Below are 72,089 nucleotides of genomic sequence, written 5' to 3' on the forward strand. Positions count from 1 at the left end.
CCTCCATGATTTCAGTTATAAAGGTTACATCACAATGCGTGGCGTTTTTCAACCAAAACCACTAACAACATGCTAAACAGGTTATTGGCTATGCTAGTAGCATACTATAAGTTTATTTCCAGCTACTAACACTCCTATACATTTCATACAAAGTTTATCACATAACACATAATAATAACAACAAAACACATATGGGTTTGGGGACAATATGGTCCAGGGTTTGGTTTGACATCAGTCACATGTCTGTCACATGACACTACATCCAATATGGATGCCAAAGGGGCATTGTTTGACAACAGACACATGACTGTCACATGACTTTACATCCAATATGGCCGCCAGGGTTTTGACACCAGTCACATGACTGTCACATGACTCACAAAACAATAACAATAACAAACAACACGTGGTGACAAACACATGGCTAATTTGCATTAAAAGGAGTGGGTTATGACGTGATTTATGACATTTCAGGGGGCGGGGCTTATTTTTGACAGATAGTTCATGATAATATACTACTCCTACTTATTGACTGCAATGTAGTCAATTGACTGCTTGACAGGTTATTTTTATTTTTCTGTATACAATAAACAAATACATCTGCTTTATGCCGCAGAATTAGGCACTTGGCCAGCCTATAGAACGTGCACATTTTGGAGAGAATAGAGAATGCACGCATGCAAGAATCTGGTGGCTGGTTACCAGCAAACAATGTTTAATGCATTAACTCAAGACGTCAACATTTTCTAAACAATACAAACAGAAAGGATGCAGCAGGCAGCAAATGTAGAAGAGTCATTTCCAGTGGAAGAACAAAATGCTGAATGAAGCCCAAAGATATGAAGGCATATCTGGCAAGTTGTTATTTTTGAAGACGTGAAATGGTTGGGCTATAGGCCTATTTTGCAAGAAGGAGACATAAAGCGTGAGCATGCCACACTATCCACAGCTGTGGTAGCGGGGGTAGGAGGATTACTGTTAGCGCAGGATTTATATAAAATTCTTCAACAGAAGGCCTGCCTCAATTGCAGGCTTGCCCAAAAAAAAAGGCCTGTGGTTTGCGCAGCCTACAGTAAGTAGGTCTTAGTGAGTTAGGAGTCCTCTAGACTTCTTTTAAGCTGTCTCAGAGGTGGAAAGTTGCGTTCGTTGGGGGCAGGGCCGGATTAACAATTCATAGACCCTTGGGAACAAATGTCTGATGGCACCCCTGCCCCCAGCCAACGGAATCGGGCGGTCAGTTAATAGGCCCATTTAAGGCACAAAGCAAGATCTGTGAGGCCAAGCCTCACCAAGTAGCCCGCTTTGTTTACAACTAACATTACATTTAATTAAACTGCTTATAGGCTATGCCGAAATAGTTTCAACATTTTGAATATCAGTGTCAGGTGAATTAGGAAATGCCTTATGGCTGAAAGCTGCTTGGGATCCCCCGTCAAGCAATAACCATACAAAAAGTTAAAAACAGATGACATGATGCGCGTCACTGACATAATGCGCAAATAATATAGCCTAGATATTCCAATATATTCAAATACATGTGTTTATTTTAGAGGGGATATTCGAACGTCATTTTGAGCAATTTTGACAGCCCTAGTCCACTGTAGGCTACGCCAATCGTCTATTAACACCTTCCACCTAACCCCGGTGAGTGGGGGTCGCTATAATGCATGTGAAATATAGCACCATTGAGTAGCCTATGCGAAATAGTCTCAAAATCGTTCCGGTGTTGTGTGCTTTCTGGTTTCTCCACCTACTGGTTTCCTTGCGCATGCATGCGCTGCAGCATGCGCATGCATGCAACATTCACAAACAAGTTGTTTTGGGCGGTTTGAAGTCGCTTTTCATTCGCCATGAGCGCTCGGCTACATTACAGCCACTCGGACAAAAGACATGTAAAAAAATATTTGTTTTGAAAACTAGCATTAAACTGGATTCGATCCCGCAAAAGCAACACACGCGTGACTCTCTCCATCCTGATTCTACTCTTTGAGCCCACTAATATGTTACGCGAATCAATTAACTATTGTAGGCTACCATTAATTAATAACGTAGGCACCCAGGTAACATGTTGTCCAGGCTATGTGAAACAAGGGGTTGCCTCTCATCTACAACAACTGGTTACTTTGGGCTGCTACAGTCGTCAGTGCACTGTGCACAGTAGGCCTATGCTACTCTTTGTGGTTGATCAACTAAAAATAAAAGATGTATTTGGTGATGACGTTATTGTAGGCCTTGTAGACCTAAATTCTGAGAAATTAAATGGTACGAGAAACGATCTACATAGCGCATCAGACCGCGATGTCTTCAAGGGTTGAATGAAGGGAGTTTGCAAAAATTTGTGTATTTTTCAAGTCAATAAACATTCTTAATTTTCGAATGTCTTTGTCAGGGAACATCTGACTGGTAGTCGCTCAGACAAGGAGTTATAAGATAAAGGCAATGCCATTTGTATCACCTAATGCAGTTCAGTGAATTAGCAAGATACCATCAGAAGCCAACAATCATAAAGCACCTGTGTGCGCGCACACTCTCTCCCCTGCGCATGAAGCTGTCTGCGTGTTGTAGGCTAGATTTGCGTGAGATCTTTCTATCTGCTTTACTTTTGTGAGTTGCGACCACCTAGGCTATGTTATAGACGTTCTATGAGGTACCAGTGTTTAGCTGTGTCACAAAACGATAAGCTTTGTCAGACTACTTTCAAAATGATATTCAGGGCTATATACATTTTAAACATTCGGGGCTGAAGACCGACAAAGCCTTTGCGTTAATTCTTCAGGTGGGAAGTGTCAGGATTTTTCATAATGAGAGACACTCTCATTGGTGGTTAGTATATGGAGTAGGAATTGACAGCAACATATCCAATCACATTATGAGAGATGCTGAATTTAACATAAACTGCAAGATTTGATTTTAAATTAATGTAAATTTAGCCGGGACTGTAAGCTGGCACACGTGGGTGCCCGATGTTTTCAGTGGGTGCCCACGGTATCGGCGCCTATGACAAGCGTATCTCGCGGTTGCATCCATTACAAACAAACATGCAATGTGAATGTCTGATTGGGGAGAGCACTAAATGCTCTTCTGAATAAGCACAAGTCAATCCTTTAAATGAAAAACACTCTTTAATAATCAAAAAATAAACACTAATGAAGTAAACTTGTGACCATCAAAATCGTTTATCGCCTGTAACTCCGTGATAACAGGACGTAACAGGAAGGCATTTGGCTGAGCAACGAGGTTAATATGCTCTATATTTTGTCCAAATGATGTCTGTCTATCATCGTTGCACTCAGAGAAAACCAAAATGTTTAATTTGTCGTGCGTTTCTTCTACGGCTGCAAACGGGATTCACTCGCCATTAACCAAATATTTCTTTATTAGGGCCGGGCAGGCATATTTCTGGCTATTAAATTATTTCTAAACCAGTCTGCTAAAGTCTGTAGTGAAGTCTGTGTTTTCCAGCTCCATTTCTTTTTATGAGACACACTGCTCACTTGAGACCTCTGTCGGTTGTTGCAGCGTCGTTGCAGCGTCACTGGAAAAATACAAATTAAAGTCGCGTGATGCCGAGGGAAGCTGGCCAAGTCCAAGCACTGCCCACTGTATGTGTAACTGATTTAAGCCTTTCTGCTTGTTCGCAGAACCACACACACACAAGCACGCACAGACACACAAAGATGCCAATTGTGTTCCACGCACATCTTTGACTGAAAGAATAAAGAAGTGATTTGAAGATATATGGCCTGCATTCTGACCGGTGCTCACTCAGTGGTTGTAATATAGTAAAGCCAGCACTAATAGCCCACTCCAATACATGGTCCTTCGCGCCGGAGATTGGCGATTTCTGAGTGAAGATGGCCTATGCTCCGTCAGAAGATGTGCGCCCACGCAGAGCTGTGCGCCCACCCACGCTTTTTGAAGATTATGAGACTGACCTTCCACAATTAGCTCCACGCTCTCCTGATGCTAGGGAGAGAGCTGTCCAAAGCCGAGAGGGATTTGCTGAGATGACAACCCTCCAACCCCGCTTATTCACAGATTATCATCAGACTTCTTTGAGTACCTCCAGAATGGTAGTTTATCTTGGGTGCCTGCCAATGAGAATGAAGATGATGATTGGCCACCTCCACCACCACCACTAATTCCTGACTCTATGCCCGGCCACCCTCCTTTGCCACTAGGGCAACGGACTCGAAACCCAGCATTGGTGGAGGAGGTCAGAGAATTTCTCGAGAGACTGGAAGCCCGCCAGTCACCATGCCCATCCATGCATTCCCTTTATGAATCCTGTGGTGGTGATGATGACTCCTACATTACCATTACCATTCCCGGCCGGCAAGGCAGGCCTTACCCAGATCCATGGCCACCATGTCCCTCTCCACCCTCCTATTATGGTTCCTGTGATGAAGATGAAGAGCCTGCTGGTCCCATTCCAGTCCAGCCAGGCAGGCCCAACATCAATCCCTGGTCGTCTGCCCCACAGAGACCAGGGGCCACCAATCCATTGCCAGGCAGGCCTAACCTCAATCCTTGGTTACCTGCCCCACAGAGACCAGGGGCCTCCAATCCATTGCCAAGCAGGCCCAACCTCAATCCCTGGGCACCTACTCCAGATAGACCAGTGGTCAATAACCAATTGCCAAGCAGGCCAGTCTTCAATCCTTGGTCACCCGCCCCACACAGACCTGTAGCCACCAGCCATATACCAATCAGTCATGAGAAGACCTACCGGGGTCCCAAGCCTTCGATCCCCAAGGTCACACGGGATGATCCACGGGAATATGCAAGGCTCAAGATCGCACTGGAGAATATCCTCCCTGCTTATGCGACAGAAAGGTTCAAGTACGCTGACTCGTACGTCAATTCTTGGTGCCCCTACTCTGACACCATGGCATCACTTATCAAGCAGTACGGCCAGCCGCATCAGTTGTCCTTATGACGAATATCGACTATCTTAGATGATGGCTCTGAGAGGACAATAATGCTCCAGGACTCCGCTCAAAGGCTGAAGCTTCAAGGCCAGCCGGAGAACCTGACCCTACGGACAGTAAGGCATGATGTGAGAACATTGCAGGGCTCATCGGTGACGTTCTCGATCTCCCCTGTAAATCAGCCAGCAAGATCGTTTACCATAGAGAAGGCGTTCATCGCGGCAAAGCTGGGACTGGCTGAACATACTTATCCAGTGGAGAGCCTGAAGAGGAGGTTCAAGCACCTCAAGTCACTTTCTCTGGAGCCCTTCTCCAATGCCAAGCCACTCCTCCTGATTGGGTCGGATTTCCCTCACTTAATCACACCCATCAAGCCAGTTCGCCTTGGGCCTCCTGGTGCCCCTGTGGCTGTGAAAACACGCCTGGGCTGGACCATGCGATCACGGAGAGACCAAGAGGCCATTAGCTTGCTGGATGCAAAGACCCAATGCATTGAGGTTAATGGGGTTCATCCCCATGTGGGTGGACGTCTGCGCAGACGCAGTGAGCTTGAGAGACATCCATCCTGTGGTGTTGGACCCAAAGAATCCCGTAACCAAACTTATCATTCAGCAGACAGACCGGGAGTTAAAACATCCTGGGACAGAACACCTTTTTGCCGAGCTGAGAAGGAAATACTGGATACTACGGGCTAGGGAGGCTATCAAAGGGCAGCAATGCCTCTGTGCTGAGTGCCAGAAGTGGAGGGCTCAGCCCATCACACCGAAGATGTCTGATTTGCCTTCTTCTCGCCTCAGACTGCATCAGCCAGCATTCTTCTCCACTGGTATCGATTGTTTTGGCCCTCTCCAGGTGAAGACTGGCCGCTGTAAGGAGAAATGCTGGGGCCTGCTGTTTAACAACTAGAGCAGTCCACATTGAAGTGCTCTCAAGTATAAACTCCGACTCTTTCCTCATGGCCCTAAGAAGATTCATCTCCTGGAGGGGAAAGCCGATTGCTGGACAGCAGATCAAGTTTTCCTTCAACCCACCCTATGCCCCTCACTTCGGTGGGGCGTGAGAGCGAGACATATGGTCGATCAAGGCCTCTCTTTATGCCAGCACAGGATCACAGTCAGTCACCTCTGAGGTCCTAAGCACCACCCTTATAGAGATTGAGGGAATCTTAAACTCTAAGCCAGCGGTCCCCAACCACCGGGCCGCGGCCCAGTACCGGGCCGTGGGACATTCCTAGTTTAAAAAAAATGCATGCAAACTAAACTCAATTTAATTCGCAATAATGTCACGTTTTTACATGGCATAGGCCTATATGCAGTTGTTTGATTGCACACATGTTTGCATTTTGCAAGGTCTATTTTCTTACGTCTGTCTGTCCCGCCTTCAACACTTTACATATTGCCTTCAGCGCTGCGCAGCCTCAGGTCAGCTCACTTCATTTGATCAGTTCTTGGCGAATGGTAGTGTCACACAAAGTTAGCTAAACTGCTAGAATGAGCAACAAAAACAAGCATCTTTAGCAGGTCACTGGTCAGAGTGTTCGAGAGCCGCTGCAGAGATTTCTTACAGAAAAAAAGTAACAGCTGCACATTTTAGGTGCCAAAACTCGCTTACCTGTGTGGCATATTCGGGTTGCTTAATTACCTCAACCTGTCACTCCAGGGGAGAATGACGACTGTCTTTAAACTGGCAGATAAAGTCGCTGCATTTAAAGCCTAGCTTGATTTGTGGGGACGAATGGGGACGGGGTGTATTTGATATGTTCCAAACAGTAGTGGGGGTTTTGGGAGAGACTGAGGCAGGGCCCTTTCTCTGCGCAGCTGGTGCGCCGATCACCTTGTTAAACTTTCAATTGAGTTTGAGCGTTAGGCTACTTCCCATCCTCCAAAGATCCACGGCAAACCAATGAGTGGGTCCGCAACCCATTTGTCAATATCCCGAATAGTCATAACTTGTCAGCGCAGGAGGAAGAGCAGTTGATCGAAATTGCAAATGACGGTGGTCTTAACCCTCTAGGCATACAGTCGACTTTAGTCGACAAGATGCGTTACTGAATAAAACGGCCGATTTAGTCAAATAGGGTGTCATATTTCGTTCGACTTCCACTCCACTAGATGGCAGACATGTCATACGTCATCCCCGAAGTCGGAAAAAGTCATGCTTTAAACAAAACTTTAAATACAGCTGCAGTGAATCAGTGCGTGCAATACCGGAGCTAGTGTGCGTGTGAGCTATTTTATCAGAGCGATATTGTCAATCGTCAGCGGTATTTGCATTAGATTATCGTCTAATGGCATCAAAAAGTTTACCTGAAATGAAGTGTTGGGTCTTCTATTCGCGGACCCTGATTCTGAAGGGGAATATCTGCCTTCAGAAAATGGCGGTGATTCGTTTAGTGAGGCTTCAGATCGTCCCCTGCCTTGCAATGATGCAGCTGGACAAAGTGAGAGTTTACTCCATAGTTTAGCTTACACCAAGCACAAGCGTTGAATCGTTTGCCCAATGTCACTGGTGGGAATAATGTTTCACGGGTTCGGAGTGTTCATCGGGAAGTTAGCAGGGTGTTAGTGGTGTGGCGAACGAGGCTGGAGGTAGCCTAATGTCCATAGCGCTAGCTTCTGTCTTCTGAACAGTGTGCCTCTCCACAATCGCGGCGACAGTAACGTGGTGGAGCCTTTGTCTAATGCCACTGGGTATGTTAGACGAGGTCGAAGTGCTCATAGGAGAGTTAGGAGAGTAGTGGCAGTGTGGGGAGTTGCAATGAGAATGACAGTAGGCCTAGTCCGAGCTGCGCAAATTCTCTCCACTCGGCACGCGCGAGGCAGATCTGGCCATGCTGCTCGCATGGTGGAGGTGGTGACACGCTCTCTCCCTCTCCCTCTCCCCCACACACACACACACACATTAGGTCATGCAAAGTCTATCACAAGATGATGGGAATGCCGGCCCTGTATGGATAGGGATAGGGAGTCATTATCTCTACAGCAAAAGGCCTGCTACATAAAAAAAAAAATGTCAGCCATTTATTAGTAATGATTTACACTGTTGATTTGCTATCTATTTCCCTGATCATTTAGGACATACACTATGTGTTCATTTTTGTGTGTTCATGTCCTTGTGATGTCTTGTGTCTTTGTCAGCTAAGAAAAAAAACAAAAAACATCAACATATAGAAAAAAAAATACTAACATTGTCTCTTGTCTTGTCTCGTCATCTCACTCCTGATCTGTGCCTTGCCGTGGCAAATGAGCTTTTGAACTAAACAGGTCTTGTCTACTTGTGTTTGTGTGTCATCTGAATAATATATATGTGCCCCATACATGGAATCAGAGTGCCTACTGTATGTAGTAAATGGAAAAATCTCTACAGCAAAAGGCCAGTCTACCGCTACATGCATTTGGTTTGTTTCCTACATTTATTAGTAATGATTTACACAGTTTGTTCACTACTTACTATTTACCTGAGCATTCAGTATTGTGCAATATAGCATACAGAAGGTGAGGGACATTTTGGGGGGAAAGAAGTGGTGCATTTTATCATTCAAACATGCGACTTTTCATGAAAATTCTATAATCCAAGATGGCCGCCACCATATGACGTCATAATATGCAAATTAGGTATAAACATTTAATCTCTACATAAACTTTGGGTCATCCTTAATATTTCTCTAATTTACAGAAAGTCTCTATCTCTTATCACTTTTAAGATATAGCCTTTTGAAATGAAAATGTCAAAATGGATCGTTTCGGAAAAAAACCTCTGGCGCCTAAAGGGTTAAGAGTGTATATGAGGAAACCTCTCTGGCGGGTTTTTGGATCAAAACCAAAGCAGAATATCCCGAGATAGCCGTAAAAGCGCTGAAAACGTTGCTACCATTTCCCACCACGTATCTATGCGAGGCCGGGTTTTCTGCAATGACTGCAACTAAGACCAAATTGCACAATCGACTGGACATTTCAAACACACTGAGGTTGTCACTGTCTTCCATCACCCCCTGATGGAACCTTCTTGTTGCAGGGAAACAAGCACAGGGCTCCCACTGATTATATTCGTAATGCACGTTTAGTTCCATTTGTTCCCATATTTTGTGAAGCATGTTCACACTTGATAGATGTAGCTTCAAGTTGTTCAATTTTCATAGTTCATATTGTTCAATTTTCACTTCTTCAAGTTCACGTTTTTCACATTTTTAAGAGTTCGTTACCTTCACTGTTAACTGGAGCTAGCTCTTTTCAAGTAATGCATGCACAACACATATGGAACATGGAACCCCCGAACCCCGGTCCGTGAAAAAAAAATGGGAATCAAACTGGTCCATGGTACATAAAAGGTTGGGGACCCCTGCTCTAAGCCACTAGGATACGTGTCCTCGGACGTCGCTGACGTGGACCCAGTCACTCCAAACCTCCTGCTGATGGGGCGGCTGGATCCTTCGCTCCCTCAAGTTATGTACCATGACTCAGAGGCACTGAGTCGTGGGCCCTGGAGAGTGTGTCAAGTATTGGATCGCTTCTGGACACAGTTCCTCCGATACTACCTACCTACGCTGCAGATCCGGTCCAAATGGCAAGCCGACACGTCACCACTCCAGCCGGGTACAGTGGCAATGATGGTCGACCCCCAGCTGCCCAGAGCATCTTGGCCTGTGGGTAAAATCACCAGTCTTCCCAGGAGCTGATGGACTAATACGCACCGCGGAGGTCCGTGTCAAGGACCGCACCTACATCAGACCCGTTAGTCGACTCATCAGGCTGCCAGCCATTCCCAAGGATGACGATCAGATGTGAAGAACTGCAAATCCGCCACCGGATTTGGGGGCGGCTGTTGTGAAGATTCGGGACATGGAGTAAATTATACTGCTTAATAGCGCCTCCTGAAGACCTAGCGGAGTATAGCAACAGAATGTTCAAAGATTCAAAGCTCCAACGACACGGAGAGAAGTTAGTAACTGGTGGTGTTAGTTGAGAAGTGTTGTCAGTTGCTGCTGTGTTTGAAAGTACTGTGTGCGTCCATATAAATGTAAGTACCACAGTTAATGTTTAAGGAAATACTAATGCAGAGAATTGTTGTCTTTCAGTTATAATTTTAAGTTGTAGTTTGAATGTGAGTTGAATGGATATCCTGTGGGAAATATCTGTCATCAAGGAAGCTCTGTGCTAAAGACGCTAAGCTAAGCCAATGTTAGTTTGACCTTGATAGCATGCTAAGGCTACTCCAATGTGTCAATGTGGCTGCTAGCAGCTTAGCTCAAATTATGCATAGCCTTAAAAGTTAGGAGTTAACCTTAAAGGTTAGGAGTAATATTGGACACATGCTGATGATGATGTTTATTATTTGGTAAGAAATAGTTACTGATACTGTTACATTCTCACTTGTCATATTGTCTTGTTAGTCCACATTAGCCTTGCTACTGCTTTGCTGGTAGCTAGTGTTGCTGATAGTGTTATTGATAGTGAGCTGTTAAATGCTAGATGCTTAGAATGCTAGATGCTTAAAGCCACAGTGTTGTAATGTAAGAATAACTGGTTATATGTGTGTAACTGATTTAAGCCTTTCTGCTTGTTCGCAGAACCACACACACACACTCACACAAGCACACACAGACACACACAGATGCCAATTGTGTTCCACGCACATCTTTGACTGAAAGAATAAAGAAGTGATTTGAAGATATATGGCCAGCATTCTGACCGGTGCTCACTCAGTGGTTGTAATATAGTAAAGCCAGCACTAATAGCCCAATACACTGTGTCATACTTAAAATGTCTTTGGATTAAATGTCAGTATATGATGACCACGGGGCCTACTGTTTCTCCTTGATTCAGTCACAAGTTCCCAGACAGTTTGATCATTAACATATATGGTTTGATCTTATCACCAGTGCTGGTAGTAATTCACACTCAGCCTAACTCTGAGCTTGTGTCTGAGTACACCTTGCTAGTAAGAACTGTGGCCATGAGCAATAGAAGAGATAAGGCAATACAAAGTTGATTTGAAACTTCCCATTTGCATTTTTGGTTGATATCAGGTATGGAGACAGATGAGGTGACATACTCTGACATCACCATCATCAAAACAGAAAATGCCAACCAGAAAGGAAACAACAGGGGTGAGCAATCATCTGTATTAACCCTTAAAGGTGTAGGTTTTTGAACATTCTAAGTTCCGCAACAATTGAAGGTTCTAAAATTCTATGTTGAATTCAATGAACCCAGATATTCTTTAGAACGTTCATTTCCCAACATTCCCGTCACACCGGTGTGACGGTACTCCTTTAAGGGTTAAAGGCAGTAGTTTGATAAAACAGGGGTCTTATAAAGTTTACTATTCTAATTCTATACTAATATGTTTAAGTATTGCAGAATTTCTGAGAGGAAACATACCCTGTATGACCTATTTGTGTGACCTTTATTTTGCTAAAGTACATCAAGATATGTAGAACAAAAAATTGCTTTACTAAACCTAATTGCCAGTGATGGTATTCTCAACTCTCTGTTGACATGCATTCTGAACTGAAGATGAAGAGGGAGCAAATGTCATCTACTCGCAAGTCAATGTGCTGAAAAATGGTATGTATTAAACATAACACATACCCTGACACACATGCATTCAACATACAACACATGCTGTATGTGAATTAACACCAAATGTGGATTTGAATAAGAATGAGGAAAAAAAATGTCTGTCCTTTTGAGTCCCAGCAAATGATCTGGACCCTGCATCTGACTCCAAACATGACCCTGCTAACTCCTCAAAGTCATATTCAGAAAAAGAGAGCCCTGCATGCACATCTCCTAGAAGCACAGCACTGCTACTGTCTATTTGTGTTCTCCTGTTGGCTGTTGCTGTTACGATGGGAGGGCTCTGTGAGTATGACAATCAAATCTTAGCCTTAACTTTTTAGCCTTAGCATTGAAATATGAACAATTTAACAAATCAAATGTAACAATTGAAACAAAAAAAAATCAATGAGTTTATCAGTTTTTGAGGATAATATTGCTAATTAGTATATTGCTGATCCTGTTCTTTTTGTAGATATTATGAAAGAGGAGAAGTACTCAGGTGAGTGAGCGTGAGAATGAGACACAGAGTATGTGGGCAAGTGGAGGAGAGAGAATAGAGTGAATGTGGAATGGTGGACATCCCAGTTCCAGAAAGTAAAAGTCCTGCCATATATTCTTTCTACCTGTGCACTTAACTTGAAACGTCTGCTCCTGCTCCCAAAATTAAATGGACAAACTCTTTCTGTAGACTTTGTATAAGTCTTTTTTTTTTAAATTAAATTATTTCAGTGTGCGAACTACTCCTCTCTCTCTGGATCAAATACTTGGCAGGACTTTTACTTTCTGAACCCGGGATGTCCACCTCTTGTACCAACACAGGATCACATAATAGATACACTTGATATTAAATGATATTAAGCTACAAATACAATGTTTTCATGTAAAAACTGAGCAGATATTAACAACCATCTGGTCTGACTTCTGCAACAGGTATGAAACAAAATTTGGAAACACTAAATATGCAATATAAAAATATTAGCAATGAGAAAAAGGATGTGGAGACACGACTTTCAGGTAAGAAACATGAACATTCATTAGACACTAATGGCGCAGAGTGCAAATCTAGAATTGTCTAGAAAACAGTATTTTGCCCTTTCCAACTTTCACATAACAATATTGGATAGACACTGTCTTTTGCCCTAGAAACTTTGAAAGAATAGGGGTGAGACAGAGGTGTTTAGTTGGTTGCAGTATGAAATATCACCACTAGATGGCACTAAATCCTAACTAACCTTCAACTAACCTTGACTAACCCCCAATAACATTTTCTAACATATTTCCCTTTAGTGATACAAGTAGAAAAGACAATTTGACACATCCATTGTACTTTAACATATTTGACACATCCATTTACATTAACAGGTGTTAAAGAGCAGTTAGACACACTGAGGATGGAGCACACTAATGTAACTTTGGCTTTGAATGCTACTCAGGCTAACATGTCAGGTGGGGGAGAATACACAAGCACTACATTTCTATAGAAATGTTTATCATGGATTCTTTGCTTAAAAGATCATCTGAAAATTAAATTAGATAACCATAAATTAGATAATTTACCATCACTAAAAGATTTATTTTTGTATTTGCTCAAAGAAATTACAGAGATAATGGAAATGCTGCAGGAGCAGTATGTTAATGCCACTAGTATGACAAGCTCTTTGCAGGCTAACCTTACAGGTAGAATCACACAATCTACAAAAAGTCAGTCACATACAGTAGCTGTATCAAACACTAATGATCAACCACATATCATATTTACCGATCCTGACTAATGTTAAACTAACCAAGACTTACAGTATAAATCATAAACCAGTACTAAGCATAATCTCTCTCTCTCTCTCTCTCTCTCTCTCTCTCTCTCTCTCTCTCTCTCTCTCTGAATTGTCATTTAGTCATTTATGTTTCCCTTTTGTTTTTTGTTTTTGTATAAAGCAAGGACAAACCTCTCCCTTGACTGGAAAGTTCACTGTTATTAGAATATTGAATATTTCTCATGCACATGGATTCATTCATCCTGGCCATCTTGTCAATGCAACACTGTTGATTTATTTTTCTCAACAGAAACTAAAAGGATGTTAGCTGATCAGAAAAACAAAAATGATAATCTCACCAAGGAAATCACAAAACTAATGGCTGAGCTTCCAGGTGAGATTTATTTGTGAGAAATCTGTTTAATTTCAAGCTTTCTGTTTCTGATGCATAGTAAATGAATGAGCATTAGGTCTTTCTCTATTAGGATTTGACAATGCACCAAGAGGATACTTAATAAAACTACCTTTCTTTCTGTCAAAATGACAAGATGTAAAATCAAACAAATATATGTGTTTTGATGGTCATTACTGAGTGGATAATGAACAAATATTTAAATTATTTCAAAACGAGTGAGGTGTGCAGATGCCTGGGAGTACCATAATGGATCATGTTACTACTTCTCCTCTGATATGAAGAACTGGACAGATAGCAAAGATGCCTGTGTGACCATGGGGGGACACCTGGTCATCATAAACAGTGCAACAGAAATGGTATGAAAAATCACTTCCTCAAAAATGTTTTATGTCTCACTATACGACTTTGATAACCATTACATTAAAATGAAATATCTTCATTTAGCTGTAGAAATCAGTTGAGAAATTTGTAGCAATTTACAAAAAGCAATTTACAAAAGATGCACTGAACAAAAATGCTGTTGTGGTAAAACTGTAGCTAGAAATGTGGAGAATGCAATGCAATCAAACATTTTGGACGATATATTGTCACAAGCTGGCAGAATAGGCAACAGTCCGATGTGCGTTTTATTTGGAGACTGTTTTGCGAGACAGAGACTGAGTTTGCTGCTATTCTGGGGATAGGCTACAACATAGCCAATGTACGACTTTAGCCTTTTAATATATTTGCTGCATTAGATCAGTCTTTCTAGAACAGGCAAGGGCTTTCTAGCCTCACGTCAGCAGTGCTGCATCACCCATATAGGCCTACATTAAAACAACCAGCGGATGGTGGGCGGGTGTGGTTTTGAAAATTGGTCAAAAAACTTTGGTGCTGATGGATGATAAGTTTTGCTATGCAGTTATGGTTGAAATAATAGCCCATCAGCGCATCTCTAGTGTGTGTGCCTCTCTCGCTCAGAGGGGAGGGTGAGGCTGAGGGGTCGATCAAACATGGATTCTAAACTCTGTGGTGGATAGGATCTACAATTAGGTGTTAATTAATATTACTAAGCTAGGTCGAAGTACTCCCAGTGCTATTGCGCCACACATTGTAGTTCTCCTGATTTTTACCTTGGAAAATCGCCACGTTTCATGTTGTGTGACCGTAGACATTTTTATCAACTACTCGTGCAACTGTAAGTTGGGAAAACGTGGATGTTTTTGATTACTTCTACGTCTGGCTACGTCTGAGCCCGCTAGCATAGCAACATGCTAACACAGTCGCGCCGCGCACTAGAGCATTTGAGTGCACGTACCGACACGGGAGAGGTATGACTCAACTCGTGAAAGTTAAGGTAAGAACATATATTACTACTGACATTGGGTGGCGTGTTCCTTTAAAGGGACACCAGGCAAGCCTGATGCTTTTTCTCTACGAAACTCCCCCTCGCTCGGTCTGAAGCTCTTTTCCTTTTCTTTGCGTCTTCCGTCAAGGGTTTTCGCTGCTTCTTCGCCGGCTCTGTCATTATACACACGTTTGCAACAATCTCTAGCGTCTTGTTAGCCTGCCTCTGTGCTGTAAACTGATCCTGCTTCGGTCGGCGGGTAGGATACACCGAACTTGCAAGTGGGATATTCTTTCTACAGGCAGTAGGGGCGGGCAAGGGAGCCTTCATTCGCCCCGTAATGAGTCATTTAACCATATACCGACTTACGAAGATGATTAATTAACACGAAAACGTTGCCTGGTGTCCCTTTAAATTAGCCAGTTCATTAAAATACCACTTGTTTGTGCAGATCAGTATTAATGCTTATGCAGTGCACATTGCATGTTAAACAAATTAAGAGGCCCATGTCATGTGTTAAACATGAGGTTGATTGAAAATAGTCATTAACCAATTCCTGTTCTTCCATTGATGACATGGCTAAGGAACAAAATTTACCTCCACAAGAAGGTCATGTTTTCAGTTTGGTTTCTCAGTTTGTCTGTCTGTTTGTGTGTAGGATTACACAAAAAATACTGACACAATTTTCATGAAACTGGTTGGAAAGGACTGGCATAGCCAGCATATCATCTGTTTGTGATAAACAGAAGCAGCAACATTGAAAAAATGCAGAAATTTATTTACAGCAAAGGTAGACCTACATAGATTGTTTCCTGACTGTTGATGCTGTTTATTGTCAGTTTGTAACATCTAGGCGAAGTAGGAAGTTACATTAGGAATCTCTGATCAGTGTAATTGGTAGGGCTGGACCAGTGATTTCAAAGTTAGTGCCCTTCACAATTAAAGTGTTGGAAACGTTTCCCAATTGAGAATCACCAGACTCTATTCACTTCGTGAATGAGTTAGGATTTTTCGGTAACACTTTACAGCTGGGATGGGCAACTTTGATGATAGGGAGGGCCACAAATAGTTCTTGTCACTGTCAGAGGGCCAAATGTGCACATCCACTACTGGCATAAGTAGGACGTCAGGAATCAGGAGAATTAAATATATATTATGTCTGTAAATTTATTTAACCAACATCCATTCATTTCATGTTTTTTTTATACTCAAATGCCATTTTAATATTGCTTCTATTCATTAATGAACTTTTAACATAAACAAAACATATCACACATTCATAACAAACCTTTTTTTCCACTGTAATGGGTAAAAGTGTCTCTGGTAAAAAGTCTTTGTTGTTGGTGTAGTTCCCACTCAAAGTCAAATGTAGGCTAAAATTCCATGACTTTTCCCTCACCAAAATCCTGAATTTCCTTGACCATTTGGGAAATGAAAAGAAATGGCCAAAAACAGGTAGGGCTAACCACAACCACTCAAGCATGTAGTGATGCAAAAAGATAATAACCCAATAAACACCAATGCTGCATGTAAATAAATACTAATGTATTTTGCAGATATCCCAAGTCTTCCGGAAATTCCGGGAGTCTCCCGCATATTGATAATGGCTCCCTGATACCCGCAAATTGACACAATTTCATAATGTACAGAGAGTCTGGCCACTTTCCATTGCCAAGCGTTAACTTCTTTGAAGGCTATTCAAGTTTAAAACTATTGGATCTGCCCAGAGCCACTCTGGATCTGCCATAACCAATCGCTAACGGTTATGACGTATGTCTGGCTCAAACTAGCGCACAACCTCAATGTCATCGTTCTCAGTAGGGTTGGGTATCGTTTGGGTTTTATCCGATACCGGTGCTAAATCGATACTTTTAAAATGGTGCCTGTGCCGAAACGGTGCCTGAACCGGTACTTTGTTTTTAAATTAAAATGGTCTAAAGCATGAATTGCTTTTTTTTTTTTATTGATAAGACAAATTTGAACATGAAATTGAACTGTTATATTCAGTTTACTATCAATATCTCATTGCTCCTACGCATAATACATTTAAATGTTAAAACAGCTTGCCATGGATGCACACACAATGGTCAGGCATGAAAACGGGTCAGGGGTGAAAAAGGTGAGAAGGGCGCGCAAAGAGGGAAATGGCCGCTTCATAGCAAAACAAGCGCGAGTGACACTGTTGCCAATAGTGCATAGCTTCCATGGAGTATGAAGTTGCCTAAAACCAGAGATTTATAAGGAAAACAAACTACAAAATGACTAATTTTTACAAAAAAATACCTTTATTTCTTCTTTTTGGCTTGGGCCATTATTCACATTAGTCTTTGCTATACTGATAAAGTATGCCAATTTGCTTCACCTTTTGTCGACTAGATGGCTCAAACTGCACGTATTCTTCATCAAATTAACTCGCTATGTCTATATTTCTGTCCAATATTGCTAACTTTCACAGCCTATGCTACGTTGCTACACCAATCTCAACGTCTTTTTCTGACAGAAGTTGATAGTTTCAACTAGCCCACCTGTGACATCAATAAGCATCTCTCCTCGCCAGGCTCACATTCCAGCTGACATTTCAGATATCTGTAGTCACACAGAGAGGGAGGCTATTCCAGCGCAAGCGTTCTGTTCGCGTTGCATCCGTGGCAAAAAATTAGCTTCCACTGTTTAATAGGCTAAATGCATAGGGGCAAGTTTTTAATTGGGCTCTTGATGCGTTCTTGCTCCCCCCACACACATACACACACACAATATTTTCTTATCGGATCTGCGTGAACCACAGAAGTCCCCTATTTTGGATTCAAAATGGCGAATTTCGCCGAAAGGTGAGGAGTTTTCATGCCTGAATGGGAAGCTCTGCTTTCAAGTTTACCCAGTGTAAGCGGTTTGCCATAAGGTATGTTAAAACCGCTTGCCATAGAACTTCCAGGTCATGCACAACGGCATTTGCAAGCAAGCTAATCTAACAGGGACTCTACTTTCCAGTTAATTCAGTGTGTTCCCAAATGCTTCAAGAAATTTCATGTCTTCCCCCATAACACGCAATAGTTTTGAACATATTAAAGTTCGCTATTACACTTAAAGTACACTTAAGTACACTTAAAGCCCTGTTTTCAGATTGTTTATGATTAAATAGAACGTTTAAGATTGAAATTTGGACACATGCTGCTGTCCTGAGAATTTTCGGTTTCTGTGGTAGCACCCCCCCACCTCCACAACGCTGCATAGGTGCACTGGAACAATCTTTCTAAAATGCATTAAACTTTCGTTTACAAAGACGTGAAACTCACCGAGTGGTCAGGGGTGTTCACTGATATGTTCACACAAAAATTGCTGCAAAAGATGCTTTCCAACAGGTGTTTTACCATTCGTTGTAAAACTGTGGAGCAATTTTTCCAAACGCCTCACACCCATTCTTCCGTTGAGAGCTTGAATAATAGAAACTCCAGCCCAGTTGGTGGCGATAATGCTCCTTACACCGTACACTTGTCAATTACAAGCAAACCACTGGCCTTTCATTAAATACACAGAAGTAGCAGAAGATCGCTGTCTTGAAGTATTTTGCAGCAGACAGCTAAAAATGGGGCGATTTTGTGCAGTTCCGAATTGCGGGAAAATTTGTGGCATAAAAGTGGTCACAGACTTCCTTTCAACGATCCAGAAAGGCTAAAGTTGTGGCTGGAGTTGCTGGGGTTGGATGTGAGCACATCTGTTGAGGATCTGCAGAAAGCTGATCACCGTGTCTCTGCGGTCAGCATTTTACTGAACTTCGCTGGAGGTCGAAAGAAATCGCCCAAAAAGCTCTTTCGCCTGAGAAATACAGCGGTTCCCACATTACATCTTGGGGCGACAGAGTTGGAAGAACTTGGGGTAAGGTTGACATTTTGTAACATAACGTTTGTAACAGGCGGAAAATGAACTTATTTGTTATGTCCATAACCTGTCATGTTCACATCATAAGCCTAACACTAACCCTAGCCTACATGAATAATTTGGCTACATGATTTGGTACATTTACTATTTTTTTGGCTGTGGAACTTTCATAATGAAAACGTAATGATTCACGTAGGCTATCATTCACATCGTGCAAGTTCCAAGACATTTTAGCATTAACCATGGACGTGACAATAATTTGGATAGCGTAGCCTACGATACCGCGACTGCATAAGACTACAGAAAGAATACAAACAACCCCATATCTGTTTCCGGCGTACCTCACAGCACATCCAATACAAGTCAATGGAGTTAAAAAACTACGATAAAACCTGTTGGAAAGAATCTTTTGCAGCGATTTTTGTGTGAGCATATCAGTGAACACCCTTGACCACTCGGTGAGTTTCGCGTCTTTGTAAACGAAAGTTTAATGTGTTTTAGAAAGATTGTTCCGAGGTCACGTGATGCATTCGGAGTGAGCGGTCGCCTTCAATCGGCCTCCCGCCTTACAGTCAACTATTTATTTTATTGACTCATCAAACCATACATTTTTGTATATATCTCCTTAAGAAGCATGTCCGGAACAGATACTCCGCTTTCCCAACGACATACGTCGAGAGGTCGTCGTCCAGCTGAACTCAAGAAAACACCTGCTGCTGCTAGCTCGGAGATGGGTAAAGATGGCGATGGGCCTGAGGAGAGCCTGGCTAACGCTATTGCCCAAAATGTCATAGAGAAGATTAGCGCCCTTATGGAGCTGAAATTCACCGAGCTTCAGACTGCTTTAAACGGTCTGACTAGTCGCATAGATGATAATAGCAGAAGGATAACTGAGGCGGAGAATCGCGTCTCCAAGAGTGAAAATAGGACACATTCCCTGGAGAGCAAAGTTGCCACTCTTCAAGTGCAGTCTTTGACCGACCGTGCGGCGGACGCTGAAAACCGAAGTCGCAGAGACTACATTCGGATTATTGGTCTGAAAGAAGGGGTTGAGGGGAAACAGGTTGTGAGATTTTTTGAAACCTGGCTTCATGACACACTGGGGCTGGAGACTAAACGTGGGTCCATTAAGATCGACAGGGCTCACAGAGCTCTTGGACGGCGTCTGCCAAACTACAACAGACCATTAATTATCAAACTCCACAACTACAGCGACAAGCAGAGAATTCTCACAGCGGCTAAGGAGAAGGGCGATATCATCTACCAGGACAGCAAGGTCTACATCTGCCAGAACCTATCTGCAGCAGTCAGGGAAGCAAGACGCCAATTCAACGATACATGCGTGAAGCTCCTCAGGAAAAAGATGCGATTTCAGATGCGTTACCCGGCTATGCTCTCCATCACGGTTCGAGGAGAAGAACATTCCTTTAAGACTCCCCAGGAAGCTGAGGAGTTTTTGAGCAGGTGTGATTCTCCAACTGAAGTAACGGACTGATCTCTTTACTGAGGTATCCTTATTTGTAGTTGGCCTTTTGGCCTATGTTTCTTTTAAAATGGGCTACTGTTTCCTAAGTCAAAATCTGAATAGGCTAATTGTTTTTAGTGAATGGTCTTTTCCTAGTAGTCCTTGATGCCATCCTAGCTGCGTTTTTTTATTGGACAGTGCCAAGATAACATTCCATCCGCTGATGCTTTACTTAAAAATTCAGCTAGCTAACAGTTGTATCCAAAACAAAGAAAATGGCGAAGAGAAAAAAAGATGACGACTACAGATCCTTTCAGCATGAATGGACGGAAGAGTTTGCGTTTGTGGAGCTAGCTGGCATGACATCTAATCTCCTTCAGTCGTTCAAAGCACGTTTTGGAGATTTTCGTGAGCACAGTGGTCTTTTCCGATTCATCACTTATCCACACGAGTGCGCACTGGACGCAGCAGAGCTGAGTTACATTCCTGGTGTGTCTATCGGAGAGTTCGAGCTTGAGGTTGCTGATCTGAAGGCCTCAGACATGTGGGTGAATAAGTTCAAGTCCCTGACAGAAGATTTGGAAAAACTTGCACGACAACAAGCAGATCTGGCCAGCCAACACAAGTGGACAGAAATTAAAAATCTTCCACACGCAGACGAGCTGATTGTCAAAACATGGAACGTGCTTCCAGTCACATACCGCAAACTGCAGCGAGTGAGCATTGCTGTATTGACGATGTTTGAATCTACGTATACATGTGAGCAGTCCTTCTCTCATCTAAAACGCATCAAGACCAACCTAAGATCACGTCTGACTGATGACAGCTTCAACGCCTGCATGAAGCTTAACCTCACCGCGTATCAACCAGAAGCTATTAAGAAACTGCAAGGTGGGAAAGCACCCGGCCCAGACTGCTTTGGCCCAGATTTTTATAAAACTTTCAGCAAAATTCTTCTGGGCCCCCTCACAAATATGTACTTAGACTGCTTTGATAAACCTTGCACACATTTCTGTTATTCTGAAGAAAGGAAAGCCCCCTGATGTTTGCGGATCTTACAGGCCAATCAGTCTGATATCTGTTGACAGTAAAGTACTTTCAAAGCTTTTAGCAAAACGCCTTGAAAACCTGCTTCCAATTCTTATAAACCCAGACCAAAAAGGATTTATTCATGGACGCTACTCTTCCAGCAATGTTAGGAGGCTTTTGAATATTGTACAATCTACATTACAGTACAAACAGAAAGCTTCCTTGTCTTCCTTGATGCCGAAAAGGCCTTCGACAGAGTCAAATGGCCCTATTTGTTTGACATAATGGAAAGATTTGGGCTGGGGGGAGACTTTTTAAAATGGACCCAAACAATCAAGCGCCCAGGGCCATTGTTATAACTAATGGTCGCCGCTCTGACCCATTCCCAGTGGCCAGGGGCGTCCGCCAGGCATGCCCATTAAGCCCTCTCCTCTTCGCCTTGAGGTTAGAACAGTTGGCAGAGGTAATTTGCATACTCACTGAAATAAGGGGTGTCTTTTTGGGGGGCAAGGAGCACAAAATTGCGTTATGCGGATGACATTCTTCTGTTTGTTTCATCTCCTGCTCTATCTATTCCTGCTGTTATGGACACCTTTAACCTGTTGTGCATCATTCACTCGTTCAATCACTAATCTCAATGTAAAGTCAATCGTAGCCGAGTCATTGTGCTAGCTACATAGTCATGGCATACACCATTGGAAAGCCCAGAGCCTCAGGATTCATTTGAGACCCGTGTCGACTGAATGAAACCCATCCCGAATGGCTAAAACCTACAACTTGTATCACTAGTCACGCATTAAATGCCCCCACCACCACCGTGTCTCCTCACCTTACAGCCTTTGTGTACATCCCGGGCTTCATACTACTCCAACATGCTTGGTCTCATACTGTTCATAAGAAGCCAGAGAATCTGAATATCCACCGTGTTTTGTCGATATTACGCTGCATAAGATGCATAATTCCACCCAAACAGTACCGCTTTGTTGCTAAAAACAAACGATAACTTTTTCTGACAGAAAACCACATATTTCGTATACTTATCCTATGTATCACCGGGATTCACACCACTCAGCGTGTTCAGGAAGTTCTCCTGAGTAACGTAGACACCAGTGACAACTTTGTGTGACGCACCGTTGTCGAAAACATGTGTTAGAAGCATGATAGCCATGCGAGCTGCCTAATGGACAAGTTAGCTTTGATTGACAATAGCTCTGGCCTATGACAAGCTACGGGGATGGTTCAAAGATAGTCTTGTAGCCAATGAGTAGACCTTCGAACGACGGCGATATGTTACAACCCCCTCCGGTGAGGGGAACTCTGGGAAATCGAGTGCACCTTCAGATTTATTAACGATAGCTTACTAGGTACGAGCGGGCGGCGTCAGAGGAATACAGTCGCATTTTACAGTTGGATCTTTGGAAGAAGAATAAAGAAAACATGCCGAAAAGACAGGCAAAGAAGAAGAATGTGGAGGTCGAACCAGCTGAGGAAAGTACCAGCAGTTTGAGTGAAAGTCGAAAAAAGTGATGAAGAGATAAGTGACATTGAGGAGAGTGAAGTTTCAGAAGACTCTGAAGGATACATGGACTTCTTAGAAGGAAAGGACCCCTGCTTTGAACGGTGAGTAAACACTATATATTTGTAACAGAAACTCGATATATGATATGTTTATGTATATATTTATATTTATTATTTACTTTACATAATTGGGATGTTAGGGTTAGTAGCCAATATGACTGTACAACTCCATTGATTGAGTACATTGCCATGGGTGAGGGGATGCAATCTACCTGTGTGTGTGTGTGTGTGTGTGTGTATATAAGAAAGAGAAAGACAGATATATGGTATGTTTATGTATATATTTATATTTATTATTTACTTTACATAATTGGGATGTTAGGGTTAGTGGCCAATATGACTGTACAACTCCACTGATTGAGTACATTGCCATGGGGGAGGGGATGCAATCTGCCTGTGTGTGTGTGTAGAAGAAAGAGAAAGACACACACACAGGGGGATGGGGGGTGAGAGGGACCTAGGTGTCATGGGGGAGGGGATGCAATCTACCTGTGTGTGTGTGTGTGTGAAAGAGAGACACACACACAGGGGGATGGGGGGTGACGGAGACCTAGGTGTCATGGGGGAGGGGATGCAATCTACCTGTGTGTGTGTGAGAGAGAGAAGTAGGGGGAAGGTGAGTGTCCTGTATTAGTCTGAAGGAGGGGGGGCTAAGCTGACTGATGTGTGTGTGGGGTATAGTTTGTACTGGAGGTGGGAGGAGAGCATGGGCCTGTGGTATTGTGAACATGCAGTCATAGGGGAGGGAATGCAAATGTAGTGTGCATCGAATGTGCTCCTGTGTGTATATGGTTTGATTGTTTTGTCTTTGTTCTCTTCAGTGATAGTGATGACGAATTCAGCGATGAAGACTGGGAGCCGGCTTCAAGGAAGAGAGCAAGAGGAGGGAGTGATGAAGAGGAGTCAGCGGCAGGTCCTTCGTCCTCTACCCCTCAGCGAAGTAAGAAAGCAGCGGGTGCTGCAGGACGAGCAAGGGGGAGAGCAACATCCACCCCAAGAGGCAGAGCCAGGGGTCGTGGTCGTGGTCGTGCCAGAGGCCCAGAGGAACGTGAAGAGGAGGAGGAGCCATGGCTCGGTGAGGACACCGTGGATCCCATGCCCCCACAGCCCACATTTCGGCCAGCAAGGACCCCTGGACCCCAGACAATACCAGGAGTGACATACACAATTTTACAAATATTTCAGTTATTTTTCACAGACTCCATTTTGCGCACACTGGTGCAAAACACAAACAAGTTTGGGTCGATGCATCGCGGCGCAAAGTGGCAAACAGTAACCATGCCAGATATGTTTTCATATCTGGCAATACTTATCTACATGGGACTTGTGCAGGTGGCCAATATCACAGACTACTGGAGACGTGCCAAACTGTATAACCTGTCTTTTCCCCGCTCTGTGATATCCGGCCGCAAGTTCCAGATGATTGCGACCTCCCTTCACATGAGCAATCCAGATGACGACGCAGGTGAATGATGCAAGGCGTGGGACAGCTACCTATGATCGTCTGGCTAAGATCAAGCCCATGTATACAGAGATGCGTGAGGTGTGCAAGGCCAACTTTCATCCCAATCAGCACATCAGTGTTGATGAAAGGATGGTGGCCTCCAAAGCCCGTGTCAGCATGAGGCAGTACATGAAAGACAAACCCTGCAAATGGGGTTATAAACTTTTCGTTCTGGCTGACTCCATCAATGGCTATACATGGGACTTCTTTGTGTAAGTCCCATGTCCTGATAGGGAAAGGCCTCAGCTATGACTCTGTGATGGAGTTGGTCTCCCCACGGCTTCTGGGGACTGGGTATAAATTGTATGTTGACAATTTTTACACTAGCCCCATGCTGTTCCAGGACCTTCTCCAGTCAAAGATCTGGGCCTGTGGAACCATCCGCCTAACAGGAAAGGATTCCCTGCAGGCAGGCCTGGCATGTTAGGAGAAAGGCAGTCCCAGAGGCACCATCAGATGGATTAGGAAAGATCCTTTGTTGTTTGTGCAATGGAGGGACACACGGGATGTCCAGATGTGTTCAACAATCCACCAGGGACATGGAGGCTTAGACTGTCCAGAGGAGGGTGAAGGGTGCGGATGGGAAGTGGTCCGTGGAGAACCTGCCAGTTCCACCTGCAGTAAAAGACTACAACCGGCACATGGGTGGAGTCGACCTATCAGACGCCCTGATAGGTTATTACAACGTCCTCCATAAAACAAAGAAGTGGTACAAGACCCTGTTTTATCACTTTGTGGACATTGCAATTGTCAATGCATTCATTATTCACAAGGAGATTGCCAAAGCCAAGGGTGACAAACCATTCACACAGAAGGCTTTCCGGGAGAATCTTGTGCTCCAACTTGCTGAAGCTGGCTCACCCACCACTGTGCAGCAGCCTCCATCTGCACCTGCATCTGGTATGCATCTCCCCATTTATCTTGGGACAGATGCCACTCAGGGTCAGCAAGAGGTGCACGGTTTGCCAGCTCAAGACACCAATTTCCTGTGAGACTTGTGACAAGCCAGTTTGTTTTGTTTCAACCAGGAACTGTTACAGAGACTGGCATCACAGCCAACCCTAAACATAGACTGCAACACCCTCCCCCCCCCACAAAAAAAAAGTCACTTTACATGTTTCCCTGTAAAGTGTTTACACTGCCATTTGTAAATAGTTTTCTATGAGCCCTTTGTAAATAGTTTTTCTACACTTATTATTCCTATTCTTATTCTATTCATATTATTATTTTTGTGTGTTCTACTGTGCACTTTATTGCATTCTATTGTGCCAAATGTAAATAGTTTCCCTCATATTTTGTTTTACTTATGTTTGCACTGAAGCCATTTTGCTGCTCTTCACCTTTTTTCATATTTGCCTTTTACAAATGTTTGCACTATTACAAATTTACTTTTACAAATACAAATTTGCACTATATCACATTGTTTGTCATTTTTTTTATTGAAATTCTTGAGGCGTTTTGGCAAAAGTAGAGTTTTGTGTGAAGTAATACCTCTGTAAAACAGTACCACAGCCCTCTCTGACTGAGCCAGATGCAACCCCTGGGTGTCAGCTTTCATTTGAGACCAAGATCATGATTCTAGGCCAAGGGTTCTTCTGTTATTAGACTTTATTTGGAGTATGCGTTTTGGGTAACCAAAGGTCCCTTGAAAGTCCCTTTAGAGGTCCCTTTTGGAGTCTCCAAAAGGACACTGAGCAAAACGCATATGCATTTCCACACAAAAATGGCTCTAAAGGGGTCATACTTCATTGTACAAACATTTCCTTTGATATTTATCTTCACAACACCTGGGAGTGGGCCCCTGATGTGTTTCAATGGCAATATAAGGGACTTTCACATCTGAAATGTGGCCATTTCCAGGGATTTACATAACCGCCTGAAAGAAAAATCAATATTCCAGCTACTGTAGCACTTTGATAGTACATAACAGAGTCATTCTGACAGTTTCTAAAAATTCTACAAGGTCTCAGCTTTCAGGGGATACCAGGCATTTGATGATAGGTCACAGTATGAGGACACAGGAGCTATTACAGTAGACTCTGTGCCATTTCGGGCAAAATCCCCAAAATAGGCCAATATGCACATCAGGTTAATGAGTTCAGTATTTTATCTGGCTATAAAATCAATTTTAATAAATCTGAGGCTATGCCACTTGGCCGCTTGGTTAAATCTGATATCTCATCTGACTTCCCATTTACATGGTCGGCTTCTGGGTTCACTTACTTGGGAGTCAAGATTCCCCCCGTTCTGAAGGACCTTTGGAAATTAAACTTTGCCCCCATCCTTGTTGCAGTTCAAAAAGACCTTGAGCGTTGGCACAATCTTCCTATATCGTTATTTGGGCGAATTAGTCTCATCAAAATGAATCCACTTCCCCGGCTGCTTTATCCCTTACAGATGCTCCCTCTGTACTTAACCAAAAAAGCCAACAGGGACCTTGAGCAGGCAGTCTCCAAGTTCATATGGCAAGACAAAAAACCCAGGCTGAGGTTTAAGATACTTCAGCTCCCAACAGATATGGGTGGTCGAGCATTACCCAATTTGATTTCTTATAACTGGGCCTGTCATGCCCGCCACCTTTGGTCCTGGTTACAATCTTTTTTTTGAGGGCAAAGCTTGTGTTGACTCCTGGGCTTTTGATCCACTCCACCCATGGAGCCTGGCTACCTGTAATGCGAGTAAAATTAACCCTGAGGCTAAAACAACCCCATAATTTATAATACCATTCAAATCTGGCGTGACATCTCTAAATACCTTGGGATATGCCACTTGTTTAAAGACAACACCCTTATGTCCTTTCAGCAGCTACAGGATATATTTGGATATATATTCCCAAATCAAACTTCTTTGGCTACTTGCAGCTAAGACATTTTATTTCCTCCCTTACGAATTTCCCCCCTTCCACTTCTCATTTTAATGATCCAGAAACATTTTTTTCAGAACCGTAAACATTTCAAACAGTTTATCTCAGCTTTCTATTCCCTGCTGCTTTCCAGTGATACTTATGAGCTACCCAACATCTCTCGCAAATGGGAGAGTGATTTAGGCATTGAATTTATTGAGGATGATTGGAAGGAGGCGATTGATGTCATCAGATCAGCATCTACCTGCAATAGACTAAGGGAGACTCAATATAAGATATTACATAGGTTACATATCACTCCAGTAATATTGCATAAAATAGATCGCTCATTTTCTCCTCTCTGCACAAAGTGCAATTCAGAAAGAGGGACCTATTTTCATTATTTTTGGGAGTGCAAGTTTATTTCAAGATACTGGACTCAGATTGCCAAAATTATTAGTGAAATACTTGGAATTGAGATTAAAAAAGACCCCATTGTTTTCCTGGTTGGGATCCCATCTAAGGTATTACAGCTCCCTGCACCAAGATATGTGCTGCTGGAGAAGCTCTTACTAGCAGCACGAAAGTGCATCTTACTAAACTGGATTAAAATGCACCCACCTACTGTTACCGCATGGTACATGGTGTATATATATATATTTTTTTTTTTTTTTTTTTTTTAATTTGCTTATTTGTGTTTTCTATGTATTACTTTGTAACTGCTGTCCTGTGGGTGGGGGTGGGTAAGGATGTTGTGTATTGTGTATGTTGTCTGCTTGTTTTGCTGTTTATTGGTAAAAACAATAAAAAGTATGTCAAAAAAAAGAAAGATTGTTCCAGTGCACCTATGCAGCGTTGTGGAGGTGGGGGGATGCTACCACAGAAACCGAAAATTCTCAGGACAGCAGCATGTGTCCAATTTCAATCTTAAACGTTCTATTTAATCATAAACTATCTAAAAAAAAGGGCTTTAAAGGAGAATTCCACTGTGTTATTGACCTAAAGTGTGTTGAAACATGGTACCGAGTGTGAACGTATGTCTCATAGCTCACCTTGACGATAAGTCGAGCGACGAGTACGAACAAACAGGTATGATAAGGGATCAGATTCCAAACATAATTCAGTGGAAATGCATGGATTCAGTTGCTTCCAGTAGCCCCAACTGGAATCCATGCATTTCCACGGAATTATTATGACCGCCGCGCAGCGAAGCGGCGGTCATATACAGTAGGTTTAGTAAGATTTTTTTTTTTTCTTTGTCGCATGTCCAAATTTTTCATCAAGGATTCCCGGGACACTGTAAGACCGGGGTACACGAAACTTGGTGGGCATGTAACCCCACATGGATAGCATGGAACCATCGTTTTTCGTTTTGATCTGTAGCCCCCCTCCGCTGGACTGGACCCCCCGAAAGGAGGGTAAGGCAGACACAGTTTGTGAATATCTCGAGAACCGTAGGGTTTAGGAGGACCATTTTTTTTTGGATGTTGATCTCAAGGGGCTATGTCAACCCATTCCATAACCACTCATTTCATGTATAGCACCACCTAGTTAAACACAAAAAAGTAAAAATGAGGTGTTGTAATCGCAGGTATCTGTGACCTAACATAGTCAAAACTGCACGAAATTGGAAGTGTAGGATCATTATGACACCCTCTGAATGCATGCCAAGTTTCGTGGAATTCCGCTCATGGGGGGCCACACAATAAATTAATTTATGTTACTATACAACAACTGGCCTGTAGGTGGCCGGAGACTGTTTTCTGTGAATATCTCAAGAACCGTAGGGCCTAGGAGGTCCACCTTTTTTTTCGAATGTTGGTCTTAAGAGGACATGTCAACCCATCCCATTACCACTTATTTCATGTATAGCGCCACCTAGTTAAAAATTAAAAAGCAAAAAATTAGGTGTTTCTTGAGAACTATCTTGAGAACCGTAGGGCCTAGGATGATCAATTTTTTCTGTATGTTTGCCTCCAGGGTCATCTTAACACATTCCATGTGCACACATGTGCATAAACAGATACACATGCACACACATACTTTAACAGTAATCATACCTATGACACATACTCACACAGTAGACATATGTACGCATGCATGCACATGCACAAACACAGGCATATACAGTACGCAGGCACACACACAAGCACGCACACCCACACACACACATAAACATAAACATGTACATGCACACAATTCCAGAATTTCTCAGAATTATGAACAGGCAAGATGGGGGTGGCGTTGTATAAAATTAATTTTACATGTGAAATCTATGAACTAATCATGTTTTGGTACTTGTTGTCTAGCAGATACCAGTGAGAATTGGGTGTGGATAATGCAATTTAGTGAGACAGTTAGAATCATATAGGCCTTTCAGCGTGATTTATTTTTGTGGAAAAAATGTGCTGGACTGGGCAGCGGTCATATTTTGTACCGCTCTGCGGTACATCTAGTTTTTGGAATCTGATCCCTTATCATACCTGTTTGTACTCGTCGCTCGAATTATCGTGTCTAAATTCAAGATGGCGCTGAACGGTAAAATTCCTTAACTCGTTGAGTGCCCTCCTTCCCATGCGTTGAGTGCCAAAAACGTAATATTACGTTTTTAGTTTTTTTTTTTTTTTAAATTAGGAAACTAAACACTCTAACACACCTTATATGTGATTTGGGAACTCTGTGATGAATGGAAATGAAATATATGACGATCGTGAAACTCATGAAAACGCACAATCTGGACATTTTATCATAACTCGGTTGCCGCTTTGGGTCGAATCAGTGACGCATGCACGTCATCTCTAAACCAGGCCATTTTCGTGGGTCTATCACTAGGTGGCAGTCTCGCCAGGTCTCGCTGATCACTTCCCGGAAAGTTTACAGGTAACACTTAATATTTCATGAAAGACATTATATCTCCATTTCTAGAAAAAAACAGCTATTTTGATGAAAACTAGCCAGTTTAGCTTGGGATTTCTCAGGAACAGAGGCATGTAGAAATACACGGTTTGCACCCACCGAGAGCTTAAAGTCTCACCTTTTAATCGAGCTATTGTATGTGTTCATAGCTATAACACAGAATATGCTGTGGCTGTACAAAAATCATCAACAATGGTCTAGATTGCTTGCACTCTAGGACAAAGCTCCCGAAAACAGCTTGGCATTCAATGAGTTATATAGAGATTACAGACAAAGTAACCTTATATGCCTTACAGAGACTTGGCTGAAAAAAGACACACCTGACCCAAATCTTCCTGGTTATACATTGATAAGGGCAGACAGAGACCAACTTTCACGGAAATCATAGGCGGTGGCTTGTGCGTGTTTTTCGATAAGCGATGGACTTCACAGTATACTATCCGGGAGACAGTCTGTACACGCGACTACGAAATCCTGGTGGTGTCTTTCCGTCCTTTTTATCTACCAAGAGAATTTGGTCAGATCACCATTATTTTAACCTACGTTCCTGGACCTGACTTCGAGGGGGCGGCGTCCAAAATTGCGATAGCTATAACAATGCACTTGGTCGATCAGCTGATCAGCCGGTTTTTATCCTTGGGGATTTAAATCTGTGTGACCTGTCGAATCATTTGCCAACATTACAAAAATACGTGGACTGCCCCACACGTCAAAACACGTATCTTGGATAAATGCTTTGGCAATATACAGGATACTTACAAGTCCATCTGTAGGCCTGCCCTGGGAAAATCCGATCACAATGTTGTATGCTACACCTCCTACCACGGTACAGAGCGAAATTGAAGCGCGAAAAGCCAGTGACAAAGGACATCCAAATATGGACTGATGACTGTAAGGAGGAACTGAGAGACTGTCAGGACGAAACGGACTGGCAGATCTTTTTTGACTCTTGCATAGACCCTCACAAACTGACTGGGGGCGGACCTGGACACTTTGAGGCCCAAGGCAAAGGATCCCGAGGCCCCTCCGAGCACAGGGCTTTTTTTTAACGATTTCAACTCGCTCTGCATCTCTTACGGTGTCTGGCCATAACGCAGGGTCGTCACTGATAACTGTAGTGCTAGTTATCGTGTTAGGGCTACTCACGTTACTGATTTCGTTTGCACCCAAAGTTGCTGCTACTGAAATGGTGTCCGTAGCAGCACCACCAGCACCAGTGCGGACTTCGGCAGTGACAGTGACTTGTCCCTCACAACTGTTTCACTTAGATCAACATCATAATCATCATCATCAGTGGAAGAATATGTAGTGCAAGTTTGAGTTGCCGGTGGTGGTGCATCGCTGCTGCTGCAGCTAGCATTAGCTACACCACCCAGCTCAGCAGATGTTGTTGCATCACTATCCAAATTACTTTCTTCTGTGGAAGAATTCTTCGACTGGAAGAAGTTGGTTAATTTAGGCAATTTCTTTCTAAATTCTTCCTCCTCCCTTTTTCTTTTATCACTTCCACTCTGGAAACGTTTCATGGCTGCTGTCAATCGCTCAACTCCACACCTCACCAAGACCTCGTTCAGACCAGCTAGTTGCTGTTATGGTGACAGGAAGCGGACCTGCAGTCATTTGATTTTATGATGAGTTTATGAGCAATCATGAGGCAATTTTTTTTTTTCTAAATCCTTATTATGGATTAGAATATATTGTTTGGATGCGGTGATCATTTATTAAAAATGGCCGAGGCCCCAGGCAATTTCCTGACCATGCCTAATGGCAGGTCCGCCCCTGGTGACAGTAATATCATTCAGACCAAGACTATTAGAATTTTCCCTAACAACAAAACATGGATAACTAGTGATTTAAAAGTATGCATAAACGAGAAAAAAACGTGCGTTTGCACAGGGACATGCAGATCTTGTAAGGGGAAAAAGATGTGAACTAAGGGCCAAACTACAGAAAGCAAGGTTGGACTATAAAAATAAGGTGGAGAGGCGTTTTTGCACTGGCAATGCCAAAGCTGCTTGGGTTGGGTTAAATCAGATGATGGGTAGAGAAACCAAGCAAAGGAGTGCTCCCACAGGCCTGTCCCCTTCCCTATCATTTGCTGAGAGGGATGAAGTGTGTAACTCTATCCCAACATATAGTCCAATCATCCTGACAGAACATGAAGTTGTTGCAAGTCTGGCCTGCATTAAACCTAATAAAGCTGCTGGTCCTGATGGCTTAAGGGGCAAGGTGCTTAAATTCTGTTCTCACCAGTTAAAGGGGATGTTAAGTTTATTCCAAGTACTGCTCCAGACATCTACAGTTCCCAATACATGGAAGCTGTCAAACATTGTACCCATCCCTAAAAAACCTGGTGCAACAGAACTGAATGATTTTAGACCTATTGCACTCACCTCCATTTTATGCAAATGTATGGAAAGGGTGGTGAGCAGGCACATAACAACCACTGTATCCAACACATTAGATCACCTACAGTTTGCATATAAATCCCAAAGGGGCACAGATGATGCTACTGTAACACTGTTTAACACCCTTGCCAAACATTTATAAGTTTCATCTCATTATGCATGAGTATTGTTCATAGACTTTACATCTGCTTTTAATTCTATGCAAATTCATATTCTACTGCAGAGGCTTGTGTACCTGGGGGTTAATGGTGGGATAATTCAGTGGGTTAGACACTTTCTATCTGACCACCCCCAAAGAGTTATCCTTGGAAATGTCATGTCAGACTTGAGCACACTGAATACTGGGGCACCTCAGGGTACCATATTGTCACCCTTGCTTTTCTCTATTTACACTAATGAGTTTAGGATACAAGGGGAATATTTTAGACTGTTTAAATATGCAAATGACATGGCTCTGATTGGTCTATTAAGAAGGGGAGACTTGGAGAGAGAACAAGCCTATATCCACCATGCAACATCTCTTCAACATTGGTGCCAGAGTAGCTTTTTAGAAATAAATGTCACAAAGACAAAAGAACTCATTCTGCAAAATGATAAGGGCCAGCCACTTCCAGTTATCATAAAGGGGCAAGCAGTTGAATGTGTGTCTGATTTTAAATATCTGGGGACTTTTATAGAGAGGAAATTGACGTTTAGGGAAAACACTGAGTTTATTTTTAAAAAGTGCTCCCAGCGCCTTTACCTAATTCGGAGGCTTAATAACTTTGGTGTCAATAAGGACATCCTCCAAATAGTGTATAAAAAACTAGTTGAGAGCATTTTGTCCTTTAATATGATTATGTGGTATGGTAACCTAAATGCCAAGTGGAGAAGCAAACTTCAGAAAATGGTGAACATGGCCTCAAAGATTATAGGAAAGCCACAAAAGCAACTGAGCATAATCTACGAAGAGAACACCTTAAGTAAAGTCAGAAAAATCATCAGTGACCCCTCCCATCCATTATACAGTGAATTTGAACTTCTCCCCTCAGGCAGGCGCTATACGGTGCCTAACGCCAGTACGAATATCTTTAGAAATTATTTTGTCCCCAATGGTATCAGGGCAATAAACAGTGCAGGGACTCTTACTGGAAGTACTTCAGTTATTTTTAGTCATTTATTTATTATATTTATTAGCTAGCCTAGCATGCATATGTTCTTAGGCCTACTTATTTATTGACTGGTATTTATTGACTGGCCAGGCTTGTTTGTATTTTATATGATATGCAGTGCTTATGAAACTGAATGTGTGATGCTTGTCTGTCCTGTGTGCTGTATGGTAAAACTAAAGACGAATTTCCACTTTGTGGATAATAATGTTTTCGTATTACAGTTAGAATTCATCACTGTCTCAACTGCAGATCAAATCTCTGAATAATTTTGGCAATGTTCGGAAGTATTTGTAATTTGTCAATATTTATGCGTTTCTGAATGCTGTATTCACCCCTAATCTCAATGCACGCCCACGCAAACCTAAAGAACCACTTTAAGTTTATGCTGCTGAACTGACTTCACTGGTGGCATTTTCTGACTGGATTAGACTCATCGCTCCAGCTCAAAATCTATGAGCATGGCACTTTGACTCTGGAGGCTGCTCTTAAAGTTACAACACAGTGTGAAAGAGATCAGTTAGTTCTTAGCATAGCCTCTCCCTCTTCAGTCATGCCAGTGACTATTGATCACACCACCTCATCAAGTCTTGCTTCAGCACTTTTGCTAAATGAACAGAGCTATTGCTGAGCTTCAAGCTGATTTCAAGGCCTTACGTCACATTCAAGACATCCAATGACAGACTGGATCAACTTTCACGGCAGTTCTCTAGTCTTCGTCAAGAGGTGTCAGGGATTCTGCATCCACAACATCACGCCTGTGCAACTGATTACACCACCCGACACGCCAGTCGCAACCCACCAAGTGATGTCCACTTTCAACGCTGCTCATCAGACATCTTTCTATCCTGCACATCACCAAAATGTCCCATATCCTGTGTCCTCCTCCTCGATGCCATTCTGCAGGATAATGGAAGAGCCGTTCTGCCTGCTGATGATGCCTACCACATAGCCACATAGCCCATTGTCACTACAAACAAACTACATGCTCAGATTCTCATCCACCTCCACTTCCTTATAGCCATTCCCAACAATACCATAGGTCTCCCACCTGGTGTGTTCACTTCTCCACAGACACAAATGATCAGGGAAACTACTAGACAAATACTTCCCTTTCATCAAGGGTCCACATTAATGCACAATGCCCCCTACAGAACCACATGCATTGGTAGACACAAGCTCTGGCCTCTCTTCGATTACAGATGACTGCCATAAATCCATATAAGCCTTATCCACTCAGCCCATAAGTAATTAAATTACCTTCAGTCACTGGATGTTTACTAGACATCTAGTCTCTGCATCTGTACACACAATCACTGCATCTGTACATACAGTATGAGTGATGTCACATTGCCCCATATTTTTCATGTTTTTCGCACAGGTATTTATCCGGTAATTTTGGGATGGGACTTTCTCACAAAATACCATGTGACAATGAATCTGCCCCAGGGATGCCTACAACACAGAGGTCCCCTATCACAACTTCATTCTCTTCAGGTTGCAGCTTTAACCGTCTCCTCTGTAACTGTCCCACTTAAATGGCATTGCCCATCTCTGTGACAGGCAGTGCTGTCCCTGTCATTCACTCAGACACATATATATGTATTTTAGAACCATAAACCCACAGGGAATTTGCCTGTTGCTAGAACATTAACCTCCATCAAGGGTGGTGTCATTGTTGTTGTCCTATTAGTTAGCGCATCTTCAACGCACGTGTAGTGTTTAATAAACAGTATACTTTACTTGTAATGACCAAGTTAGGTGAAATAGGAATTCTTAGTAGTGTACTGTAAGTACACTACAATAAATAAGCATTTGTTTGCACAACTGGCAATTCCTATTCCAAATTAGTCTGTTATTTCAAGGGCTAAATAAGAGGTTTAAGTGTAGGGACCCTTAGCAAGCTGCTGGTTTGGTGCTCTTTTGAACAAAATTACTGGTTAAAAAATGCTATTTGGGAAGCGTTTCGCTCATGACCCTTAGCTAATCCACTGTTTGTGATTTGGGGCTATAGCGTATACCGGAGCACGCTCTGTAGTGGTTGATCAATGTTTTAATGCAGAAAAACACCCTGTGGTCAATTTTCGCTGGAGTTACACTTTAAGCAACATTAACAAACTAACTTTACAGTGTAGCACAAACTTCAGCAATTCAAGTATAGTTTACTTGATTGTTTACTTTTCCACCTCAAAATTAAGTAACACTCATTTTAGGCAAGTAATCTCAACAAAAGACAAAAACCTAATTTTGTGCGACTGACTGGGGCACCTGCACTGTACGTCGGCAACCCGAGTTCGATTCCCACCCTGTGGTCCTTTCCGGATCCCATCTCTCTTCCACTCACTTCTTGTCACTCTGCACTCTATCTCATTAAAGGCATAAAAAAACAAAAAATACATATACTTTAACTTAAATCTCAAAAATAATTTCAAGTTTTTAGCCTGAAATTGCACTGTGCCTATTTACAAGGGCATTGTTCCCACCCCTCCATCAAATGTTGGACCGCTATAGAAAGCTGAGAACCTCTAGCTTTTGTAGGAAACAGTCAAAATAAATGTGTGATGTACTCACAAAGAGTTACAGAGGCTAGAATATAGTTTTTTCTTTCTGCCGGATTACAAGCATCTCTGAACTGACCACATTTCAGCCCTCTAGGTCACTTGATATCACTTAGAAATACAACTGAGCCCTAGCACCAGGTCTTGTGAAGTTGTGTGCAAAAGTAGATCAATATAGAATGAAAATATGAGTGCTTCAGACTATTATTTGCCAAGGTATGCTCATGCGTTTTGTAAAATGCCTATGGAAACTCCCCATAGGACTTTTTGTTATCCAAAAGGCATACTGACAATCAAATGCTTACTGCACATGAACCCCTTTGTGTAGAAGCATAATCCTGGTCTCAAATGAAAGGTAACACTTTGAGGTTTCTTGTAAAACTACTTAGAACTTTGAACTATTTAGATTGTATGTCAGGTGTTCTGATATAGACTGACTACACAAAATATGGAATAATTACAAAAAAGTCTCTATTTTTGCATGCAACATGAAGATTCAATTTCTATGGATTCTTGTGAATATTTCGGTACCCAATTTGTTGCATCTACTTACAGTATTGTGGCAGAAGTCAGGGTAGCACCAAAAGTGGAGGGGGGGGGGGCATTTTGGATCAAATTTAATTGAGACATAATACGATTAATCTGAGAATGTAAAGCACTATACAGATTGTACATGCAAAAGGTTGTCATTTTTGGATTCCCAAGAGTCAAAGCTTTGAAATGGTGTAGAACATTACTATGCTACATAGCAATATGGTGCATACAATTGATTTAGAATGTTGGGGGGAGGTGGGGGAGGGGGGTAACTGTCCTGCCGGCAGGACACTGAATTCTACTTACTAGAAAATTTTAAGTACAGAAAGCTATTATGTTTTACAGTAAATGTCATATACAGGCCCGTATTACAGTTTGTTTCTGCAATACGGCCTTAAGCAATTTTTTTGTAACTATTGGCTATTTTTGCAAAACTCTACACACAAATAGGAAAACCTTTCACCAAATCAGCAAAACATTGTAGTTCTTTTGCAAAAGCTAACACACCTTGCTTAACTCTTCACACCTTCGTAAAAATTGTGTTTTCTTATCAAACAGTAAGCACAAGCCATCACAATAATAAGCACACAATGTGCCATCTACACACTGATGGTATGAATAAAAAACACATCTGGCTTTTGCTTTCTCTGTGCACAAGGTAGGCTATGTCAGTTTGAGGTCTAATTTTGTCATAGTTCTGTAAACATACAGGGATCCAAACTTCAAGTATTGGTGTTTATTTACACACATCAAAACAAACACAAGTGTTTTTCCAAGTCAAAACACAAAATAGCAATTTCACTGAGAGAAAAAAAAAATCAGTTTACATCGTGTCGTCTCTCAAAATTGTGTCTACTGTACATCACCTTGCAATGTCCTCTAGTCCAAGGCACCGGGGAAAATATATTCTGGAATGCCGTATCCAGGCCTGGCATGATGCCTGGTCAATATCCCCACATGTAGACTGATTTTTTTGCCTGTAAAAGGGCTATTTCTTACTCTTCTTACCCTTCCTCTTCTCCTTCCTCTTGCTCCTCCTTGTCCTCTTCCTCTAACTTCACCTCCTTGTCCTTGTCGTCCTCTCCCTCTCGCTTCTTCACCTCTGCGTCCTCTTCCTCCTACTTCTTCACCTCCACGTCCTCTTCCTAGGCCTCCTCCAATTCTCACTCTTCCTGCTCCCTCCATTGTACTCCACACGGACAGCTTACTGTACCTGTGGCTTATTTACACTGCTTAGGCTGATTGCAAAGTGAACTAATTATAAAAAAGTTTTCATGATGTGACAGTGTGCCAGACAGTTGGCAAAATAGTGTAAATAATAGGCATACATGTGTATAGTTTTGCTAGGAGTGTTGATAATTTGGAAATTGAGTGTAAAGCAGTGAGTTGTGTTCACAGTTCTGCAAATATAGTGCTGTGCAGTGGATTGTAACCTACCTACAGTTTTGCTACAAGTTTGTGTTACAAAATTGCAAACTGAGTCCAAAGCAGTGTTTGTGCTTTTAGTTTGGCAAACTCAGTGAGTGGTTTTGCTATACAAATTAATAGTTTTAGAAATTATGCTAGAAGAATCACGGTTAGGGTTTAAGCATTCAGAAAAAACTGTAAGACAACGTGGTGCCCCTGGGCACTAAACCTCAAAGTGCACTATATTCAGATGTCTCAATTCAAAATGTTGAATTCGAAAAAGCTACATAATATACTGTAGGCTTAAATGTCACTCGGACAGACCGACAGAATATCGCCTGCTGTAGTTTTAGTGGTCACCTTGCTATTTTAAAATTGTATCAGGTAGCTTAGTTGACTTTACATTCTCCTATGTGGGTTTAACACTTCAGCCATTTGGAACAGAAGAACAAACCAGAATAGGCCTGTTTAGTAGGCCTAAGCAGGATTTGATGGCCGCATTCCTACACTTATAAAATGCAATTCAATGTGGAAGTAATCTAAGTATTCAGAATACGTTACTCAGATTGAGTAACGTAACGAATACGTTACAAATTACATTTTTGGGCATGTATTCTGTAATGTAATACGTTTTGAAAGTAAACCTCCCAACACTGTATACGTGCTACAATTCCGTTAACACTGTCTTGTGGCATTAGTTTACATTCTCATTCCTCTTGATGAAGAAGAAGCAGGCATGTCAATGTTACGCTTTTAAGGAAGAGGCAAAACCTAAACCTCCCAACACAGAAGATAAGACAGAATATGCACTTTTTGGGACCATTTGGTGACAACAGCTTCAGACTTTGTGGTCCCACAAAATATCTGCAGCAGGGCTATTCCGTTCCTCCCGAACACTGTCTGTGTGTAAGAGTTGCTTGAAAGGGAATTAGTTTACATTCTCAGTTCCTGATTGGTTGATGAAGAAGACGCAGGCATGTCAATGTTACTTCTCTCTTGCTAGCCAAATAAAATTAAGGAAGAGGCAAAACCTACACTGTCAACAATTTTAGTAGTGGCAGAGGAAAACTCAGATTCAGTCAGATTGTAAGACAGAAGATAAGACAGAATATGCACCGGCAGGGCAGGCTTGTCGCTGGTCAATGGACCGTTTGGGTTGAGGGATTTGAAGAATGAAAGAGATTTGAGCAAGGAGCTGGGCATTTTTCTTATGTTTCTCACATTTATTTTGAAAATAAATGAGCAAATGTACACCTCAGCATTTTGAGAGTTTTTTTTTCTTAAATCCATATTGCCCTGATCAGATCATGATGGAATAGCCACTGTGTTTCCTCATTAAGTGTGAAGATAACTAATTAGACTGATATTTTTCACATCAGGATATCCTAAGGAATAAGGGAGAGTTTTGGATTGGTCTAAGTCAGGCTCAGCCAGGGGGCAGATGGTATTGGGTGGACAACACAAACCTCATAACCTCAAGGTTGGTACAGTCAAAATGTTTACCCTTGTCTTTTGACTATTTTATTGAAAGTGTCATTTAATTGGTTAGATTCTTACAGATTTATAAACAAAGCAACAAACTTAATATCTGACATGATGACTCTTGTTTTGATATAGTAATATTACAGGCTATGATTTCCATTTATCACGTTTATTAGCTCTCTTGACTGTTTTCTCTTCATCCAGATTTTGGCATACAAACCAGCCAGATAACGGTGGAGAAGATATTGGAGTTTATGGAAGAAGAATGTGCCATGGTTTTTTTGTCAGGGGATGGAATGATAACAGCTGTAGTAAATCTTTGAAAAGAATTTGTGAAAGTAAAAGCTGTAGGGGCTGAATTGAAATTAATACAACCACATTCATTCACTACATCAATACCGGTTTTAAAGGAAAATTCTGGCAATTTTTCACATAGATCTGTGTTTCGCGAGGTCATGAGTACTGTCGAGCTGAAACTCAGTTTTCCCCCTGTACCGACAGTACTTGGTGACCTCGCAAAACAGATATCTGTGTGAAAAATGGCTGGAATTCTCCTTTAATTGTGTGGCGTGTAAAGTCAAAGCAACACAGTCAAAGATATAAAGACATGTTAAAGATACGGTATTTGGATTATGTCAGTGATTCTTAAACTAGGGGTCGCCAAAAACTTTATTATTATTTTCTGTATTCAGTCTGAAATTATTATTATTAGGTGAAACAAAGGGAAATATTTGCCTTTTCTGCCTTTTTCTTATTTACACGCAGTTAAGAGAAGAGAGAGAAATGTTTTCGTCTTTCAACGAGATCTGGTTCAGCCTATGGGCTACTGGTCCGCTGATAGAAACAATCTGCTCCCACAATGCAAACTCAACTTGTTCCTGCTATTTTAAGTAAAACAAAACAAAAAACATAGGTAGCCTACTAGCCAAAATGGACAGGTGGCTGCTTAAACTACTCCGTGATCCTCAGATGGGACAAGTCTACAGGCCGGTGAGAATAAAAAAGAACAAACGGCGCGTCGGCTTTATCAGAAAGAATTTTTGAAATATGCATTCACTTGCCAAGTTAAAGATAACCTCGACCACCCACAATGTGTGATTTGCGGCGATGTTCTGGCGAATGAGAGCTTAAAACCTGTCAAAATGAAACGACATCTCAAAATACAGATGTCGGCTCAGCACCGTGGAGGAAAATCTCTGTGTCGCCATATGCAGCATTCCTCCTAGAATTAACTTGCTATGTTCACGGAAGCATGCCCACCCTTCCCATTGAAATTGTTAAAGATAGTAAACCAGAAAAGGGAAATAAAAAAATACTGTTATTGTTATCGCCATAAATATAATTAATGTAACGTTGTAGGCCTAATGCTGGTATGTGTGTGTGTGCTTGCTTGTTATAATAGCGTGCCCCTACGCATTTATAGCTCTGATCTGATATGGCGGCAGCCTACACTTGTTTAATCGTGATTGTTTGGTTTTCTCGGTTCTTGTTCATATGGAGTAAATAAAACAAATGACTTTGCTTTCTAGTTTTTGCTTGATTTAGTTGTTAACGTTTGAGGGGGGTATTTGAGTAAGGACTTAGAATGGGTTTGGGGAAAGTGGGGTCGCCAGACCTCGCCATACTTTTTTGTGGGGTCGCCAGACAAAAAGTTTAAGAACCACTGGATTATGTTAATGTTTTTTTTTTGGGGGGGGGAGGTGAGATGTATTTGCAGCTCTTTTAAGGTAGAAGCTACCAATGTTGTGTAATGATCAAGGGATGTCAGTGAACAACTTAAAAGAATCTGTGACAATCTAAGATGAAGGGTCAGAGTATAATATCAGATGAGGTTGAAATGGTGGTAGGAGAGTCTACATGGGCTTGGGGATTCAGTGGCATTGACCTGATGTCTGGACACAAAAGGAATAATGACAGACATGAATTAAGACTTTGGGCAAGGTGGTGAACTAGATTTTAGGCACAAGAATTGCTTCTTTGATATCTTGTCCCTTAAAGGTCCCATGATATGCTACTTTTTGGATGGTTTTATATAGGCCTTAGTGGTCCCCTAATACTGTATCTGAAGTCTCTTTTCCAAAATTCAGCCTTGGTGCAGAATTACAGCCACTATGAGCCAGTCCCACAATGAGCTTTCCTTAGGACGTGCCGTTTTGTCTAAGGAGGAGGAGAGAGGCGGGGCAAGGTGGGGCGTGGGTGTGGGCAGGCCAAATTCTCTGGGCGGGCAAAGCAGAGAAAGGGGTGGTAACCTTTCCCCTTATGACGACATACGGGGAAAATTCCAGATTGGGCCATCTGGGCTTTCGTCTTCTCAAAGGCGGAGCAGGATACCCAGGGCTTGGTTTTACACTTATCGTCATTTCTAGCCACTGGGGGACAATAGGCAGGTTAGGGGAACTCGTATTAATGTTAAAAAAAAACTTATAAAGTGAACATTTCATGCCATGGGACCTTTAAATGTGAAGTTAAAGCTTTGGCTGAAAACTGTCAAGAACTCATGGCAGCTTAGGTTTTGTGCCATTCCCAGGACATTTTCTCTCAATGCACTTCTCCTATTTGGATTTGTTTTTATTTTTATTGACAGCCTTACACATGTAAATAAAACTGGAATTATCTTTGCAGGGTTTTGCAAAGATAGCTATTGCCTTGCTGCCTATAAAAACCACTGTTATTTTATGTCCATTTTAACTGCCTCTGTTCTTGTATTGTCCAAGGCATTGTCAAGATAATACACAAATTGATATTACAGTCTCTTTCAGTTGTATGGTTATGCTTGTCCATTTAATATGTATGCAATAATGTATTGAGAAATATTATGAATAAAGCTGTTTTGATTTAATTCCAAAATGCCCAAACTCCATATTTCAGTGGTGAATTAGCAGTATAAAGCTATATCTACATGCCCCCTCACATACATATATCTAATTCAATGAATGGAATCAATCCATTGCATCAGGGATACATACTGCACAAAATTGGCTCAGACAAATGCATTAGGCCTACATCTGAACTACCTACATTAAATACACTGGCAGGACAAATACTTATAGTCATATAGTTCACATTAAATTCTGAACTGAAACATAAACTTCACAAAGATGTCAGAAAACATAATCTATTCAAATTTAGTGTCAATGAACATATTGACAGAGACTACTACAGGTAACATGGTTTTGAATATAACCTCGGTTCTCTGAAGGAGAACACTTAAGGGATAACGGCCGCCGAGGTGTCCTGTTATACGGAATTAATGGACGGGGGCGAGAGGCCCCTTGCCTCCGCCCAAGTCCATTAATTCCGTATTACAGGACATCTCGAAGGCCGTTATCTCGCTTATCACCCGGTTGCCACTATAGGCAATAGTCATGCCTTTAACACGCAAAGGAAACAAGCAGTTCCATTTAAAAAGAAGCAGACTTTTAGAACTTTCATGGACAGTTAGCTTGTTTACAGTTGATTCCATTGTTGCTAAGCCTGCTTTTAGGCTCAACCGTCGTCCTAGTTACCATTCATAAGCATTTATATGGAACGGTGATTAAACTGTTTTACCAGAACAGAACTGTTATTTAGAATTATACAACAATTGGGTTCTATGGAACTATTTATTTGTTTTTGATTGGCCGAGAGACGTTCCATGAGTTGGAATATCCCTGGACATTTCAACTCAGACTCAGCGATACAATGCGAAGATTTGACACCCAGCTCTCCACTATTTCAAGCAATGGGTTACTCCTTAGCAAACCATAACGAAACAGTGCTTCACCACATCTGTGGATGAAGCCACACAGTCAACTCAATGTAAGTAAGATAAACGAGGATGCTAATTGTTCTCAGCATTGCCAACATTGTGTACAATATGATTGTCACTTGGAGGAGACTTGTAAATAACTAACATTAGCATAATTAGCTAACCGCTGCTAACGTGCTAGCATCGTCACGTCAGGCTGTGCACAGTAGTGTAACATTTATTCACTATACATTAATAAAGGTGACTGGTTCTGCAATGTAGACTATGTTTCCGTTTTTTTGCAGTACCATGTCCCTTACATGACATGGCCCAGTGTCCTTGTAACATGCATGCAGCAAACCTAGATATGAATGTGATTTCAACATTTCTTTCAAGAAGACATGTAAACCACAAAGACCCATAACGAGGGGGGCTGGAATGTTGGTTACCTAGCAACCAAGACGCTGTCTATTGAAAAGGGAACTATTTTTTGATGCGTAAGAATGTTGTCGAAATTAAAAATTTTAAACAATAATGGGGTGTTTTCAGATTATTTATTTTTTGTTAGAATTGTTGTATAAAAGCAATATAGCACTCATGATCGTGGGATTGGTCATGGATATTCCCACGGCTGTTGTTGCCTCTGCGCCGACCCTTCGGCCTGCGTTATACGGGACGAACAACACCCGTGGGAATATCCATGACCAACCCCACTCTCACTCGTGCTATATTGCTTAATTAATAGCCGCACCAGCCAATCAGACATCATCGATCTGAACCAGTCTGCATTCAGCCATCTCAAGGTTTTTTTTCGCGGGCTGCTTCCTATATAGACGCTATGCTAGAAACCAGTGGGAACCCAGTGCATTACTGGATAAGCATTCACTGAGATCTCACTGCTGAGGTGCTGTGCACACACGGCTGATGGTCATAAAATAAGCCAACAACACAATACAAGCAGAGCAATGTTTTGCCAACTCCTAATGTCCAACTGAAGTATGGTACAGCATCACTAGGGCACCGGAGGGGTAGGCTACTCACAGGTATCCTTGATACTGGTTGGAGTAGAGCCTATGCTTTGATTGTGTTCAACCTCCTGTCTGGGCCCCACAACAATCAAACAGCAGCTCGGTGTTGTGCGATGGGTGCGTTTGTTCAGTGTTGTTATCAGCCAGGGACGTGCACAGGGCAGGGCTAAAGTTGCCTGGGCCGGGCAACTGCCCATCTGCCCTCTTTGACTGAGATGCCCCTTCCAAACATAAAAATATTTTTCAGGGATTAAAGTTATCCGTTGCTTCGACAAATATCAGTCAAAATGTGCCTTATGCAAAAAATGAACTATCGCTTTTATTCTGAAACTTGTCTTCACGGTTCTCCTGCCTCTGTCACTCACGCCATTCTCTTTAGGGGGGTTTACATTGTATGCGGCATAAGCTGCGCTTGCTGCTAAAATATTTTTGTTGTGGTTACTGCTGGGCTCAGCTAGCCTAGAAATCTAAACGCGCCCCTAGCGGCAGCAAATTACATTTGCTGCCAGGGCTAGTCTAGCAACTCTCCATTGGCTTGTGAGCTCCAGAAATCGAAACTCAATCAGGCCAATGAAATCGTGTATAGAGTCGTTAGGTGGGCTTAAAGGGACACCAGGCAAGCCTGATGCTTTTTCTCTACGAAACTCCCCCTCGCTCGGTCTGAAGCTCTTTTCCTTTTCTTTGCATCTTCCGTCAAGGGTTTTAGCTGCTTCTTAACCCCGGCTCTGCCATTATACACACGTTTGCAACAATGGCTAAGCGTTTAGTTAGCCTCCCTCTGTGCTGTGGATGCAGGATGGAAACTGAAACTGCTTCAGTCGCCCGGGTTACGATACACTGAACTTGCAAGCGGGATATTCTTCCTACAGGCAGTAGGGCGATGAAGAGTCTTCATTCGCCCTGTAATGAGTCATTTAACCATATACCGACTTACGAAGATGAGTAATTAACACAAAAACGTTGCCTGGTGTCCCTTTAACATAATGATTGATGGCAGAGTTGCAACGGTTTGGCTTGAATTCCCTGCTACTTGAAAACAAATAAGATGGATGTTGCTGTTGGCGAACAGTGTGACCGCGAGTTAAGCTTTTATTAAGTTGGCAAACGTTTGAACTAGCCAACTAGCTCGGCTGGTGGGAAACGCAACTCATAAGCGCTACCGCTGTCCCATTGAATGCAGAGGGAATTTGAAAGACAACTGATTATCCGCCCCTTGGACTGAGCACTGCGAACGGTGAGTGCCCAGACCCTACATTTTAATGTGGGTCTGGCTCGTCAGGCTAGGGCTCAGCGCAAAAGACCTATGATTTACAGCATGCCGCAGTCAAAGTTCAACATGGTTCAACTTTGACCACGGCACGCACAAGAGCAGCTAAGCGGCAAAATGCTGCTTGTGCTGCGCTTTGCTCAATGCAGCGACAGTCCAGTTCTTCGCGTCTGCAAAGCCATTGACAGGAATGGGTTTCATACCGCAGCACTGCGGCGACTGCGTGTACAATGTGAACCCCCCCCCCCCCTTTAGAAAGCGATAGTAGCCTCTGCTATGCCAGAGGCAGATAGGTGCGTCAAAATGTCGCCTGGAATAGTGATGTGAGTCAACGAGCAGAGATGTCTAGGGATGTCTAGGGCTAGATGAAACTTTGAGAATTCAAAATTCAAACTCTGTTAGAAAAAAACGATGACAAGCCTCTATTAGTGCAGCTATGTAGCCTAGTAGAATCTTCTTCCAATGTTGTTAACGTGAGCGATATTACTATAACGAGTCTATTTGATGGAGAAGTCAAGTTTGAATCATTAAGATGGGCAAAATGTGAATTAAATAGGCAGACTATCAGCTATCATTATAGTAGGTCTAATGAATCAAATAGGCAGACTAGGCAGCTATCATTATAGGGCCTAGGCCTAACCTGAAGGCTAATGAATAACTTTAGACAACAGGTGCTCCTAAACTGGCAGTATGGGGCGTTCAGAAACAAAAGCTATGATTGACATGATGCTGCTTCTGCTGTCTTAAAAAATAATAAATAAATAAAATAACTTTCTAAATAGCCTCATCTGGAGTATCCCTACAGGGCACAGTTAAACATGTAGGCTAATGTGAACACTTCCCAGAACATTAGCCTGTTTGTTTAGACATACTAAACATCAGCAAATGTACAGTATAACCTAAGGGTGCAGATTACTGTAACACATTTGAAATCCACTTTGCACATGCAAACCAAGTGTATGTTGAATTTAATAATGAAATTGTTTGAAATATTGTTTGTCTCAAACAAGTTTATTTATGGTTTGGTTTCAGGAAAGAGCAATGGCCCCTCAAAATGTCTGTGCCTGTCAACAAACACTTGCCACTTCAAAGAGTAGAGTAGAGAGACCATGTCAAAAGCACAATGTATTGTTCTGAAGAACTCCCTCTCTGAGTTAATCTTAACTTATCCTTCTCCACATAGGCAGATCTGCATGTTGAACAATGTATTGTTACATCTGGTAAAAAGTAGGATATGCTGTATTACTAAAACTAATACCTAAGACCCATAGGGGGCAGTGATGAGGTGCCTTATTCAGCTCACAATCTAAGATTTTACTTGCATGAAGGCTGATGTTTCTTCCGATGAGGATATAAAAGAGCAATTGTAAGGCAGCTCTCACACAAAGGCAAATAACTGTTTGACAGCTGACAGCAATTCCTATGAGGGGACAGGAGACAGACTTCTCACAACCTCTTGAGTGAAACTTAGTCACAAGGATGCCAGAAGACAATATCTACTTTAATACAATGTCAAAGGGCTCATCAAAGGAGACTACTCCAGGTAACTGAAAACCATGTGACCTTTTACTTGATGTTCTTTCAATATTTTTAACAATCATATTGGAGGCTATGAGCAATATATTTGTATGCCTACACACATAACTCCTTTGTAAAAAAGAGATCTCAAATGATACTCACCTGGTAAAATAAATAAATAAATAACATGTGTATGTAAAAAATATCATGCTAGCAAATCCTAACTCAATACTTCCCTTTGATATTGATAACTTTTTAGAGACATTCTGTAAATATTTAGGAACTGAGGAGACCATTTGCTAGAGTTTTGAAAATGACGTGTTGTCCCATTACTTCCTGATTTCAGCTGCTCAACAGTCTGGGGACTTCTTAATCATGTTTTTCATTCCATGATGCACTCAATTAGACAGGTCTGGACTGCAGACAGCATGGGCGGACTGGCCATCTGGCATACCGGGCATTTTCCCGGTGGGCCGACGCACTTTTTGGGCCGATAGAATAGGCTATATATATAATTTAATCATTTTGGCCAACGATCGGCCCAAAGGAAGGACAATCAGCGGCCCATTGGTTACATTTCCATATTGACACTTGACTGATCCAATAACAACTCACGTCAGGCCCCACCCCTCGCATTTTGGGGCCTGACGTGAGTTGATTCTGTGAGCGCATCAAAAGTTAGTCGAAGTTGCCTACACGAAATTGCGGCGGGTGCCGGTAGTGATAATAGTGCAATATTGCAAGTAGGCTAGCATATGTCAACAACATGTTGAAGTTCGTTGAGTTTGAACGAGGATGTAAGCAAGCATACAGAGCAGAGGGACAGTGAGTGAGCAGGTGGTGGAGCCTATTTGAGGGTACATGATAAGAACTCAGTGGTGGAGCAGGTAGGCTACGTGTGACATGCCATGCTGACGATGATGATTATGATGACTTTTTAATTGCGATAATGTAACGATATGGTAATGGTAACGTAAGGCCGTGATGTGATTATAATAACAAATAGCGCAACTTAAATGTTCTAAATGAATGATTTGCAAACCCGGATAGCAAAACCGTGTCAAATCGATGTTAATTGTTGGTCAGATTGATCAGTTTCCGTCAGACGCCCAAATTTCAACATCGATGGCATGAGTGGTGGTTGGTCTCTCAAAGTAGAGCGTTGAAAGGGTTCTATCTTGGAAGGGTTATCATGGTAAAGATGGGCTAAAAGACTGTAGACTGACGGAAATGTAGGCTACAAAACATCAAGTCATATTCATGCACAAGCCAACTAAGCTATACAGCGGAGAAAATAAGTATTGAACACGTCAACATTTTTTTCAGTAAGTATACTTCCAGAGAGGCTATTCGCATAACATTGTCTACAGACATTAGTATTAACTTCGGTAATCCACACATAGTGGAATGGCACAGGGAAAAAGTATTGAACACACTAAGAAAAAACAGTACACAAAGGCAAGGAATGGCAAGGAACGAGCTGGAATCTATACATAGTTAAAGAGTAATTATCCCTCCTATCTGTGCAAATTAATGTAAGCTGGGTTAGTACATTGATGAGCTATAAAAAGGTTTTTCGTTACCAAGTTGTCACACAAGAAACATGTCATGATGGGTAAAAGCAAAGAGCTCTTCCAAGACCTTTGCAACATTATTGTTGCAAAACATATCAATGGAACTGGTTACAGATGCATTTAAAAACTTCAGAATCATCCAGTAAGCAGTATTGGAGCCATTATCTGCAAGTGGAAGGAACATCACTGCATCATCAATCGGCCATGCACAGGATCTCCTCACAAGATTTCTGACTAGGAAGTCAGAAGGATAGTCAGAAGTGTAGCCTAAGTGCCAAGGACCACTCCAGAAAGACTTGGCAGCAGGTTCAATTGTTACAGAGAAAATCATAGGTAATGCACTCCACCGCCATGGCCTCTATGCACGCTCACCCCACATGACTCTATTACTGAAGAAAAACATGTCGGAGCTCATTGAAAGTTTGCTACACAACATTTGGACAAGCCTATGAAATACTAAGAGAATGTATTCTGGTCAGGTGAGAGCAGGGGCGTAGATTTGCGTGGGGACCGAAGGACGTGTCCACACCAATGTCCCCACCAATATTCAGGTTGAAATGTGGGGGAAAGCGCTCACATGCGCTACACAAAGAGTTAAATAATTTCTCACTTCAGTGCTGCGGATTATCTCGTACAGATCTTGTGATGTGCAGTAGCCAATAAGGGTAAATCGCGCTGATTTGAAGTTACCTATAATAACTACCAGTCAGCCGCAATCTCCTGCGCAGCATGCATGGCACAGCGCTTCAGCTTCACTTCACAAGGCATATGAAGTGCGTCCAAATTCACCTATTCTTCTCTGTTGAACTCCTCGAGAAGTAGGTTACTCATCACACATGTGTCACATGAAATAGCCTTTTCTCAGCTTTTAAACGGTGCTGGCTAGCCACTATTTGCTGTGATACACAGTTCATGAGAAAAATAACTTCAACATATTATGTAATAATTATTCTCTGCGCCCATCTCCACATCAATTCGTCTCGGTGGAATATCGTAGGCCTACACACTCTTCACGCAACACATGACAAACCATATATCAGAATAAACAGCAGAGCTTACCGAACACAAAGGTGTAATGCATTCCCGTATAGTTAGCTGTTCCAGAGTAATCCGGTTTTGAAATAAATTGTAGCAAAATTCAACATTGTCTTTCGGCTTTAAGCATTTCTTAAAACTGAGCTGTGCTTACATCGCCTAGATATCTGTAAATATTAGAATCAGAGAATATATAGGCAGCTCACGGTTAAGAGTTTGTCAATGTAGCCTTAATGATTTCTTTTAACAAAATGCTAAGCATGCATGTATTTAAGTTTCTTAAAACTGAGCTGTGCTTAAATGGGTCAATGCATGATTTCATAACAGACCAAATAGAAAATAAATGTTAAATGTTAAATATAGCCTGCATATCTGTACATATTAAAATCAGATTATGTAGGCTAGATCAAGTTGGACAGTAACACATTTCAATCATGGATAGTGTTGGACACATTATGTTAATCATTTTATAAATCTATAGTGGCTGGTGAAAGAGTTTTTTTTTTTTTGAGTGGGTAGTGTCCCCACCAAAGCTTTTTGGGGAGAGGAACTCTTTGGATGTCATAGGCCCTGACTTAAATCCAATTGAACAGTTTTGGAAGTTACCTAAAGATCAGGATTTAAAAGAGGGACCCCTGGATTCTTCAATATTAAAAGACTATCTGTTTAAAAGAATGGGCCAAAATCACACCTGAATACTGCGACTTATTAGTTTCGTCATAGAGGAAATGCCTTGAAGCTCTCATTACAAATAAAGGGTTTTCCACAAAGTATTTAAGAAATTTCAGTAGGCGTGTTCAATACTTTTTTCCTGTGGCATTCCACTTTTTTACTCATAACTTATGAACATTAATGTTTGGATTTTTTATATGTGTGCATTACCAAAGTTAATACTAATGTCTGGTGAAAATTTCATGCAAATAGCCTCACTGGAAGTATACTTACTGAAAAAAATGTTGACGTGTTCAATATTTATTTTCCCCGCTGTATATACAGTAACCTATACGATAGGCTACTGGAAGATATTAAAGATAATTAGTTAACGTAGCTATAATGTTCCAAAATGTACCAGCAATGTAGGTAGGTAGTATAGCCTACAGGAATAAAATATTTCCAGCAACAGCCCTGTTTATTTCGTGTTGTTTCAGTTGTCCTACAGTGATTAAAGTCTATGACAATCTAGGTAATTTAGCTCTTTACACATAGGCTTCAGTAACTGTTTGGTGCTGCTGTCAGTCGAGCATTGTATAGTTTAAATGTAGCCTATGGAATAATTTGAAATTATAATTTGAATTCAAGCAGAAACTCTTCTTTAATAATTGCTTGTATAGCCTAGGCTACTTGAATATGGAGATCATGTGCTCCATGGCTACCTCTGATCAGTCAGATCAGCCAATGAGGCCTACATCACCATGACAGTTGGAAATATATGCATATTTAAGGGTAATGCAAAGATTTTGTATTTAATTAGGTGTGCCCGACCGATTTGAGGGCCGCTTGGGCCAAATATGCCAGGGCCGATTTTTGGTCCCAGTCTGCCCCTGGCAGTCTAGCCCATTTTAGCACCTGAACTCTTTCTCTATGGAGAAATACTGTTTTTAAACATTTAAATCAACTGTTTTTAAACATTTAAAAATAGGTGCATAATTAATTTTGCCATTGTTTTCTCGAAATATTTGAGAATATTTCTGAAGTGCAAGAATAAAGTCTATATATCTATATATATAACTATATTAAGAAAAGGTATAAGTGTGGCCACAGTTCGGCTGTGGCATGGAGGGAGGGGTTATGCATATGTGCTAATATTGCACGCAAAGAGTGAGGCAGAAAGACAGTGGTAAAACATATGAATACCAAAATATGAAATAGAAACCTATGACAACCATCACTTTCTGTGTGTGTGTGTGGTTTGGGTGTGTATGTGTGTGTGTGTGTGGAGGGTCAATCAAATTCTATGATTGCCACTGCTCTAATTCATCCCAGTGGTGTTCTATAGGGTTGAGGTCAGGACTCTGTGCAGGCCAGTCAAGTTCATTCACACCAAACTCTGCCACCCATGTCTTTATGGACCTTGCTTTGTGCACTGGAACAGGAAGGGGCCATCCCGAAACTGTTCCCACAAAGTTGGGAGCATGGAATTGTCCAAGATGCCTTGGTATGCTGAAGCATTCAGAGTTCCTTTCACTGGAACTAAGGGGCCAAGCCCAGCTCTTGAAAAACAACCCCACACCATAATCCCCCATCCACCAAACTTTACACTTGGCACAATGCAGTCAGACAAGTACGGAAGGGTAGGAGTCTACCATTCCTAATGTTTATATCAATATAGGCTAAAAACTAAAATTCAAGCAAAACCAAAATTCAAGCAGATAACTTATTGTTAGATATTGATAACACTCAGACAGATTTGTCAATGTAGAACTCTTTCTCTATTATCTTCTCAGATAGATAGATAGATAGATAGATAGATAGATAGATAGATACTTTATTGATCCCCAAGGGTGATATTGCAGTGATTGAAAACTGGCCTGAATCATATACAAAATACCTCTTAAAGAAACCTATACAGAGTAGCAGGAGGTCAATTTTGAAGTATGTGTTCTTACTGTTTTATCCTTTTATTTTTTTATAATTTCCTACTATTATCAGCTTTGAATGACACCTCTCCATCTCTCTCTGCCTCTCTGCTACCCTCTACAGGTATAGATGTGTCAGTAAAGATGTCCAGTGGAGATCAGGAAAAAGGGAACGGTAAGTTCCATATGCTTTAAAATTTGAGATTGTATTTTTTACGTTGTCAAATACATCACAGAAAGACACCAACTATGATGATGCTTATAAGGATTAGTGGCAGATATGTTGCTAGCCAGAACATGAGGTGCACTTCATCTGCCCTTCACATGACTATTACACATACAAACAAAGCTGTGGAAGTGTTAATTTCCTGAAAGCTGTTGTTGCTTTGATCGTAGAGTAATGTCAGTCAAGTGCAACTGTTGTAGTTGATTTATACATACATTATATTGCAGGCCACTCATTCATTACAAACTCATTTATAGGTCTTCAGTCTCAGAGTTCCCAACATGCAAATGGATGCCAGTTAACCGTGGATGAGGTGGGTCTCCCTAAACTGAAGTTGACCATCCTGGCTGTCCTCTGTGTCATCCTTGGAACTTTTGTTGTTGCTTTTGAAGTGCAATGTAAGTGTGTTTTTTTATGTAAGGGTTTAATCATTTAATTACATTTAATTACATGTTTACATGATTTTTCAAAGGTTTCTGTAGGTTTATTACTAACAAGTGATACAGTCTGTTCCAGGCTGGAAAATCACTAAATTATGTTGAGTGGAGTAACACGCTCTGGAAATCCTCCATCTTCATACAACTTCATTTCAATTTCGAAAGAAATACTGGACTATGTTTTTTTTTTTTTTTTAAAATGGCGACGAAATTGTGAATTTCCAGAGCGTGTTACTCCACACTCAGCAATCGACTCCTACGGACTTTCCCCTGAAGATGGCAGCAAAGATGGCAACATTTCCGGAAAGGTACTGGCTTGATGAAATTCATTATGGACTCTCTATCCGACCACATAAAGACCTCGGGATACTTCGGTTTGGCTTTAGGGACCCTCTACTCACTACCACGTAAGTGTAATGTTGTTTGGAACTGTAGAAGAGGTATAAAAATAGCATTTTGCAGCGGCGAAATGACATGCCTCGGTCACTTTCAGGCTAACGAGTTTTGACTAAAAACGGTAAAATCGAACTTTCTCAAAACACATCCGAATGACATGATTTGGATGTCAACTCAACGTATGGACTCCCAATCATCCGTAAATTGATCTAAAGTGCATTTTACTGTAATAGTATGATAGGTTGTAAACTTCTGGATTTTATTATTTTAGATCCCATTTTAAGTAGTAGCTGTCTATGTATTTCAGATTGCTAATATTTCAGATGTACATGTCTTGTCCATTTACTAAATAGTAAACAGACTAAATATATATATCCCACTGTTGATAAATGGCTGTGGTGGGATCATCGTGGTTGTGTTAATACAGGCCAGTTTTAGGTTATTGTCTTAAAAGGAATAATTTCTATAACATGCTTTATTTCACGTTAGTGTGTAATTGTAATTATGTACCACATACTGTGTGAGTTGTAATTATAAGGTTAATGATTGTATAATGACAGAGAAAGGAGAAAGACATATTATATTATTTTATTATTGTATCATTTCCTAAATTAAACTGTAGTAAGTATGTTAAAACAAGTTATATATTGTGTTTGCTTCTACAGTATCTAAGGTTTCAGCTTTCTGCAGAACGTGTCCCTGCATGAGAGTATTATGTCTGATGAAATCCTACCTCTAGTGTCAGGAATTGGTATTGCAGTCTAATACCCAATCCTGAGAAATTCATACAAAAGCTCAGGACATATTTTAAGTACAAATAAGGATTTTCTGACAGGGCTTTCCAAGTGAAGAGAAAAGATGCAGATTTAGAACATGCACTTCAAAATGTTGCTTATTGATAAATATTAATCAGAGCTTTAAATTTACATCCATTTATATTGAATGTGTAAACGCATAAATTACATGCATCAATGACACACATTTAAATTATATTAAAGAACACCTATGAAACAAGGTGTATATACTCAGTAATACATTTCACCAATTCACAAAACATTCACACTTAATTTACGTCACTTTTCTGTCATACTTTTTGATAACAGTCATATAATTTAGCCATCAGATTACATTTGTACTCTCACAGACTTATCCACATCTTGTTTGACAGATGGCAACAGTTTATTTTTGAGTGCAGGAAATTACAGACGTATTAGGAATCTGGGGAAGATTGAAAAAGGGATGAAATACAGCCATCAACGTTTTTCTTACATTAATAAATTGACTAAGTTAAGTCTGAGCCTCCTCTCAAAGGATATTTGGGTGATGTAATGCAGGATTCCTCCTTGACATTAGACTTGGGGCACATTCATTTATCCACATCCACCCCTTACTTGTTCTAACATACAACCTGAACTTGTCAATGTCACAGAAAAGACACAGAAAACAATATCATGTCTGGTGACTTTTTAAGAACGTTTTTCCCTTTTATTAATCACCAACAGTGGCTTAAACATCCACTGTAACCATAGTATCTCCCCTTTCCAAATAGTAATTACATTTAATAGCACATTTACATCCAAATAAAGGAAAGACAGAGTTTAAAAGGTGGTTCCAACACCAACAACAACTGATACCTCCAGACAAAGAACAAAAAGTACCTCCAGACAGAGACAGATATACAGACACAATACAACTAAGATCCCATCCACAGTTTTCCAGGCTCAATGGCTATTGAACGCAAGTCACGAGACGAGATGAGTTTTTAGCAAGGATTTAAAAATGGAAGATGCTGATTTAAGGTCATGTAGTAGATAGACTGTTTCAAAGGTGTGGTGCATGGACACTGAAGGCACCATGAGGGACATTGAGCTTTGTAACAGATTCAAATTGCCAACAGCAAAAACAGGATTTCAAACTCATAAAAGTATGCATATCATCAAAACAACATCATATGATGGTATTTTTGAATATGAATGGGACTCCTCCCTGTGTGTCTTTTTGAACATTCTAAGTTCCACAACAATTGAAGGTTCTAAAATTCTATGTTGAATTCAATGAACTCAGATATTCTTTAGAATGTTAATTTCCCAACATTCCCGTCACACCGGTGTGACGGTACTCCTTTAAGGGTTAATTCACAGAAGTCATCACTTCACCACAGTCTGTCAGGCTATAGCTTTACACTCACATATATGTCTGTTTTTAGAGTCACAGTTTGTGGTTAGCCAGGCGGAAAAACTAGTCTTCATACACCTGGTATATGTGTCACTCTTCCATGTCCTTGGCTTCCAATATCTGCAAGTGTTCAAAATGATGCCACGTGAGCGATATTAACATGTGAAGGTTGTTGTAGTACTGAAGACAACGATATTTGTGAGGTTTAATAAAACACATTATTTTACAGTTAGAATGATAATAATGAATTATGTAAACACAGGACAGTTTTCAGCAATTTCACTATCAGTGTTAGACTGCTGAAGTGCAGATTTGGACTTGAAACTTTCCACAGAATCCAAAAACATTTTTAATTTCAATGCGATGAGTAGACTGGGTAAACCCATCTATGCACCAAACCTATAACCAATAAGCATGTTGTTTCAGAAGTGAAAGAATGGCTTTTGTTGTGTATTTGCTTTTCACCTTGACACAAGGAGAAGCTACTCAGGAGCTCCATGGCAAGCTTGCAATGTTTTGGACTGTCTGCGCAGCTAATTGCATTTAAATATGCTACATCTATACACCAAATCTATAGTAGGCTATGCCTAGGCTACGCACAGAACATAGTTTTTCAGAAGTGAAAAAAGTAGGCTACTCCAGCCAGGGGGTCAAGAGCGTGCAGATTAGCTTCGGCATGTTAGCACGCCATTTTCAAGTATGGCGACGCATGGAGCATTTGGAACCAGCTCGGTGCACGAAATTCTGTGTTGAGATACATTGCCCGAGGCACCTCCATCTAAAAACTGTTGGTAGCATTGACTAACTAGCGCCAGATTTCTGAGTGCAGGGGACAAGCCGAGATGAGCTATGAGACATACATTCACACTCGGTATCATGTTTCAACACACCTTAAGTCAATATCACACCGGAATTCTCCTTTAAGCACACTATGTGGATATTTGATTTAGTTTATATAATATATTTAGTATTTTAGTATCATGTTTATCTTCTACTCCCTATTGTACAGTAGAGTTTTTTATATGTATATTACTTTTTCTGCTGTAAGTGCATGTTGTTTGTCATGTCTGTATGCTACTGAGACCCTGAATTTCATGGACATGGACATTTGTCCATGCGTCATTTCAAGCTTTGGAACTTGGCGCATGGTCAGAGCCGACTGGCGCCGGATCCGAGCCCCAGTGTTCAATATGGCGTTCAATATGGCGCAAAAGTGGGTATCGCTTATATGTGCGGCATAGGGGACCTTAGAACCATGGGGCGAAAGCGATGGTAAAAATAATAATAATAATAATAATAATAATAATAATAATAATATATTTGGTGTATTCTATATGTAGCTACTGTTGTACGTTTCTAAATCATTTCTGCATTTCCTCAATGTTAAAAAACATTTTAGAGGACTAACAGGCTATCTCATAAGATTCTATCATAGAATTTTGACATAGAAGAGGGAGTGGGGGCGCCGTGAGTGCTGAGTGAGCAGGTACGAGTAGTGAGTTTTCGTCTATGGAAAAAGATGGATAAAGCAAAAAAGCTGTCGGGGGCTAAAATGGAAAAAGAAAGGGAAAATGAGATGGCATGTCAAGGGATGTGACAGTAGTTAAATAAGTGGATGGTGAAAAGCAACAGGTAGGATTTAAAGTGTGACGTCTGTGCTTGGAAGCACACGTTTCATGTTCATGTTATTCATGTTACCAGACTAACTAGCGTTTGCTAAGCATATGCCGAAACAGCCATTCCATTCAGATAGCTATGTGGCTACCATGCTCATACTGCACTTTTAATGGCAAACTGCAAACAGAAATGTCTCATTACTCATTACATGATTCCATTTCCTAACAATGAAGACTCCTTGTAATAACGTAATATTGTGCTGTCAATGTGGCGCAAACAAAGGCTAGAGTTGGATCAGCCTTATCCTTTGTGAGCAACAGCTGAAAAAAAAGGACGTTATGAGAACCGTTTAGACTCTCTTTAGAATTTTTTTAGGGGGGGGGGCTACGTGCAGAACGTTGTATGTTATTTCAGAAGTGAAAGAATGGCTTTTGTTTTGGATAATGCTTTACTCGACTTCACTTGCTTTACAGATCCACTCATGAACGTAGCCGGCAGACACGCTACTGACTGACTGACTCGAGCACTGAAGAGGTCATGAGTCCCATGGTGTGCAATGTTTCTGGCTCTGCGGGAAGTTAACCTGTTATATCGAACTGTCTGCTCACTCAGTCGCTTGAGCTGACTTGGGGAGTTGACGTTGCCTACGAAATTGTAAGTTACATTTTGGCTAGGACTAGTAGTAGCCTAGCTAATGTTGCAAGAAGTTTGTGTGTGGCGCTGTTTATCGTTTTAGATTGAATTGTAGTAGGACTCAACTGATCTGAGTTAATGATACTAGAGACTCGCGATTCATAGGTTAATTTAGGGCGTTTTCACACATACCATCATTTGGTCCGGACCTTCAGACTTTTCAGTTTGGACCAAACCAAAATTGTAGGTGAAAAAGGTGCCACGGACCACGGTCCGGATCAAAAGACCAAAATTTGATCCAAACTAAAGAGGTGGTCTCGGTCCGGATCAAACTGAACCATGGTTCGGTTCGTTTGCATTATAAAAACACTTTTTGGATGGTTTGGACTTTCAGACCAATTACAGGAAGTTGAGGTAGCTAGCTATCAAATAATAGATAATAAATAGCCTAAAATGAGCCACAAATGCATACGGGGAGAGGAGGAGATCATATAGCCTAGCCCAGTGGTTTTCAAGTGGGGGCCGCGAGCAGGTGCCAGGGGGGCCTCAGCAAGTTGGAAGGAAAAATAAAAGAAACAAATAAATACATTTGAAAAATGTAAAATATACCTATTACTATGAGGGTTGTTATTCAGTGCCATTAGAATAATTTGTCGCATATCTGAACATTATATTTTTCATGATAATGACTGGGAATAATAGGAAAGTGATAGCTCTCATAAAGCAGAAAGCCCCAAATGCAATTTTTACACACTGTGTGCTCCATCGCGAAGTGCTTGTGGCTAAAATAATTATTAGGATTAGCTTAATGTATTTTTACATTTGCCGTAGTATTGTCGATGGGTTTAATAACACATCAAGGGGATCCTTGGCCAGAACCTAGTGGTATTTGGGGGGCCTTGTCGTGGAAAAGTTTGGGAACCCCTGGCCTAGCCTATTTAATTAGAATTTGAATTAGAAGTCTGACAATTTGGTCTAAAAGTCAATTAGAAAAACATTTGTTAAAATACCAACATCTACAACATTTTTGGAGAGGATGAGAGAGAGAGGACAGCAAAGCAATGCTATCTAAATTCTGAAGCTTAAAGGACAGGTTCGGTATTTTACACTTAAAGCCCTGTTTTCAGATAGTTTATGATTAAATAGAACGTTTAAGATTGAAATTTGGACACATGCTGCTGTCCTGAGAATTTTCGGTTTCTGTGGTAGCGCCCCCCTTCCTCCAGAACGCTGCATAGGTGCACTGGAACAATCCTTCCTAAAACGCATTAAACTTTCGTTTACAAAGACGTGAAACTCACCGAGTGGTCAGGGGTGTTCGCTGATATGCTCACACAAAAATCGCTGCAAAAGATACTTTCCAACAGCATCTATGCAGCGTTCTGGAGGAGGGGGGGGCTACCACAGAAACCGAAAATTCTCAGGACAGCAGCATGTGTCCAAATTTCAATCTTAAACGTTCTATTTAATCATAAACTATCTGAAAACTGGGCTTTAAGTGTAAAATACCGAACTTGTCCTTTTAAAAAAATCTGCGGCAACAGTATATAAGGTACGTGAAGCCATAAGAAAAAGCGGTGCTTTTAGGTAGGAAAACCCACTGAATTGACAACATCAACGTCAGACGCATGCCTGTAAACAAGTCAATCAAAGGGAGACGCAGCGCATGTAGGTGGTAACGACAGGATGCAGGAATGTCATGCAAAGTTCTTAAGTCACATACACCAACTAATACTAACTTTAACCTGCAAGGTGGATGTTACATTATATTACAGGGAACAACTTAAGAATATGAAGAAAATAATACAAACATGGGTTTTGTTTTGTCCGTCCAGCGCCATCCAACATAGTTCAAACTTTGTAGTCCTATCCAGTAATGATATCCTGTACAATGGGACTCTATGTATGTCTACAATTAAATTAAAAAAGTACATACACACACACACTCTCTCACACACACACACACACACACACACAGATACAGAGAGAGAGAGAGTGGTTTCTGGTTTCTCTCTGAATGAAAGTTACCATTGTGATTTTAATACAAGGAATTATTTTACCTGCTCCCCTTCATTCTCTATGATGACCAGGTGTCCTCCCAATGTCACACAGTCATCTCTACTCACAGTCCAGGTCTTCTCATCAGTAGAGAAGAAGTAGCACTTCCCACTGAAATAATCCCAGCCATCTGCACACTTCTTTCTTCTTTCAATCTCCAAAACTGGGAGGGTAAATGTTGTTTTGTTTAGAATTATGGCAACGATAACATCAGCTCCAACCATTGTCAGTATCAATAGTAATTTATATCCCATTGTATATTATATTACTTTACTTTAGGGGTAGCGCTTGAGACTTTCCATATGTCTGTAGCTATACTGTAAACCCAAACAGTTCTATAACTTATAAGTATTGTCGGTGTTGCACTTAAAACCTGGTATTTAGTTAACCCAGAAAGTTTAGAGTTCTCTTAGTGAATAGTGAAGTTTTAATTGTATTCAAATATATGTTTTTGAGTAAACATTGTCCATTACATCTTCATTTTTGGGTAACCAGTCATAAGTGTGACGTCTGACGTCACCAATGTTATCAACGTCTTCGTAAAAATCAAGATGTCTACCGTTAGGTGAATAGGACAGATATTTGTGCAAAATGCGTAACGTATTTAATTGTTTATGCAAGCACTTACAGGCATTTCCAGCAAATCAGCCAAAAATGTTTCCAGTGTAGTGTTGATGTTTCTAATGTGTCCTTATCTGAGTGTACTATTTCACTTCTTAACACTTCAAAGACCAAGGAGATGGTGGTGGATTTCCGCAGATCTAAACCCGCTCTGCTACCAGTCTCCATTGATGGGGTCAATGTGGAGGTGGTAAATACCTATCTGGGCTTACAACTGGACAATAAACTGGACTGGTCAGCAAATACTGAAGCACTCTACAAGACAGGCTAGTAAGGAAAGCTGGCTCTGTCGTGGGAGCTGAACTGGAGTGCATCACTTCAATATCAGATAAAAGGACCTCTTGGACAATGAATGTCATCTACTTGTGTGTGTATATATATTATTATTATATTATGTGTGTTTTAGTCAGCTTTAGAAGAGGAGCCAATAATTCTGTTGGGTACTGTAGTCTATTTCATCTTTGTAGATAGATAGGTAGATAGATAGATAGATAGATAGATACTTTATTGATCCCCAGGGGAAATTCAAGGTAAATTGAATTGGTAAAATTGTATGTAATAAGTTTATGATAACTCACGTGTAAGTTGATGCAACAGCAATGTGTTCTCTTCAGATGAATTTCTAAGTGCACTTTGTGACTGCACCAGTGTGTTGTTCATCTCTGTTCAGTGGTTAAAAGGTAAAAAAATCAAAGTCATCTTTATAGAATAACCAAGTTGTGTTAGTGTTGATTTCACATCAAAGTCCCTACCACAGATCCCAGAATTAAGTGGCTGATGGATGTTCGATTGCCAGGTTTTGAACAATGAAACTGTCATATTGAGAGCAAAAAGTGTACATTTATCTATTGTATGACCAAGAACTAAAATGTGTATGTTGATGTGTTTAGCTTTAGCAGAGGTGCCAATAATTCTGTTGGGTACTGTAGTCTATTTCATCTTTGTATGTAATAAGTTTATGATAACTCACGTGTAAGTTGATGCAACAGCAATGTGTTCTCTTCAGATGAATTTCTAAGTGCACTTTGTGACTGCACCAGTGTGTTGTTCATCTCTGTTCAGTGGTTAAAAGGTGAAAATCAAAGTCATCTTTATAGAATAACCAAGTTGTGTTAGTATTGATTTCACATCAAAGTCCCTACCACAGATATCAGAATGAAGTGGCTGATGGATGTTTGGTTGCCAGGTTTTGAACAATGAAACTGTCATATTGAGAGCAAAAAGTGTACATTTATCTATTGTATGACCAACAACTACAATGTGTATGTTGATGTGTTTGTTTTCTTTCCTGCAGAAAGTCATTGAGTTGATATAGCAAAAAGAAATATTGAGATGTCTTAAACTGAATATAATTTGTGACCCTGATAAGATATCCTCCTTAAAATTGAGTGAGAAATCTGGTCTGATAAAAATCTGAAAACAAGAGATTAAAGTCCAAGTGCCCTAATTTAAGTGATGGGCAAAGTCTTACATCTGACTAAAGCTATTTAAAATGAGATTGCTAATTTAAAGCTATGGACAGACCTTAATCACAAACACTGATGAGTCAGCTCAACGCTCCCATTATAACAATACATCATGCACAAGATCACTTTAAATCTTGTTGTATTGGGGAAAGTTTTTTTTTTCTGAGAAAAGTGTTGTGTGAAATGTTTATACTCACCATTGTTGTTCTTCTCAAGAGCATACAGTCTCTTTGTACATGAGATTTTACTTAAAGCATCTGAAGACATCATTGAGCAAAAAGTGAATTCACCATGCCACCACACTACCATCATGAACATTATTAAAGCATACACAATGTGTGATTTGCCTAGATTCACATATATGACACAGATAAAGTGCTATCCACACGCTAGAGATATATAATATATATACAGTAAACATGCTTACACAATGACTTTGTAACCATATTAACCGGATATTTGGGGTAAGTATTTACATTTGCCCCCTATTAAACAACTTTATTTTCCTCTACTTACAGAATGCACTGAGTGTAAAGATCACAATAAGCAGGAGAGCCGAGAGGAAAAGCAGGAGGACTGTGGGTTTTAGAAGGACTCTCCAGAGGGACCTCTGCACTGGTGCTGTCCTTGGAGAGGGGTCATCAGGGTCAGATGCCTCAGTGGGCTGAGCATCATCTGACCATGGTGCATAACATAAAGATAAACATTAAGGTGTTTGAAAATTCTGGATTGACAGATCATTGGCATACAAGTGGCAAAATAATTGCAGACTAGCAACATATGTAGCCAACCATAGGAGGCACCGCAGGACATCAATTCCTAATAACAAAGGGCACAGACCACTTAAAACATTATGCCATTTTAGCATTATAATGCCAATCCAAGTTAATATTGTACCAATGACCAAGAAATGGTATAAAAACACAGACAAAACAACATACCCTGATTGGGGAGACTGACTTTGGTGTAGATAACACAGTCACTTCCTGCAGCATGAAATAATAATAATAATAAAAAAAGTTAATACCAAGATAGAAACTGTAGTTGTAGCAGAAGCCTAATTTGACATCCTTTGATTTATTGTTAAATCCTTATACCCTTGAAACAAGAAACAAAAACTAATTGCAAAATGAATTGAACATAATTGCAACTAAAAATAAAATGCAGGCTACATCTGTGGCAGACATTTACAGGAACAGAGAGCAGACTTTCAAGTGAAGCATGCAAAATATTTCCTGGAGCTTGAGCTTCACGCCAAGTGAGCAGAGACACTTGAGTGCCATTATGTCAAGACCTTTTTTTACTGTCAAACTTAACACACCTCTATCTCCTTTCTGTTGGGCAGATCTTCCAGGTACAGAAATATGGATATTTGAGTAGGTAGCATCATCATCATCATCAGTGGTTTCTTGAGTAGAGTTTGTGAAATAGTAAGACACTTTAAAATTGCAGTTCAGATAGCATGGCTAAAGTATCTGCCTAGCTATTTCAACCAATTTCTCAGTAAGTTATGAGTTATAATAGACACATGAAAGAGTCCTCAACCAGCTCTAAAACAAACTTCAAGGGAAGCATTGAAAGAAAAAAAAGTGAATGAACAAGACAAGAGTTACTACAAGACTTGGCACACAGAGGGCCAGATGTACGTACATTTGCAAACGTAGCGTTATCAGCAGCATAGACAAAAGCCCATGCAGAAAAATGATAGTGACCATGACGGCCCCCATGAAGTCTCATTCCAACAAATCTGGCCCATTGCCTAATGTGAGTTTGACACCCCTGAACTAGTTAATGTAGTTGAGCCTTCCGGGCTGCTGGTATTTTCCCATTAAAATGAAGTGTCCCACTCCAGCCCTGCACTGATGATACTGTTGATGACTATTACAACCACGTTTAGTGATGACCATTACAACCACGTTTAGTGTTACTGTTAACCATTAAAACCACGTTTAGTGTTGACCATTACAACCATGTTTAGTGATGACCATTACAACCACATTTAGTGATGACCATTACAAGGACATTTCAACACATACAATCTAAATAGGCAAATAGGAAGTCAAAACAATTATGCACGATAGCAACAATATGGCATACAATATGGCATACTTACCTGAGCTTGTTTTACCTGATGTGTGTTTTTGGTGGTGGTTTATAACCGCATAAAGTGGATGTTCGGACATCTTCATAAATAGACAACCTCTATTTTACAAGGGAAGAAATGGACTATACTTCTCTCTCTCTGTCTCTCTCTTGCATCCACACCCTCCCCAACCACACGCTTGCGTGCACACGTACAATTGTATTGTACACCACCCACACATTTCCTGACTGTTTCTGACACTAACAGGCTACTTTTTCTTGTCTCAAAGACACTTTACACTACAGCATCACCACTTCACCATCACACTTTACATTAGAGCATCACCACTTCACCATGACACTTCACACAACAGCATCACCACTTTACAGCCACTTCTGACAACAGCTATTTTAGCCGGGACAGAGCCAGTAGATGTTTTTCTAGCTCGTCCATCATTATTGACTAAGAATAAGCATGAATAAGCAATACGCTTATTGTCTAGCTGTCCATAGTTCTGGGATGACAACATTGGATGTTGCTCCTTAGCAATGTCTGCTGACAACCCCTATGGATTAAGGGTGATATGATTTTAGAGCAACTAGTGAAATGGGGGAGAATGGGGAGTGATGCTCAGTTAAGGAGGATATAAATCCCTTAGAAGCCAAAGAGCAGGGATGGATTACTGCACGGGCCTACCGGGCCCAGGCCCAGGGGCCCAAGGGGTCAGGGGGCCCTGAAGCCCAAGCCTTTGCATGGAATCATTGCCTCAATATCAATAAATCAGGATGTAGGCTATGCATCTGATTGAATTTAGTATTGGCCATCCCTAAAATGCACCAAAATACAGGAAATCACATCAAACAAATAAAAAATGTTCTGGGGGAGGACCCCCCCCCCCCCATATACGACAATAAGTGGGGGGCCCTTAACTCATTGAGTGCCAAAAACATAATATTACGTTTTTCCTTCCCATGCGTTGAGTGCCAAAAACGTAATATTAGGTTTTTACCTTTTTTTTAAATTACGAAACTAGATACTCTAACACACCTTATATGTGATTTTGGGAACTCTGTGATGAATGGAAATGAAATATATGACGATCGAAAACTCATAAAATCGCACATCTGGACATTTTATCATAACTCGTTTGCCGCTTTGGGTCGAATCAGTGATGCATCCACGTTAGTTCAAAACCAGGCCATTTTCGTGGGTCTATCACTAGGTGGCAGTCTCGCCAGGTATCGCTGATCACTTCCCGGAAAGTTTAGGAGTTCGAACGAAATATGACACCCTATTTGACTAAATCGGCCGTTTTATTCAGCACCGCATCTTGTAAACTCGACCGTGGCGCCTAGAGGGTTAAACGAGCCATTGTATGTGTTCATAGCTATAACACAGAATATGCTGTGGCTGTACAAAAATCATCAACAATGATCTAGATTGCTGGCACTCTAGGACAAAGCTTCCGAAAACAGCTTGTCATTCAATGAGTTAATACATCTGGGCCCAGGGGCCCGAAAGTTCATAATCCGCCCATGCCAAAGAGGGGTGATTGATGGCTGTCAGTCATCTGGTCGTCTATATCTGAACTTTGTTTAGAAAACAAACATCATTAATATGTCTGTTGCAACTCTACACCTTAGCCCAGAAATGTATGCTGGCTACAAAGCACCCAAGACACCTCAGTTCTCTCTCAGCTCAATTCAACTGGTAAGTAACACCCCAACAGGTGTGATAGACAATTGAGTGATCTTTACAAAACCGTGCCCAACAAATTATGATCAGAGCCATTGTTCTGGACGTGGATCTTCACACAAAGTAACTCTGTGTTTAAATCTGCCTCTTACAGTAATACATTTACATTGTTGTTTTCTTTTTCTGTTTTGCAAAATTACATTTACATTTCTTTTTTTTAATTACAAGCACAAAGTATTTCCCTCTGAAGTACATCTCACCATCAGCAACTGTTTAGTTGACCACATACTGTACATTGTACAACAATCAAACAACCACAAGCAGGATATTTTTTGTTGCACTTTCAGTCAGATACTTTCAGTCAGATACTTTTAGAAAGTATTGTAACGTCGGTGTCTTTTGGACTGAGTGCTAGCCTCCCAGAATGCAATTTGTGTGAATGCTGGTTTGTGTAATGTGGTTTTAGTGAGTGTAATTGCGTTTACCTTGTCATGTACATATGTGTTAGCTTGTGTAGTCTTTCTTTATGTTGTACCTTATGTGATTTACGCGGTGTATTGAATGTGACTACCCTGCTTGTGTATCGTGCTTGTTTTCTTGACTTCCCTTGTGTTTCCTATGTAATGGTGTCTTGGTCTTGATATGTGTGTGATTCCCGCTTCTGCGAATAAACCTTTGATTGGACAACTGTGTGTCACTATCAAATCGTTACAGTATATTATGCAGCTAAATGGTGAACCTTTGGTCTTTTCTTATAATGGCTGTACTCTGGATAAATAAATAATTGTAAGGCAACAGAGTGGCTATTTGAGCACTCAATGTCTTTTTTGTGATGAGTGAAATCAGTTTACTTTGGTGAGAACTCTTCAGTATTATTTACAAAAGCTTGAACATATAAAAATGATGTACAGGTTACCAGAGGTAGGAAATGAATTACTTTTTGTACAAGTGACAGTGGATAAATAGAATGACAGTGGATAACACCAGAATGCATCAAAACCCCAACTCATGTTGCTCTCTGCCCTCTGCCCTTTAACATTCACGATGACCCATAATTCTGTGTAATACACATTCCTATCGTCCATAGTCACTGAGTGATCTGCTCATACAATCAGTCTGCTGCTTTGCTTTCACAGACTCTTTTATACTGTTCTTTACACAAGACATCATCCCAGTTTTTATTGGTCCACGTCATGATAACACAGTCCTCTTCCTCATTCAATTTGTCATCAGAATCTTCATCATCCTCTGGCTGACTCTCTTCCCAGAATCTGTGTACCAAAGAAGAGAGCACTGTTAAAAGCCAAGGCCATAGTATGTGCACTTTTAATCTCTTTAAAGGTGCTATGTGAAGGTTTTTTGTTTAGTTTAAAGGGGTCAGAAATAAAAAATAAAACATTAAAAAAGAACCTAGAAATAGCAACAGAATGGGAATAAACAACTACATCATGTCCTTCTCTATATTGTCCAGATATCCACTGATATTAGCTTGCAAACCAGCTCTCTTGTGATATCAAACTGTAACACTCTATTAAATGCAATGCAAGTCAATGCAGGAGTGGCTGCGTTCTAAACTAGAGAACTAAAATCCTAGAATTCCACATAGCTCCTCCTGAGTCACCTGCATTCACATGCTTTTCCATGTTCAAGCAACATTTTTTATAATGTATTTTACATCAGAAGAATATGATATGTGACACTCACTTTGGGGTTCTGAGGGCTGTGTTGTCCATCCAGCGCCAATCACCCTCTTTTAAAGAGTAACTCAGGCCAATCCAGTAACCTCCACCAGCCTTACTCAAGAACACCTGATAAGGCAGACAGACATACAGGCTTACATCTGATTTCAAACACAGAGACACTCAGACATACACACACACAAACCTTCAGACATTTTGTATTGTTTTTATTTATTTATTATTATTTTTTGCAGCTGCCCATACTTTTCATACTGCCCATATGAGAAACCACCCCTGTGTGTGTTTGTGTTTGTGTTTGTGTGTGTGTCTGTGTGTCTGTGTGTGTATGTGTGTGTTCATGTTACTGATCAAGGCATGTGTTATAAACACAAATTGAGACTACACTGAGCTGTACCTGTTCCTCCTCGGTCTCTATGATGACCAGGTGTCCTCCCAAAGACACACATGCATCCCTGCTCTGAGTCCAGTTCAGCCAATCATAGGAGAAGAAGTAGCACTTCCCACTGAAGTACTCCCAGCCATCTGCACAGCTTTTGTTCTTTTCAACCTGTAGAACTGGTAGTGGAGGTCAGAGTGTATACATTAATGTCAAGTTAGTGTGACTTTAAAATTATTTTGATTTTCAAATGATTGTTATTTTAGCCAATGATATGCCACTACAATATTGATTAAACTAAGCTCATAGTCTATATTAAAAGCAGTTTACAGAACTAAATTCAAATATATTTCAAGACTCACCGTGAAGTTCTGTCTGGATTTTGGACTTCTCTTTCTGGAGAGCCGAGTATAGGTTTTGTACATCCTCCCAGTTTGACTGGGTTACTGTCCATATAAATTAAATATTCATATATTAGAAATATTTATATGATAAATATGTATTTGCATTAGTTTTACTAAACTGTGTGCCTATTGTACTAAATTTGGCACTTGTGTTATTAAATGGTGCTCTCATTTGACTAGATTATGCTCAATTTAGGAAATTGTGTGCTTGAGCACACTAGTATGTGTATACACTAGCACAAATTAAATTATGCACACAATCTAGGAAAATTAGAGCATCATTTAGTAAAATGAGCGTACAATTTAATAAAATAAGCACATGATTTAGTAAAACGAGCTCATGTTCTCTTAATGTACAAAAAATCTTGCAATGACACCTCCTGGGCTCCATAGAAAGTCAGATACCTTTATGCATGTGTGAGTTTTATGGTGCAAGTTTACCAAGGATTGTTACTCATCTATCTTGAACTTACAATTTAACTGATGCTCAAGTTCTGTCTTTTCTTCAGAGAGAGTTTCATGTTTACTCTTCAAGTCTTCCAGCTCCTTCTCAGCCTCTGTTCAAGAAAGACAAATGTAGTTGAAGCTGACTCTGTCACCATGTACTGTAAGTGAATTGACCTGAAATGCACAGGTGCTGTTACATAATTCTTTCTCATTTCCCCTTTCTATGAAGGTTGATGGAAGAGGAAATGAAAAAGATATTGTACTCTACTGTAGTGTAGTCCACCAAATGGTGGCTGATCCCCCTTGAGAACCAATGAAAAATATGCCTCTCAAGCCATTGATTGCAGTGATCTTTTTAAACCTTGACCAAAACTCCTAAAGCACCATTATCTTCAGTGCAATAGGTATAGGTATATCACAGCTAGGGTGCCTTTAAATAAATACATTGTAAACTTCACCCCTGCTGACCAATGAGTGCCTTGTATAGATAGGAAATAACAATTAATTTCAGTTTTCTTTCAGTAACAATATTCTAGTTGAATTAGAGGAAGACAAACTCACGATGGAGCTCAACCTGGATGTTTGTCTTTTCGTGAGAGACAGATGTGTATTCACTCTTCAAGTCCTCCCAGTCCATTCGAATCTCTGTGAAAAGAAAAAAATGGTTTAACCTTGGCTAGTTGGCTAGATTGTTTTTCTTTCTCATTTATGATGTAATCAGAGGTGTTACGACCCTGTTGATTCTTTTTGGGGCTCCGCCCCTTTATTCTATATGCTGCCTGTCTTCTGTAAGTGTTAAGTACAGGGGTGGCGCCACATGTAGGACTTAATGGGAAATACAAATGGCATGAGTTATTTAAGTTGTATAAACACAGGTCTCAATTTGCAGTTCATTGGGACTATTCACTCTAAGTTAAGTTCTTGGAAGATGATGTTTTCCGTCCAGGACCTCAACACAAAAAGTACAAATATATGCACATATTCATTGCAATAGTGCATTCATTTATTGGATTGTTTATTTCAGTGTTATCTTAGTTATTGAAAAATTATCCTGGAAAGTGGCACTGAAACTCACGATCGAGTTGATTCTGCAGGACTTTCTTTTCTCCAGACAGAGAGATGTGGTCACTCATTAATTCTTCACATTTGTTCTTGGTCACTGTTTGAAAGAGGGAAGAGCATTTGAAATTAGTTGTCTCTATAGTCAGTCACTGTAATAGTTATGTAAATGTCTCTAAATCTAACAAAATTATTTTAAGTAAATGAAAATGTTTAAATGTAATATAAATGTGTAGACCTGAGTAATGTCAAATATAATCTGATATACTACAAAATATGCTTTATAAAGTTCAATTTATGTGACTGATCACCATGTGGCAGTAGCCATACTAGTGGACTCTAATGTGCTCACATCTTCATTGACAAGTAAAGGAAAATAATTTAACCAACATCTAAAGAACTTTGAAATGGTATCTAACACTATAACAAGGACTTATACAGTTATTGTATCAGAGGCACAATAAATACATTAGGAGACCATCACAGGTGCTCTGCCATGTTCTTAGGGAGAGTTGTTTATAAGCTTATACTGTAAGCTCAAGGAACCTTGAGAGATTCTATTCAGAATCAGAATTACTATATCAAACCTTAAATGACACTTCAAAGCAATACCATAAGGATTCTCAAAAGTGATTGGATGCTGGTGGATGTTCTGGACAACATCTTTTTAAAGCATTAAAGAAATGCAGTGCAGTTCTTTGACCTTAAAATAACAGCTTTAAACTCACTCAGATACAACACTGACCTATAATATGGATCTTTATGTATACTGTGGCGTGGCCAAAGCTGACCTGTGTCCAACACCCCAGCCAGCAGGACCCAGGCCAACAGGTCCACTGACCATTCTCCTCAACAGATTATGTGTGAGTCTTTTAGTCCCTTCTGGTCTGCAAGTCCTGCTAAATCTCAAATCGGATCTGTTGTTTTAGCTTAGTCGCTGATATTCAACTGTAAAAACTTTAGATTTGATTTTTGTCCTTGGATGCAAAACTATCCCATGGAACATTTGCAAGTAAACAAGAAAAGTAATTTCTGATATGCAATTATTTTTACTATATACATTTGAACATGCACAATTCAGCGAGTCAGCCGAATGAATGTCTGACCTAACACCAAAAGTAATAGTGATTCAGCATTTATCCTAATGAACAAAATAAATCAAACAAACAAAAATACAAAATAAAGAAAGGTATTTGTTCATAGCCCATGGTGTCCTTTAACGGGAGGATAGCACTCACAGAGAAGCTCAATCTGGAAGTCAGTCTTTTGTCTGAAGAGATTAGTATATTCAGTATGAAGATCCTTCCAGTTTAACTTCATCTCTGTTCAAACAAGTGGAATTCAATCAAGAGTAAATATTGATTATGAATAATGTTGGATGCCTGTAATTCTTTAAATTGTTTATGGACGCTGTAATTCATGTGTAAATTATCCTGATGGTTCATCTTGGGTGGTGGTATTGGATTCAGCACTCACGATCAAGTTGCTTCTGCAGTTCTGTATTTTCGTCAGACAGAGATGTGCGATCTTTCAGTAAGTTTTCCAGTTTCCTCTTGGCCTCTGTTCAAGAAATGGAAGTGGAGTGGAGTTTTTTTTACACCTTGACCAGGCAGTTCATCTCATGTTTTGATGGTGAAGATCTTTTTTGTGTCAGGATTCAGGAACATGCTCCATTTCTGTGTGTTATCTTCACCTTCACATAGTTGCCTAAATAATTGCCTGTAGCCTTATTTTTATGTGTACCTGGAGTATTGATGACCTTGTAAGTGGAGAAGTTATCTATTACCCAGTGCAACAGTCCGGCAACACCTGTCAATATTTCTATTACGATATGTAATTGCTGTAATTATCTATTACTGTTATATACAGAACAGTGATAACAGAATCAAACATGGGTGTACAAGAATGGCCCTTGAGCACAAAATGATAATACATCAGGCTTCAGAAGCTGCCTCGTAAAAGGATGACCGCTTTTGAGATTTACAGAGTTTTTGAGGCTATTGACTAGACACAGGTTTTATGTCAAAATGCATAATTGTGCATAAATGGTGTTGCGTGAAATCTCATTTGAGATAGTGTTTATAGACAATGAGTCTTGTAAAGTGAACTCAATGTCTGTGACTAAAAATGTGTGTTGTCGGAAGGGAACAATTCTAGACGACAGATATCTAATAATTCAGACCATGTTGAAAAAAAAAGCTGGAATTGTTCTACAAACTTTTCACCTGGTTGCTCAAGAA

At 40.8% G+C, this 72,089-nt stretch overlaps 3 protein-coding genes across 7 annotated transcripts in view; 1 reads left to right on the plus strand and 2 right to left on the minus strand.

Moving 5' to 3' along the window:
• Positions 1–9,473: 9,473 nt before the first annotated feature.
• LOC125289574 (CD209 antigen-like protein C) lies at positions 9,474–40,317 on the plus strand. 5 transcript variants are annotated; one of them, XM_048236496.1, is made up of 12 exons: positions 9,474–9,947; positions 10,957–11,037; positions 11,447–11,497; positions 11,630–11,794; positions 11,964–11,990; positions 12,422–12,505; positions 12,854–12,937; positions 13,085–13,168; positions 13,553–13,636; positions 13,874–14,013; positions 39,629–39,729; positions 39,936–40,317. In XM_048236496.1, the coding sequence occupies exons 2-12, from the start codon at positions 10,959–10,961 to the stop codon at positions 40,087–40,089; spliced, it is 1,053 nt and encodes a 350-aa protein (XP_048092453.1). In that variant the 5' UTR covers positions 9,474–9,947; positions 10,957–10,958; the 3' UTR covers positions 40,090–40,317. The 5 variants fall into 5 exon arrangements, with proteins under 5 accessions (XP_048092453.1, XP_048092452.1, XP_048092455.1 ...); XM_048236495.1 differs by having other exon boundaries at positions 9,481–9,947; positions 11,624–11,794; XM_048236498.1 differs by lacking the exon at positions 13,085–13,168 and having other exon boundaries at positions 9,481–9,947; positions 11,624–11,794.
• Positions 40,318–55,734: 15,417 nt separating this feature from the next.
• On the minus strand, positions 55,735–64,268 carry LOC125289576 (C-type lectin domain family 12 member B-like). Its single transcript, XM_048236501.1, has 9 exons — positions 64,199–64,268; positions 63,407–63,493; positions 63,027–63,071; positions 62,602–62,760; positions 62,283–62,342; positions 61,590–61,673; positions 61,198–61,281; positions 60,001–60,161; positions 55,735–55,810 (listed from the first exon to the last, which is right to left on the minus strand). Exons 1-9 carry the CDS (start codon positions 64,266–64,268, stop codon positions 55,781–55,783), a joined length of 780 nt encoding a protein of 259 aa, XP_048092458.1. The 3' UTR covers positions 55,735–55,780.
• Positions 64,269–66,014: 1,746 nt separating this feature from the next.
• Positions 66,015–72,089, minus strand: part of LOC125289714 (C-type lectin domain family 4 member F-like) — a 9,219-nt gene continuing 3,144 nt past the window's right edge. The window contains exons 6-14 of the mRNA XM_048236688.1: positions 71,326–71,409; positions 71,088–71,171; positions 69,866–69,949; positions 69,352–69,435; positions 68,817–68,900; positions 68,302–68,385; positions 67,958–68,118; positions 67,568–67,671; positions 66,015–67,134 (exon numbers count right to left, since the gene is read on the minus strand). Coding sequence (XP_048092645.1) covers positions 66,975–67,134; positions 67,568–67,671; positions 67,958–68,118; positions 68,302–68,385; positions 68,817–68,900; positions 69,352–69,435; positions 69,866–69,949; positions 71,088–71,171; positions 71,326–71,409 — 929 coding nt within the window. The 3' untranslated portion in view covers positions 66,015–66,974. The remainder of the gene's footprint in view (positions 67,135–67,567; positions 67,672–67,957; positions 68,119–68,301; positions 68,386–68,816; positions 68,901–69,351; positions 69,436–69,865; positions 69,950–71,087; positions 71,172–71,325; positions 71,410–72,089) is intronic.

Source organism: Alosa alosa, chromosome 24 (genome assembly GCF_017589495.1).
Source record: "Alosa alosa isolate M-15738 ecotype Scorff River chromosome 24, AALO_Geno_1.1, whole genome shotgun sequence".
Taxonomy (NCBI): Eukaryota; Metazoa; Chordata; class Actinopteri; order Clupeiformes; family Clupeidae; genus Alosa; species Alosa alosa.

Bases quoted from the DNA above. Each gene is read 5' to 3' on its own strand.
- LOC125289576 (XM_048236501.1), bottom strand. From the start codon at position 64,268: ATGTCCGAACATCCACTTTATGCGGTTATAAACCACCACCAAAAACAC. The intron at 63,494-64,198 runs GTAAGTATGCCA...ACTCTACTCAAG, and splicing joins ATCAGGTAAAACAAGCTCAG to AAACCACTGATGATGATGAT. The intron at 62,343-62,601 runs GTAAGTAGAGGA...TGATGTCTTCAG, and splicing joins CTTTACACTCAGTGCATTCT to ATGCTTTAAGTAAAATCTCA.
- LOC125289574 (XM_048236495.1), top strand. From the start codon at position 10,959: ATGGAGACAGATGAGGTGACATACTCTGACATCACCATCATCAAAACA. The intron at 13,637-13,873 runs GTGAGATTTATT...TTTCAAAACGAG, and splicing joins ACTAATGGCTGAGCTTCCAG to TGAGGTGTGCAGATGCCTGG. The intron at 39,730-39,935 runs GTTGGTACAGTC...CTCTTCATCCAG, and splicing joins ACAAACCTCATAACCTCAAG to ATTTTGGCATACAAACCAGC.